Genomic DNA, 72,089 nt, shown 5'->3' with positions numbered 1-72,089 from the left:
TCATTCTGATTCTAAAAATATATAGTTTCTATATACTTTTACTTTAAATAAGGGATAAATTGCTACTTCCGGTTTAAAAAAAATCACTTCTGGTTGACATCCTCAAAGAAATGTGTCTACTTACCTAATGCAAAAGATCCCAAGTCTTTATCATTTATAAATATGAATCTACAGCAAAGATCAAAATCTAGAACGTCAATTTTACCGTGGACCTTAAACTAAATTTCAAAGGTCATAAAGCAAGGACCTAAAATCAAATGACCCTTAGTCTCCACTATGTAAGGGAAATAAGTTCTATCTCAATACAGCTTATTTTGAGTATTAGAGGGGTAGAAACTCCCATCAAATGTCAACGCACCTTTTTAACCAAAATATGTATGTTACGACATGTCGCAAATATCAGTTTAGTAAAAGTATTTTGTCGATATCTTATACGGTTTCTGAAAAGAAGCAATATTAAGTCAAAATGAAATTTTTTAAATCTGACCTTGACCTTTGACCTTGACCCCATTTTCTTTTTGGTGGACCAAGGACCTCAATTCAAAATACCCTAGGTCTCTATCACTTATGGTTTAACATTTACAATTACATTTCACTTATTTGAATACAAAAGGAGAAATAACTCTCATATGTAGTTTCCCGACCGCTTCGGTATAGGATATAACGAGCAAATTGGTGAAATAGTTTTGTCGTAATCTTTAACGGTTGCGAAAGAGATGCGCACACAAGAAAAACAGTGTTTGGGGATAACAAGATAACAAAAAAAAAGAGTTCGGTTAAACAGGGTCAGTTTAAAAAGCACAATAACTGTTCGATATCATATGCAAAAAATCTAAACGACATCTTGCAAAACCACTATACACCGTAAGAAAAAATGTGGCGGAAGAAGAAAAAATTAATAATCAAACAAACTCAATCGGTCTTTCCACAGAAAAGTGGAAAGACCTAATAAGATTAAAAGCAATAGGTCTTTCCACAGAAAAGTGGAAACACCTCATAAAGAATTTTAACAGAGTTTATATAATCAGGCAATGTATGGTTATTTACTATAAAAATTAGGGCTCATATTTAACTTGACATATTGCTTTACATAACTTCTTGCTACTTGTCTGGTATCTTTCAAAATAACTTGCTATATCTTTATAATGTAGATTGAAAAATATAGATAGAAAAAAGAAATGAGCTGAAACTTTAAATTAGATGATTATTGAGTACTGGTACATAGTGTATATCATTAAAATAGTCATAAATATATATCAAAATTGTTTTGAAAAAACATTGAACGGCAAAATTTCTTCCTATGTGACGTTTACATTTTCTGACGTCAGACACGCAAAGCAATGAATGTGGTTTTTAATTTGATAGATGCTTTTGTGCTTTTTTGTAAATGATTGTTTGTTTTGATATTGTAACACAGTGATGACTGCTGTACCCACATTTTGACTATTTTATTTATTATGTCTGTTTTGTGCACGCATCGTTGTAAATATAACGGAGCTTGATGAGACTGTCGTACAAGTGAGAGGTTTAGCGCTATAAAACCAGGTTCAATCCACCATTTTCTACATTTGAAAATGCCTGTACCAAGTCAGAAATATGACAGTTGTTATGCATTCGTTTGATGTGTTTTGTCTTTAGATTTTGCCATGTGATTAGGGACTTTCCGATTGAATTTTCCTCGGAGTTCAGTATTTTTGTGATTTTACTTTTTTCTATACTATTAAATGAGAAGACCTCATTTTGTGTGTCGCTTATCTTCCTTCCACAATAAATTAATCATCATGCCTCTTTGTCCTATAGGTACCATGCATAGTCGTATTTGTCATCTATTCTAATGATTATTCAGTTTGGGTTATTTTTGGGGAAAAACGAAAATAAAGGCGTCAGAATAATGTTTCCGTCATCGGACGGACTTTTAAGTCATAGACAAGACTTCCGTTTAGGACTGTTTTAAAATTACACATAATTTTCATAAGTACTCGGGGACAGGACAATTATTTTCGCGTTTATCTGCATGTATACTATGATCATACTACTATAAAATATAGAGACTATCTATATCGTATATCAGTGACCGCCGTGGATGATAAAATTGGAATTGATAGTAAATAACAAATACACTTTATTTATGATAAACAATTATGTATGTTCATAGTATACAGAAAACGCGAAAATAATTGAATTAACAGAAAACAAAAAATAACGGACTTTGGAAAAAAGGGAGCGGGGCTAGAAAATATTGTCCTGTCGCAGTACCTATGACTATTGATACCTTTCCTGAAATTCTCCAGTCATAAAATCTTTTACAAAAATTCATCTTACTACAGTTTACATACTTTCAACCACGATCTAAATGCCCGCGATTTCGGGTGTGTTCTAGTATCATTAAACTTGGGTGGTTGGTAAGGATAATTCAGACTACTGAATATAGCCAGACTAAACAATCTTAAGATATATAAGTGCAGAATGCAAATTTATAAGTCATAGAAAATACTCTGCTGTGACTGTAAACATTGTTTAAGTGATTGGTCAGACATAGGTCGTGTTCCATTATGTACCAATCTATCAAGATTTAACTGTACATTGAAAGTTTTTATATTGTGCATTACTCATTATTATTACCTAGTGCAACTTTACTGTTGATATCCCAAAATCTTCCATGACGCTTGCCAGTTGGTACATTGTTTAAGTGCTCATGATGTTTTATGATGACTTTCAGAATGGACCCTTCACAACACTCATTCATATTTACTGCATGTTTACATGTACAGGAAGGCCACACATTTTACAGTCCAGATTGTCAGCTAAAACCTCTAACTCTACAAGTCTCCTGCCTTTTCTCCAAACATCAGTATTTGTTGTAATATCAATTTCCTCCTCGTCAATCACTTCTTCTTGTATTACGTTTGACATTTTTGTTATTGAATGAGGTGCACAAAAAACTGGAAGCATATGGGTGGTCCAAATTTCGGTTACATGTCCGTCTGATCTACCCTTTTTTAAAAGCTTTAAGTTTCCTTTTGTTTCTCGGCAAATTAAACCCAGACTTAAGCTTCGCCATTCTTAAAACGATATGTAAAATTCCAACTATGTAAAATAATTAAAAGACGTGTATAAAATATAGAAAAAGTATCAAAACGCTATAGAAAGTACGAGTGAAACCATCGTCTGCAAAGTGCAACTCCCGTCGGAAATGTAAACAAAAATAAAGGAAGTTCCAATATGTACGTTTAATTGTCGACTAATTTCTTATTTATTAAAGAAACATTAAGGTGAATTCTGAGGACGAAAGAAAGACCTTTTTTTCTTGATAAAATCATAGATCTTTTTTACGACATGTCCCTTTTTATAACGGTGAGCCAACTTTGCCATAATTCAAAACTACGCTTTGAAAACACTATAAGGAATATTGTATGTGACACTACGGGAATCTCATTCATTTATTTACAATAAACTCATCATGGATACCAGAATTAAAATTTTTACGCCAGACTGGCATTTCGTCTACACAAGACTCATCATTGACGCTCGAATAAGAATAATTAAAAAGGGCCAAATAAAGCTACATATATAACATGTTTAGGAACAGACTATATTTCACAAATTTAGGAGTGTAACAACAGGCTATTATTGACATCAATATCATATCATATAACGGAAAGAATAAATAAAGTTTATTGATCCAATTTTGAAACAGTTTAAACAATATTAAATTTCAATATCAGTAACCTTTTACAAATATTGAGATCAAGGTTATGTTTTGCAACATGTCACCATGACTGAACTATTTCCATGACTGGAACAATAATAATTTCCTTTATTTCAAACGGATAAATAATTAAGACCAACATCTAGTTCAAAATTAGGTCCTGCATTATATACACATATTACAACAAAAAGTATAAAATTCAATAATGAAATACTAATACAAATATTAAATTATGATACTGTTAACTACATGATACATATTTATGCGTTTGAAGCCTGTGATCTATGACTAACTATTTAGTTAGTGCTAACTGATATTAAAATAAAAGATAATTACATGCATACATTGTATTTATATTTTAAATATTGGGTTCCAAATGTGCTTCTTATAAATAACCATCTCATTCCATCAACCTAACATATTGTCAGTAATTGTTTGTACCCAAATGTTTCTTGTTTTTATTTGTTGTTGATGATGGATCTGTTATAACTCCGATGTATTTATTTTTAAATTGTCTTATCTCTGGGTGATTTGTCTAAAGGGGAATACCTTTCTAGATTTATTTTGTTTAATTTGTGTTGTTCATTTGTTGTCTTGTATAATTTGTACCTAATATCTCCATCAAATATTCCATCCTACGTAGCATGTGTCAGTGATTGTCAGTATTCATATTTAATGTTTCTTGTCCTTATTTGGTGTTGATTGGTGATCTTTAATATTCTAAAGCTTTTATTTTTAAATGTCTAGTCTCTTGGTAATTCAGAGCTTACCTACAGGTAAAAATCTTTCGTTGAAGACCCTACGAGATGTTTAGTTTAATTTTATATTAAATTTGTGTTTTTTCGTTTGCTGTTCAATCAGCTTGTACTTAATATCTCCATCAAATATGTCAAAAAATTAGGCAATTACGAATCGATTCTCAGCACTTAATTTTTCTCAGAAATATTTTTCCAAATTCATAACAAACTATGAATGGGACAAAATAATATTTTTCTATCAAATTAAATTTCATAAATATATTTTTCTGTTTATGATCACCCGGCCGCAATAAACAAGGAAATAGTATGAACTGTTATCAATAAGTTTATAAAGCCAAAGTAAAGGTTACAAGGACAATGAAAAAAATGTTAGCTTGATAAATAACAATATGCGATAACAGTAACCTTTTTCAGCTGTAAGATCAAACAATGGCTGTCTCTGCATTATTTTATCAGACATGAACCATCAAAATGCCTAATTGTGTAATAAGCAATAAAAAAAAATGGTTCAAGCTATGAATAGATCAAACCGAACTTTCTATCAAACAAAATTCCAACAATTTATTTTTCTGTTTATGATAACCTAATTTCAGTACACAATATAAGTGTGTGTGTACTTTTGAAATCATCGCACCATGTAAACACTAAATAGAACCGTTTCAATTGCATCTTTAAATGATCTTAAGGTTAATAAATAAGGGCAAACTATAAGTTGGCGAATTGATGTTTATCTTAAATAAGATCAGATGGAGTGAATGAGCACCAAAAAGAGGCGGAAGATACCAAAGGGAGATAATAAGACTCATAACTCGAAAACGAACAAAAGACTCCGTTAAAATCAGTCAGCAACAAAACATTTTAATGTTATAAATTAATTTTATTAATTTTTAGATACAGTAGTAGAAACGATGACACGTGGTCTCTCTTGATTCCCAGATAAATGCCAACACTATTTCAAACGCTAGAATTTTATACATAAACTGTTACTATAGTCCAATCTCTCAAGTCCGTTCACGATGTAGTTTTACCGGTATCATTGTAAAATCAAGTTGTCCTTAGTTCCTCAAAGCAGTTATGTAAGTCAACGCTGATGACTTATACAAATTGTACAGTACCTTTACTAAACTCAGTCAACACTGCATTGATAATTTTCAATTATTCAAAAGCAGCAAAATCTAAAATCCATACTTGGTAATGTGAGATAAGTTTTATTCACCAATCACAAAACTCTTTCTGTATCTGACAAGATGAATGAAAAGCTGAACTCGAGTTCGGTCTGAATGATGACGACGTACAGTATGTGGAGGGTGTAATGAATGATTGCCCTCCTGATTGCGAAACGGGAAATAGTGTATCGCTTCCGAACGACTGCAAGGCTGCCGGAAACTGCGTTCTTATCATTTCGCATGTAGATGCAGGAGACTGAATAATTCGACGTGGGTTGTGAGTATGCATTAAGGATCCTTTAATTGAGTATGGGTAGACTCCAATTTGCGAATGTGTCATAGGTACATATCCAATATTATTCCGTGTGTAGAATTTATTAGATGAACCATCGGCAGTTTTTACAGAACTGTTTCTAGCTCTTCGTCTTGCATTTCGACGCCTGAAGTCTCCTTTTGCAAAATACTCTATGCATGCTAAGTGAATAGACCAATAGTTGCCTTTACCGATATTGGACCTGCCACTTTTCACGAAACACTCGTTTAGAGAAAGATTATGCCGTATGCTGTTTCTCCATGCTTTTTCTTTGTTATTGTAGAAGGGGAAATTATCCATTATGTATTGATATATGTCATTGAGTAACAGTTTCCTGTTTGGTTTACTCAGTATTGCCATTGAAATCATAGCTATGTAAGAGTGCGATGGCTTCTCTTCGGTATCACTGGAAGATAACCCATTTTTCATTGATCTGTCTAACGATAACTGAACCTAAAAAAATGTTAACAAATATAATGGAAAATAAAACAATAGACAAATATTAGAAAATAATGAAGAAATTAACTAACTTGCAATTATTATTCATTCAAATCTGTGCAACAAAGTAAAATTGAGTTGTCGCTACGCTAAATTGTTAAATATATGGATACATAAACGTCTTAGCCCTTGATTTATATCAATTTGGTATCTTAGAAAATAAATATCTTCATTCTTTTAATATATCATAAAATTCCTCTCACGATTGAAAGCTATTTTCACTTAATTATGGTACATACCTGTGCAATAGATTCATCACTGTCACTGTAGCTACTTTCACTTGTACAAAGAGACGGTGTCCAAACTCCATCACCCTCGCTTGAGATAGAATCTCGTTTGACTCTTTCGGTATCTCCTCTGTTCAAATGAAAGATGCTTAAATGTGAATTAATCATGATTCCTAAATTGAGAGGAACAATGTTGTTGAGAGAAAATGACAGAATGACTTATATTGTTTGCGTTACAGAATATATACCAGACAAACCTGTTGTTTTTCACAGTTACCAGTCACATGATCTGATTCAAATGGCATTATTTTTCAGTTAACGGGTCATATTGAATAACATTTCTATATTAAAAAGTATGTTGACAGTTGACAGTGAAAATTGTATTTATTTGTTATCAAAAGAAATGTATCAACATTTCACACTAAAAAAATGCTTGAGAAAAAATATTTTGTTTGAAAATAAATATTTTTATAATACTAAAAATTAAGATATCAAGAGCACAAAACGACAGAAAAATATGAAGACATAAGAGAAGGAGAAAAAACGAAAAAAGATGAAGTGGTCAATTACATGTTAATGTCCCTTTAAAATCTGTTTTAGAGTTTAGCTTCCTCTGTATTTGAATATAACTAATCATTTGTGATTGTACCTGTTGAAGGTCTTTCCAGAAACACGTATTGTGTTTACGGAAATGATGTCAAACATTTTAAGTCCTCTGTAGTGGCATGATTTAAATGGTATATTTAGTTTTTTATTTTCAAGTTCATAAAATAGTATTATTGTTGTAAAGCATAGGGTCGACATTTGACAGCTTACGGCATTCTGTCTTTGTTTTGTTTGTTAAATTTTGTAATAAAAATTGACAAAATCTGTCATTTGTCACCTCGCCACGAGTGTGCTGAAACGAGCGACTTCAGAGTTGACAAGATAGTGATTACTGTAGATAAATAATGTAGACCACTGGGCCATAAAGCAATCTATTATGTTTATGACCTCTTGGTATTACTGGGTCGTCTGCGATGCTGCTGGACTATAAGTCAAGGAGAGTATTACCCGCTCAATATCTCGTGCTTCAGTAATACTTAACATGATATATTCCGGCTGTATTTTTCCAGTGCCAGTCTATTAAATTGCTTAATTATCATAAAGTTAAGGCTGCAACTCCCTAGTAAAAGTTGACCTTTTGGGAATTTTGTTAATGCTCTCTTTGGTTTATACACTGTCAATAAAATTTGACAAAACATAGAAATCCAGTTGATACATCTGCATATTTTGTTTATTATGTACGAAATCAATACCAACAAATTCTTGATTTCATAGTGTTGGCTTCCATTATTTAGCCTTTTTACCCTTTTTTGGTTCGAGCTTCACTGATGAGTGTTTTTTAAGAGTAAACGCGTGTCTGGCGTACACAATTTTAATCCTGGTATCTATGATTAGTTTATTTCTATTAGTTTCAGTTCTGTAAAAACTTGGACTTCACGCCTTTAAAATACTGTAAATTCCGAAATTATTGCGTGCATTTATTATTGTGATTTTTGCGAAATAAACAATAATGCGAGATTCATTACTGCGATTTTAGAATCTGGATACAGATATATGTATTATATATCAGAATGCTAGTTTTAATTATTGCAATACGCACCCAGTCGCATTATTTGCATTAATAAAAACCTCGCAATAATTTCTGAATTTACGGTATATTATGTTGCCTAATCAAACACCAGGCTGTTATCGACATAGCATTATATAAACAAAATAATAAACAAATTTTATGGATAAAAGTTTTAAACAGTTGGAGTATTACAAAAGTTCAATAACAGTAACATTTTATATTTTTAAAGACCAAAACCATGGCTTGCTTGCAATACTTTACCAGGAATAAACCAGTTCCATTTATCATGAAATACTAGATTATAATATATATATATATATATATATATATATGTGCATTTGAAGCCTGTGATCTATTTGTTTATAACTGCTGCCATGTTAGTAGGTTGGCAGGCAAAATTAAATCGCTTTCCAATCTGATCTCCCTAAAACAATTGTGGCCAAGATCAGTGAAAGTTGGCCAAGTGTTTTCAGAGGATATATTTTCGAACAAGTTCACAGCGATGAGGACATAGTCTACAGACGCCTATTGAAGGCAATAGCTCACGTATAACTTTGTATTTTGGAACAGCTGAATTCAATAGGTTAGTCGCGTCAACGCTAAATATATTACAGTCTTTCCTCTTTTTTTATGTATAATGTCATGTTGTCTCTTAGTATTACAATAGGGTTACTACCTTCATATTACCATTCGTTATGAAGGCCCACTTATAAACGTCCTCAGAAATTGTAATGCTGTATCTACATTCTTAAGTATATCTAACATTTGATACCCATTTGATACATTAATCGAAATCTGAAAATAAGAGAACTCTTTTTTCAACATCATGATTCTAAACAAGGATCAATATTTAGGATATTTAAATATTTAGAACTCCTGTTCTCACTTGAAAACTTTCACTTCTTACTGCAATGAAAAAAAATAATTACATATGTATTCATATTCAAAAATTTGGGTTTAAATCATACAAAAAAGTGTATAGCAGCTACTTATAAATTACCAATGCATTGTACCCAACTTAATATTTTAATATCTGTATCCGTATGTTTACGTTTATTATCTTTGGTGTTCATAGCTTATCATACATAATTCGATGCATTTTTTTTTTAAATTTTCTAATCTCTATGTGATTAAGGGCTTACCAACTGGTAAAATGCCTTTTCTTTCGTCTATGATCCCCTAAGATGTTTTGTTTAGTTTTGTGTTGTTCGTTTTTTGTCTTATCTTGTACTAAATATATCCATCAAATATGAATATATTTTAATAGGCAATAACCAATCGTGTCAATAGTAGTATTTGCACTGAATATTTCATAGATTTATTATGAAGCTCATAACAAAAATATGAATGGGTCAAAACAATATTTTTCATTCAAACAAAATTCCATAAATATATTGTTATGTTTATGATCACCTTGATACAATAAACAATGCAAGTAATTTTCATGACCTTATAATGACATTTCGACAAATACCAGATATTAAGGTTTATAGATAAGGCAAAAAAATAAAGTCAACAGTAGTATACCACTGTTCCATAGTCATAAATCGATTAAGCGAAAATAAACAAGGTCACAAACCAAAACTGAGGGAAACAAATGAACTATAAAACAAAAACAACGGAACAACAGAAACACTGAACTGCAACAAAAACAAACGCCAACATACACAGAAACGGACTAATTGATAACAAACTATAAACTAACGAATTAATGTTTATCTTCATTAATATCAGATGTAGTGAGCGACCAACAACAGTATAATTATAACTGATATTAATAAGTGTATCATGCCAAAGAAAGGGTTAAAATGATAATTTTGGAGGCATAATTTCGCTTTTTATTAAATTCTTAAAGGTGAAATTGCGCCTTCTGTACACAGTATCAATCCTGATCTCTAATAATGAGTTTATTATACTTCCAGATTAAGGTAGATCGGGTGTCTATGGACATTTAAAACTGCAAAATAGCAGAATGAAATATGAATTTATAACTATGAAAAGGACAAAATAATATTTTTCTATCAAATTAAATTTCATAAATATATTTTTCTGTTTATGATCACCTGGGCACAATAAACAAGGAAATAGTATGTACTGTCACAATATGTCTATAAAGCCAAAGTAAAGCTTACAAGGACAATGAAAAAAATGTAAAAAAAGTTAGCTTGATAAATAACAATATGCGATAACAGTAACCTTTTTCAGCTGTAAGATCAAACCATTGTTGTCTCTGCATTATTTCATCAGACATGAACCATCAAATTGCCTAATTGTGTAATAAACAATTAAAAAAAAATGGTTCAAGCTATATATAGATCAAACCGTACTTTCTATCAAACAAAATTCCAACAATTTATTTTTCTGTTTATGATAACCTAATTTCAGTACGCAATATAAGTGTGTGTACTTTTGAAATCATCACACCATGTAAACACTAAATAGAACCGTTTCAATTGCATCTTTAGATGATCTTAAGGTTGATAAATAAGGGCAAACTATAAGTTGGCGAATTGATGTTTATCTTAAATAAGATCAGATGGAGTGAATGAGCATCAAAAGAGGCGGAAGATACTAAAGGGAGATAATCAGACTCATAAGTCGAAAACGAACTGACAATGCCATAGCAAAAACGAACAAAAGACTCCGTTAAAATCAGTCAGCAACAAAACATTCTAATGTTTTAAATTAATTTTATTAATTTTTAGATACAGTAGTAGAAACGATGACACGTGGTCTCTCTTGATTCCCAGATAAATGCCAATACTATTTCAAACGCCAGAATTTTATACATAAACTGTTACTATAGTCCAATCTCTCAAGTCCGTTCACGATGTAGTTTTACCGGTATCATTGTAAAATCAAGTTGTCCTTAGTTCCTCAAAGCAGTTATGTAAGTCAACGCTGATGACGTATACAAATTGTACAGTACCTTTACTAAACTCAGTCAACACTGCATTGATAATTTTCAATTATTCAAAAGCAGCAAAATCTAAAATCCATACTTGGTAATGTGAGATAAGTTTTATTCACCAACCACAAAACTCTTTCTGTATCTGACAAGATGAATAAAAAGCTGAACTCGAGTTCGGTCTGAATGATGACGACGTACAGTATGTGGAGGGTGAAATGAATGATTTCCCTCCTGAGTGCGAAACGGGAAATAGTGTATCGCTTCCAAACGACTGCATGGCTGCCAGAAACTGCGTTCTTATCATTTCGCATGTAGATGCAGGAGACTGAATAATTCGACGTGGGTTGTGAGTATGCATTAAGGATCCTTTAATTGAGTATGGGTAGACTCCAATTTGCGAATGTGTCATAGGTACATATCCAATATTATTCCGTGTGTAGAATTTATTAGATGAACCATCGGCAGTTTTTACAGAACTTTTTCTAGCTCTTCGTCTTGCATTTCGACGCCTGAAGTCTCCTTTTGCAAAATCCTCTATGCATGCTAAGTGAATAGACCAATAGTTGCCTTTACCGATATTGGACCTGCCACTTTTCACGAAACACTCGTTTAGAGAAAGATTATGCCGTATGCTGTTTCTCCATGCTTTTTCTTTGTTATTGTAGAAGGGGAAATTATCCATTATGTATTGATATATGTCATTGAGTAACAGTTTCCTGTTTGGGTTACTCAGTATTGCCATTGAAATCATAGCTATGTAAGAGTGCGATGGCTTCTCATGGGTATCACTGGAAAATAACCCATTTTTTATTGATCTGTCTAACCAAAACTGAACCTAGAAAAATGATAACAAATATAATGGAAAATAAAACAATTGACAAATATTAGAAAAATAAATAGAAATTAACTAACATGCAATTATTATTCATTCAAATCTGTGCAACAAAGTAAAATTGAGCTGTCGCTACGCTAAATTGTTAAATATATGGATACATAAACGTCTTAGCCCTTGATTTATATCAATTTGTTATCTAAGAAAATAAATATCTTTTCTTTTAATATATCATAAAATTCCTCTCACGATTGAAAGCTATTTTCACTTAATTATGGTACATACCTTTGCAATAGATTCACCACTGTCACTGTAGCTACTTTCACTTTCACTTGTACAAAGAGACGGTGTCCAAACTCCATCACCCTCGCTTGAGATAGAATCTCGTTTGACTCTTTCGGTATCTCCTCTGTTCAAATGAAAGATGCTTAAATGTGAATTAATCATGATTCCTAAATTGAGAGGAACAATGTTGTTGAGAGAAAATGACAGAATGACTTATATTGTTTGCGTTACAGAATATATACCAGACAAACCTGTTGTTTTTCACAGTTACCAGTCACGTGATCCGATTAAAATGGCATTGTTTTTCAGTTAACGGGTCATATTGAATAACATTTCTATATTAAAAAGTATGTTGACAGTTGACAGTGAAAATTGTATTTATTTGTCATCAAAAGAAATGTATCAACATTTCACACTAGAAAATGCTTGAGAATAATTATTTTGTTTGAAAATAAATATATTTATAATACTAAAAATTAAGATATCAAGAGCACAAAACGACAGAAAAATATGTAGACATAAGAGGAGGAGAAAAAAGGAAAAAAGATGAAGTGGTCAATTACATGTTAATGTCCCTTTAAATAAAGGCAACAGTAGTATACCGCTGTTCGAAACTCATAAATCGATAGAGATAAAAACAAAGCCGGGTTACAAACCAAAACCGAGGGAAACGCATCAAATATAAGAGGAGAACAACGACACAACAAAAACACAACATTAAAATGTAACACACACAGAAACGAACTATAATATAACAATGGTCATTTTCCTGACATGGAACAGGACATCTGTTTTAGAGTTTAGCTTCCTCTGTATTTGAATATAACTAATCATTTGTGATTGTACCTGTTGAAGGTCTTTCCAGAAACACGTATTGTGTTTACGGAAATGATGTCAAACATTTTAAGTCCTCTGTAGTGGCATGATTTAAATGGTATATTTAGTTTGTAATTTTCAAGTTCGTAAAATAGTGTTATTGTTGTAAAGCATAGGGTCGACATTTGACAGCTTACGGCATTCTGTCTTTGTTTTGTTTGTTAAAATTTGGAAGAAAAATTGACAAAATCTGTTATTTGTCACCTCGCCACAAGAGTGCTGAAATGAGCGACTTCAGAGTTGACAAGATAGTGATTACTGTAGATTAATAATGTTGACCACTGGGCCATAAAGCAATCTATTATGTTTATGACCTCTTGGTATTACTGGGTCGGCTGCGATGCTGCTGAACTATAAGTCAAGGAGAGTATTACCCGCCCAATATCTCGTGTTTCCGTAATACTTAACATGATATATTCCGGCTGTATTTTTCCAGTGCCAGTCTATGAAATTGCTTAATTATCATAAAGTTAAGGTTGCAACTCCCTAGTAAAAGTTGACCTTTTGGAAATGTTGTTAATGTTCTCTTTGGTTTATACGCTGTCAATAAAATTTCACAAAAATAGAAATCCAGTTGATACATCTGCATATTTTGTTTATTATGTACGAAATCAATACCAATAAATTCTTGAATTCAGAGTGTTGGCTTCCATTATTTAGCCTGTTTACCCTTTTTTGGTTCGAGCTTCACTGATGAGTGTTTTTTTTAGAGTAAACGCGTGTCTGGCGTACACAATTTTAATCCTGGTATCTATGATTTGTTTATTTCTATTAGTTTCAGTTCTATAAAAACTTGGACTTCACGCCTTTAAAATACTGTAAATTCCGAAATTATTGCGTGCATTTATTATTGCGATTTTTGAGAAATAAACAATAATGCGAGATTAATTAATGCGATTTTAGAATCTGGATACAGATATATGTATTATATATCAGAATGCGAGTTTTCATTATTGCAATACGCACCCAGTTGCATTATTCGCATTAATAAAAACCTCGCAATAATTTCTTAATTTACAGTATATGATGTTGCCAAATCAAACACCAGGCTGTTATCGACATCGCATTATATAAACAAAATAATAAACAAATTTTATGGATACAATTTTTAAACAGTTGGAGTATTACAAAAGTTCAATAACAGTAACATTTTATATTTTTAAAGACCAAAATCATGGCTTGTTTGCAATACTTTACCAGGAATAAACCAGTTCCATTTATCATGAAATACTAGATTATAATATATATATATATATATATATATAAATGTGCATTTGAAGCCTGTGATCTATTTTTTTATAACTGCTGCCATGTTAGTAGGTTGGCAGGCAAAAATAAATCGCTTTCCAATCTGATCGTCATAAGAACAATTGTGGCCAAGATCAGTGAAAATTGGCCAATTGTTTTCAGAGAGTATATTTTCGAACAAGTTTACAGCGATGACGACATAGTCTACAGACGCCTATTGAAGGCAATAGCTCACGTATAACTTTGCATTTTGGAACAGCTGAATTCAATAGGTTAGTCGCGTCAACGCTAAATATATTACAGTCTTTCCTCTTTTTTTATGTATAATGTCATGTTGTCTCTTAGTAATACAATAAGGTTACTATCTCTATATTACCATTCGTTATGAAGGCCCACTTCTAAACGTCCTCAGAAATTGTAATGCTGTATCTACATTCTTTAGTATATCTAGCATTTGATACCCATTTGATACATTAATCGAAATCTGAAAATAAGAGAACTCTTTTTTCAACATCATGATTCTAAACAAGGATCAATATTTAGGATATTTAAATATTTAGAACTCCTGTTCTCACTTGGAAACTTTCACTTCTTACTGCAATGAAAAAAAATAATTACATATGTATTCATATTAAAAAATTTGGGTTTAAAACATACAGAAAAGTGTATAGCAGCTACTTATAAATTACCAATGCATTGTACCCAACTTAATATTTTAATATCTGTATCCGTATGTTTACGTTTATTATCTTTGGTGTTCATAGCTTATCATACATAATTCGATGCATTTATTTTTAAATTTTCTAATCTCTATGTGATTAAGAGCTTACCAACTGGTAAAATGCCTTGTCTTTCGTTTAAGATCCCCCGAGATGTTTTGTTTAGTTTTGTTTTGTTCGTTTTTTGTCTTATCTTGTACTAAATATCTCCTTCAAATATGAATATATTTTAATAGGCAATAACCAATCGTGTCAATAGTAGTATTTGCACTGAATATTTCATAGATTCATTATGAAGCTCATAACAAAATAATGAATGGGTCAAAACAATATTTTTCAATCAAACAAAATTCCATAAATATATTGTTATGTTTATGATCACCTTGATACAATAAACAATGCAAGTAACTTTCATGACCTTATAATGACATTTCGACAAATACCAGATATTAAGGTTTATAGATAAGGGCAAAAAAAAAAAAGGCAACAGTAGTATACCACTGTTCCATAGTCATAAATCGATTAAGCGAAAATAAACAAGGTCACAAACCAAAACCGAGGGAAACAAATGAACTATAAAACAAAAACAACGGAACAACAGAAACACTGAACTGCAACAAAAACAAACGCCAACATACACAGAAACGGACTAATTGATAACAAACTATAAACTAACGAATTAATGTTTATCTTCATTAATATCAGATGTAGTGAGCGACCAACAACAGTATAATTATAACTGATATTAATAAGTGTATCATGCCAAAGAAAGGGTTAAAATGATAATTTTGGAGGCATAATTTCGCTTTTTATTAAATTCTTAAAGGTGAAATTGCGCCTTGTGTACACAGCATCAATCCTGATCTCTAATAATGAGTTTATTATACTTCCAGATTAAGGTAGATCGGGTGTCTATGGACATCTAAAACTGCAAAATAGCAGAAAAAATTCTGTGTAGATCTTTAATGAAATGTGGAAATTTCATTTGAAGAATGTAATTCATTTGTAAGACTTTTCATTTAAATAAAGAAAATAATGTGTTTTATCATACGATTGTTTTTTTACAAATACAGAATATTTTTTTGTTTAATTAAATGTTTTCCACTTTGCCATATTACTCAGATAATGTTACTTTCATAAGTGAGTTATGAATTAACTTTATTCATTTTATAGCGAAATACGAGTCCCATGAACCCAATTTTGCTTTTATTTTTATATTTGCACATTACATCTCTCATATTTTATTTTAAAATTCTATTGTTTGGTTTTCGTTCTATTCAACAAAATTGGGTTTTCCATGCATAATCTATAGAAAATCTGACAATTTTGCACTAGATGTAGCTTGTAAAAGAGCCCCGTGACTGATACTTTGTATTATATTTTTGAAAAAGGCATGATTTAAATACACTTTGCGAATTAATAAAAAGGTCAATCGATTTTTATTTAGAACTCCCATCTACCTTAATAGATCTGTTAAGTTAACCGATATCTACATATAGCTGTATAATAAAATTAATTTAAAAATTGTTGCCAACTTATTGTAAGTTAATAAAGGTTTTTTTTTACCTTTATTTAAATAAGATGTTAAAATTTTTTATAACTTCTGTAATAATATACAGATGGGTGCAGCTCTAACCTATACAGTAAGTTAACTTGCTGATCAGTCATTTTGACTGGTCAAAGAAAGCATGCAACAGGTTTTAGGACTGCTCCGACCGGTCCTAAGATCACAATCAAGTTAACTTGAAAAGCAGATTTGGTTCTATGACTGTTTTTATGACTGCCAAAAAATTAACTGTAGACAGGTCTGCTACTGAAGTTAACTTCAAAACCAGTCCTTTGCTATAAGTTAACTTCGATTTTGATAACTCCGATTGAACCAGACCAGATCTTAAGTTAACTTTTGGCTGGTCTGCTCAACACTTGTGACCAGGACCGCTCTACATCGATTGATAACACATTTTTAAATGTCCTTGTTTATTGTATTTTATTCAGAGTGCCCTCATTTCTACTGTTTCTTTTTCTGCATCAGTTTAGAAAACCAGTATGTCCTCTTTTTAGTCGAAAAATTAATCCCTCACCAAACATCAGATATTTTCATATCTCAGTCTGGTTTGTAAAACAAAAACATTTGACCACATCAACCAAAACAGACCATTTTTGTTAATTCAAGATGCATTGTATACTACAAATGACAGCAATATTGGAACACAATGACTACAAAAGTTTGTCTGCATCAGTTTTGAGTGTCAGTATGTCCTTTTCTTTGTTTAAAATATAAACCCGTCATAAAAAATCAGTAGTTTTCATATCTAAGGCTGTTTCGTATAAAAAAACATGTTAGTGAAGTATTCCGAAGCACGTATGGAACGAATATGAAATCTGTGCAGGAGATTGGAAATAAACGAGAAGGTTCAAATTTATATCGCACCTTTTAAATCCGGGCACTATACAACTTTCGTTCGAACATTCTATCGAAATTATAATCGTGAATCCAACGGATATAAAATTTGTGCAGGAGATTGGAAATAAACGAGAAGGTTCAAATTTATTTCACATACAAGGCAACCAAAGTGAATTTCCATGAAGAAAGCATGTAGTGCATTGAATATATTTAGAGACTGTAAAAATGGGGGAAAAATTGACTGCTTCAACCAAAACTGACCAATATTTGCATTTTATTATGAGCATTATATAGGCGCGTATCATTAATCAGTATATTTGTTAACTCAGGATAGATTGTATAATACAAATGACAGCAATATTGGACCACAATGACTAAAAAATGGTGTCCACAATAACGTTGAGTACCAGCATGTCCTCTTTTTATTTAAAATATTAAACCGTCACCAAAAAATCAGTAGTTTTCATATCTCATGCTAGTTCGTAGAACTAAAATATTTGACCGCATCAATCAAGACTGACCATATTTGCACTTAATTATGAACATTATATAGTCGCGCATCATAAATCAGTATATTTGTTAACTCAGGATGGATTATATAATACAAATGACAGCAATATTGGATCACAATGACTACAAAATGTTGTCCGCATCAATTGTGAGTGCCAGCATGTCCTATTTTTATTCAAAATATTTAACTGTCACCTAAATTAAGTGTTTTTCATATCTCAAGCTAGTTCGTATAACAAAAATATTTGACCTTATCAACCAAAACTGACCTTTTTTGCACTTTATTATGGAAATAATATATTCGCGTTAATTATTATTCAGTATATTTGTTAATTCAGGGTGGATAAAATTATACAAATGATTGCAATATTGGAACACCATTACTACAAAATGTATTCCGCTTCAATTTTGAATGCAAGCATGTCCTCTTTTTATTCCAAATATTTAACTGTCACCACAAATCAGTAGTTTTCATATCTTAGACCGGTTCGTATAACGAAATTATTAGTAAAGCATTGCGAAGAACGTTTGGAACGTATATGAACTCTGTGCTGGAGATTGGAAATTGACGAAATGTTCACTTATATCACATCTAATAAATCCGGGCACTTTACAAGTTTCGTTCGAACATTCCGTCAAAAATATGATCGTCAATCCAAGGCAAAAAATGTGAATTTCCATGAAAAATTCATGTAGTGCATAAAATATATGTAGGAGGAGACTGTAAAAAATAGGGAACGAGGCAAATTAAACAATGTTGTGAATATCCCATCATATGAAAATATGTTTCAAATGCGTTGGATAACCTTTTTATCCGTCTTCAAATAAAAAAAGAATCTCCTTGGTTTAAAGATGTATATTTGTCAATCAACAAGTACGAAAATTTATAGCCATTATTTTATTATACAAGAATATAGAATAAAAAAAAGAAATTATAACGTGTATATAAAGAGTCACTACGTTGAAGAGTATAGTATTTTGCTGTACAAGAAAGTAGAACAATTCTATTATCGTTTATATAATCAAAGTTCAGGTCCGATATAAAAAGTCTTCAACACGACAATATGCAAAAGACAGACCTGACCTCAGGTTTGATCAAGAGTTGACGTATTCTCAGGACCGTTCAAACACAGACCTGTCGAGAGGTCTGTTCTGGAGAAGACATGTTCACAAGTCTGGTCTGGTCTGGAGCAGACTTGTTAATATGTCAGCTGGAGTTCTGAAGTAGCAGACATAGGTCTGGTCTACGACCGTCGAAGTTAACTTGCTTGTCTGCTTAAAAGTTTCAAAATTAACTTGGAAAGCAGTCAGCCAGTCTGCATCAAATTACTTTGTGTACAGGTTAGGACTGCATCCATCTGAAGGTTTAATGATCGAAGCTAAATATTATAATGCTCAGTTGTCCCGTCCATAATAATATATAGTCACAGTGACACTCACATATAATTATTGTCAGCCATGAAAATGATATATCTCCTATTATCATATATAATTTTTAAAAGGGATTATGATAACATAAAATTTATAAAATGGGCTATAATGTCTAATATAACCGTGTGTCCAGCTCATTCTTATAAAGTTGTCCATCTGCTAATAGAAAACAACTTGAACTTCTGATAGTGATTGTCTTATTGACTATAAATCACGATTTCAGCATTTCACATCTTCAAGCACGTAGTTTTATATTAAGAACAGTAGAAATATATATATATTAAACAGAGAAATATCAATAAATAACAATTTCCTCATATCATAGCTAATTTTGAGGAAATCTATCTATACAATTATCAGTTACAATATGGTCACTTTTGATTATACTGCATTACTGAATAGTTTCAGATGTTGTCAATTTTATGCAATTAATTATAAATCTTGTAAAGAAGTGAACAAAGAAATAGTATAAGGCAGGGTGGTCATATACATGTTTTGTTCTTTTTTATGCTAGGACAATTAGTTGCTGTCCTCTCATTTAAAAGAGGTAGGAAACTTGATGTCCTATAACTATAAAAACAGTACATGTAGGTTTCATGTAAACACCCTGCATGGCCACTAAGTCCCACGAGTTCAGAAAGTTTTGGAAACTGACTGCCTCACTTTAATTTGGTCGGAGGGAACACTGTAATTTTTTTTCACACTCATAATGAATTGAAACTTTCTACATCCACTAAGTTAATTGTGTCATACATGTACATTATATGCTATAACATAAATAAGATATCAAAGATTTGGTCTTTTAGGACAATCTGTTTCTGCAATTGTAAACAATGATTACATATGTAGATAAAGGGATGGGTTTGGCTGTTAAATGGCTAGTAAAGATAATCTGGAATTTTGAAAATGATTTAACATACATAAATGAGACTCCCTAGCCCAGACCCTGACCAATGTTCAATAATTACTAGTGCTGTATAAGTTTTCAGAAAATGTCTTATATGTGTTTAAAATATTTGATTAGTATGAGCTTTCACTAATCAGTTTTGTTATTTTAATGACACACTAAAATGATCACTGTGCAAAGCATTTGAAAACAATGGGGGGTACATGTATTATTAACATTCCTTTAGGACCTTTTCTGCTAGTTACATGTAACTGAAATAATTTGTGTCAAACAATCTTTGATTTTACATATATGCCTTCATGGATTATCAGTTTTGTAGTAATTTACAACTATATAAGACATGATGCATCACTATTCAGGGGTTTTTACCGAAAAATTTCCAGTATGCAGTTTTAAATGAGTCACAGGAATAATAAATCTTGATATAAATGATCAACAATATTTAATTCATTTTTTTAGCAAAAATAAAGAATTCTAACAGAGTTTAAATAATCAGGCAATGTATGGTTATTTACTATAAAAATGAGGGCTTATTTTTAAATTGACATATTGCTATAAATAACTTCTTGTTACTTGTCTGGTATCTTTCAAAATAACTTTGATAAATATAGATAGAAAAAAAGTAATGAGCTGAAACTTTAAATTAGATTATTACTGAGCACTGGTACATAGTGTATATCATTAAGATAGTCATAAATATATAACATTAACATTGGGGGTTGGTCAGGATAATTCAGACTACTTAAGATAGCCAGATCAAACAATCTTAAGATATATAAGTGCAGAATGTCATAGAAAATACACTGCTGGGACTGTGAACATTATAAATGTGATTGGTTAGACATGGGTCGTGTTCCTGTATGCACCAAACTATCAAGATTTAACTGTATATAGAAATTTTATTGTGTGCAGTACTCATTTTTATTACATCTCATTCATTTATTAACAATTAAATCATCATGGATAACAGGATTAAAATGTTTACGCCAGACGCGCATTTCGTCTACACAAGACTCATCATTGACGCTCGAATAAGAATAGTTCAAGAGGGCCAAATAAAGTTTCGGAGTTTAGTGTGACGTTCATTTTCACTGAACTAGTACACATTTTTGTTTAGGGGCCAGCTGAAGCCCGCCTCCTGGTGCGGAATTTTCTCACTGTGAAGACCCATTGGTGGCCTTGGACTGTTTTCTGCTCTTTGGTCGGGTTGTTGTCTCTTTGACACATTCCCCATTTCCATTCTCAATTTTACTACATGTATAACATGTTTATAAACAGACTATATTTCACAAATCTAGGAGTGCAACAACAGGCTATTATTGATAAAGAAATCATATTATATAACGGAAAGAATAATCAAACTTTATTGACCCAATTTTGAAACAGTTTAAACAATATTAAATTTCGATAACAGTAACCTTTTACAACTATTAAGATCAAGCTGATGTTTTGCAACATGTCACCATGACTGAACTATTTCCATGACTGTAACAATAATTATTTCCTTTAATTTTAAACGGGCACCACGTTTAGACCAAAGACTACTTTACAATAAGGTCATACATTGTATACACATATTACAACATAAAGTATAGAATTCAATTATAAATATACTAATACAAATATCAAATTATTATACTGTGAACTATATAATACATATGTATGCATTCGAAGCCTGTGATCTATGACTAACTATCTAGTTAGTGCTAACTGATATTTAAAAAATGATAATTACATGTTTAGTCATATTTTAAATATTGGGTCCCGAATGTGCTTCTTATAAATACCCAGTTCACTCCATCAACCTAACATATTGCCAGTAATTGTTTGTACTCAAATGATTCTTGTCTTTATTTGGTGTTGATGGTGGATCTGTTATAATTCCGATATATTTATTTTTAACTCTGGGTGAATAGTGGCTTATAGACTGGTTAAGATTTTTGTCTAACGGGGAATACCTTTCTAGATCTATTTTGTTTATTTTGTGTTGTTCATTTGTTGTCTTGTACAATTTGTACCTAATATCTCTATCAAATATTCCATCCAACTTAGCATGTGTCAGTGATTGTCAGTATTCATAGTTTCATGTTTCTTGTCCTTATTTGGTGTTGATTGGTGATCTTCAATATTCCAAAGCATTTATTTTTTAACTGTCTAGGTAATTCAGAGCTTACCTACAGGTAAAAATCTTTCGTTGAAGACCCTCCGAGATGTTTAGTTTAATTTTTAATTTAAATTTGTATTTTTTCGTTTGCTGTTCAATCAGCTTGTACAAAATAAATCCATCAAATATGTCAAAAAATTCGACAATTACGAATCGATTCCAAGCACTGAATATTTTAAAGAAATATTTGTTTTTGTAAAATTCATAACAAGCTATGAATGGGTGAAAATAATATGTGTCTATCAAACTAAATTTCATAAATATATTTTTCTGCTTATGATCCCCAGGGTACAATAAACAATGTAGTTGTATGTACTGTTATCAATAAGTCTATAAAGCCAAAGTAAACGTTACAAGGACAGTTTGTAAACACATTAGCTAGATAAATAATAATGCGCGATGACAGTAACCTTTTTCTACTGTAAAGATCAAAATCATGGCTGTCTCTGCATTTTTTATTTCATCAGAAATGAACCATCAAAATGCCTAATTGTGTAATAAACAATTAAAAATCGGCCCAAGCTATAATTGGATCAAACCGTACTTTCTATCAAAAAAAATTCCTACAATTTATTTTTCTGTTAATGATAACCTAATTTCAGTACATAATATAAGTGTGTGTACTTTTGAAATCATCGCACCATGTAAACACTAAATAGTACCGTTTCAATTGCATCTTGAGAATATCCTAAGGTTGATAAATAAGGGCAAACTATAAGTTGGCGAATTGATGTTGATCTTAAATAAGATCAACATCAAAAGAGGCGGAAGATACCAAAGGGAGATAATCAGACTCATAAGTCGAAAACGAACTGACAATGCCATAGCAAAAACGAACAAAAGACTCCGTTAAAAGCAGTCAGCAACAAAATATTCTAATGTTATAAATTTTAATTTTTATATACAATAGTAGAAACGATGCCACGTGGTATGTCCTGATTCCCAGATAAATTTTTAACACTATTCATTGACTTCAAACGCAAGAATTTTATACATGAACTGTTACTATAGTCCAATCGTTCACGATGTAGTTTTACCGGTATAATTGTAAAATAAAGTTGTCCTTAGTTACTCAAAGCAATTATGTAAGTCAACGCTGATGATGTTTACAAATTGTCCAGTACCTTTACTAAACTCAGTCAACACTGCATTGATAAATTTCAATTATTCAAAAGCAGCAAAATCTAAAATCCATACTTGGTAATGTGAGATAAGTTTTATTCACCAATCACAAAACTCTTTCTGTATCTGACAAGATGATTAAAAAGCTGAACTCTAGTTCGGTCTGAATGATGACGACGTACAGTATGTGGAGGGTGTAATTAATGATTGCCCTCCTGATTGCGAAACGGGAACTAGTGTATCGCTTCCGAACGACTGCAAGGCTGCCGGAAACTGCGTTCTTATCATTTCGCATGTAGATGCAGGAGACTGAATAATTCGACGTGGGTTGTGAGTATTCATTAAAGATCCTTTAATTGAGTATGGGTAGAATCCAATTTGCGATGATGTCATAGGTACATATCCAATATTATTCCGTGTGTAGAATTTATTAGATGAACCATCGGCAGTTTTTACAGAACTTTTTCTAGCTCTTCTTCCTGCATTTCGACGCCTGAAGTCTCCTTTTGCAAAATCCTCTATGCATGATAAGTGAATAGACCAATAGTTGCCTTTACCGTTATTGGACCTGCCACTTTTCACGAAACACTCGTTAAGAGAGAGATTATGCCGAATGCTGTTTCTCCATGCTTTTTCTTTGTTATTGTAGAAGGGGAAATTATCCATTATGTATTGATATATGTCATTGAGTAACAGTTTCCTATTTGGTTTAGTCAGTATTGCCATTGAAATCATAGCTATGTAAGAGTGCAATGGTTTCTCATGGGTATCACTGGAAGATAATCCATTCTTTATTGATCTGACTAACGATAATTGAACCTAAAAAAATGATAACAAATATAATAGAAAATAAAACAATAGAGAAATATTAGAAAATAATGAAGAAATTAACTAAATTGCAATTATTATTCATTCAAATATGTGCAACAAAGTAAAAGTGAGCTGTCGCTACGCTAAATTGTTAAATATATGGATACATAACGTCTTAGACCTTGATTTATATTAATTTGTTATCTTAGAAAATAAATATCTTCATTCTTTTAATATATCATAAAAATTCTTTACCCGATTCAAAGCTATTTTCATTAAATGATGTAACATACCTGTGCAAACGATTCATCACTGTCACTGTAGCTACTTTCACTTTCAATTGTACAAAGAGACGGTGACCAAACTCCATCACCCTCGCTTGAGATAGAATATCGTTTGACTCTTTCGGTATCTCCTCTGTTCAAATGATAGATGCTTAAATGTGAATTCATCATGATTCCTAAATTGATTGGAACAATCTTGTTGAGAGAAAATGACAGAATGACTTAAATTGTTTGCGTTCCAGATATATATATATATCACACAAACCTGTTGTTTTTCACAGTTTTGAATCACGTGATCTGATTCAAATGTCATTGTTTTTCATTTATCGGGTCATATTGTACAATAACATTTCTATATTAAAAAGTATGTTGTTTTTCATTTAACGGGTTATATTTTTGAATAACATTTCTATATTAATGTGAAAATTGTATTAATTTGTTATCAAAAGAAAAGTATCAATATATCACATTTTAAAAAATGTTTGATAATAATCGTTTTGTTTGAAAATATTAATATTGATAATATCAAAAATTATGACAACAAGAGCACAAAAAGAAAGAAAAATATGAAGAGCTGAGAGAAGGAAAAAAACGACAAAGAAAAAGATGATGTGCTGAATTTCATGTCAATTTCCTTGAATGATCTGTTTTGAGAGTTTAGCTTTCTCTGCATTTGAAAATAACTTAGCATTGTAGAGTGTACCTGTTAAAGGTCTTTCCAGAAACATGTATTGTGCTTATGGAAATGATGTCACACATTTTCAGTTCTCTGTAGTGGCATGATTTAAATGGTATATTTTGTTTCTGATTTTCAAGTTCATAAAATAGTATTATTATTGTAAGGCATAGGGTAGACATTTGACAGCTTTTGGCATTCTGTCTTGGTTTTTTTTGTTAAAATTTTGAAGGAAAATTATCGAACCCTGTCATTTGTCACCTCGCCATGAATGTGCTGGGGCATACTCAGAGTTGACAAGATAGCAATTAAAAAAGATTTATCATGTAAAACAATTGGCCAAAGAGCCATCTATTATGTCTGATTATACTGGGTCGGTTGTGATGCTGCTGGACTACAAGTGAAGGAGAGTATTACCCGCCCAGTATCTCGTGTTTTAGTAATAATTTACATGATATATTCCGGCTATAATTTTCAATTGGCAGTTCATAAAATTGCGTAATTATTATAAAATTAAGGTTGCAACTCCCTAACAAAAGTTGACCTTTTGGCAATTTTCCTAATGCTCTCTTTGGTTTATACGCTGTCAAAAGTTTGATAGTATTTCCCTTCCGGACATTTGTTGTAGATCGTATCTGATTGAGTCATTCTAAGAACACATGTTGTAGGCATTAACATCATATCATATATTTTTATATATGTTTTAATGTTTTCAAGAATTCATGCGGTCATTATAATTAGAATATTTCCCAGGGGAACGAAACCTCTTTCTAAATTATTAATATTAATTTTATCAGCAATCAAAGCTAGGCTTCAAAGAAACCCATCATAGATACCAGGATTTAAATATAAAGTTATTGTGAAACTACCTATTCTAGAGGTGGCGTGAATCAGATGTGGATACTTAAAAATTACAAAGATCATTAAGAGAACATACAATCTAAGACTCTTTCATCTTGCAATAGTATTAAAACATTTGACTTTTCTACACTTTACACAAGTATTTCCCATCCCAAATTAAAAGACAAATTGAAAGAGTTGGTCCTGCTTTATTTCATAAAAAAGAATGGCAAACGTAGATACAAGTATCTTGTCTTAGGGAGGGATAAATCCTACTTTGTAAAATATCACTCTAATCTGATTCTAACAAAAAATTATCTGAATCTGACATTATCAAGATGCTTTATTTCTTGATTGACAACACATTTGTTACGTTTTGAGGACGTGTTTTTCAACAAGCAATCGGCTGTGCCCCTCTTTTGAAAAAATATTCATTCGAGGATGACTTCATACAGGAACTTCTTAGGAAGAAAGAAAACAAGTTAGCAGTATCCTTTAAATAAACTCATCATAGATACCAGGATTGAAATTTTGTATTTGCGCCATACGCGTGTTTCGTCTACAAAAGACTCATCAGTGACGTTCGATTCAAAAAAAGTTAAAAAAGACTTTACTCTTCACTACATAGATGCTGTTCTCTCACTAAATTATTCAAAATTTGGTGACTATGTTGAACGCATCTATCCCATCGAACTTGAGATAAAGAATACAACAGATACAGTTAAGTCTGCCTCATATCTTGACTTACATCTAGAAATTGACAATGAGGGTCGGTTGAAAACAAAACTTTATGACAAAAGAGATGTTTTCAACTTCCGAATTGTGAACTTTCCATTTTTATGTAGCAACATTCCAGCAGCGCCCGCATACGGAGTATATATCTCCCAGCTGATACGATACTCAAGGGCTTGTATTTCCTATCATGATTTCCTTGATAAAGAGTTGCTGCTCACCAAGAAGCTATTTAACCATCATTCCTTTGTAAATTTTAAGGACGCCATCACGAGTTGGTTGACCGTTACGGAATATCCGTTTCACAGATGATCGCGGATATGTTCCTAATGTCATAACTTCAATCCCGTTCCCTTTTCCCGAATGTGACCTACCGAATTAGACTTATTACCGGGTTTGTTCAGCACGACGGGTGCCACATGTGGAGCAGGATTTACTTACCCTTTCAGAGCACCTGAGATCACCCCCTGTTTTTGGTGGGCTTCGTGTTCCTCAGTCTTTATTTTTCTATGTTGTGTCTTGTGTACTGTTGTTTGTCTGTTGGTCTTTTTCATTTTTAGCCATGACGTTGTCAGTTTATTTTCGACTTATGAGTTTGAATGTCCCTTTGGTACCTTTCGCCTCTCTTGTTCCTAATAAAAAGGAAATAACAGCAGTTCATGCGTAGACTGTAAGTTACCTACCGACCATCGCCTAGTAGAGCTTGGTAAACGAAAAATTCCTACAGTTAACTGTAGCTTTACACAGGACAAACTTAAACTATAGTAAGTTTTTTGACTTCTAATGCAAAATGAAAGAAAGAAGAATTCAATTAAAACCATTAATAAGTAAAATAACAAAAACACCGAACTCCAAGGAAAATTCAAAACGGAAAGTCCTTTATCAAATGCCAAAATCAAAAGCTGAGACATATCAAACGAATCGAAAACAACTGACCTATACCTGACTGTACAGGCATTTCCTTATGTAGAAAATGGTGGATTAAACCTGGTTTTTTTTACTAGCTAATGTGGGATGAAGATCTCAAAAATTGAAATTGCTGTGAAAGATTTATTTGGCTTTTGAACTTTTACAGTACACGTGTGGGCTTTATGAATGCTCCACAATGCAATTAGATTTTACAAAACATAGAAGTTCAGTTGAGACATCTGCATATTTTGTTTCTTATTGACGAAATCAATACCAATACATTCTTGAATTCAGAGTGTTGGCTTCCATTATTTGGCTTTTTCACTTTTTTTGGTTCAAGCGTCACCGATGAGTCCTTTGTAGACGAAACGCGCGTAAGGTGTACAAATCTGTAATCCTGTAATCTATTATAATAAAAATAAGAGAAGATGTGGTATAATTGCCAATGAGACAACTCTCATCAAGTGAACAAATGACACAGAAATTAATAACTGTAGGTCACCGTACGGCCTTCAACAATGAGCAAAACCCATACCGCATAACCAGCTATAAAAGGCCCGGAATGACAAATGTAAAACAATTTAAACGAGAAAACTAACGGCCTGAATTATATACAAAATAATGAACGAAAAACAAATATGATACACAGAAACAAACGACAATTACTGAATTACAGGCTCCTGACTTGAGACAGGCACATACAGAATGTGGCGGGGTTAAACATGTTAGTTTATTTCTATTACATTTCTGTAAAAAGTGGAAAAACTACGCCTTTAGAATATATGATGCTGTCAAATCAAACAACAGGCTTTGATCGACATCGCATTATATATACAAATGACTAAACAAATTTTATGGATCAAATTTTGAAACAGTTGGAGTATTATACAAGTTCAATGACAGTAATATTTTACATTTTTAGAGATCAAGATCATGGCTCTTTTGCAATATTTTACCAATAATGAACCATTTCCATATACTGTGAAATACTAGTTTATATTTATATATATATATATATATATATGCATTTGAATCCTGTGATCTATTTTTTTATAACTGCGGCCATGTTAGTAGCTTGGCAGGCAAAATCGTAACGCCTCCCAATCTTATCACCCTAAGAATAATTGTGGCCAAGTTCAGTGAAAATTGGCCAAGTATTTTCAGAGGATATATTTTAGAACAAGCTTCCCTCGGTATTATTTTGTAACCCGAATTTGTTTTCTCTCAATCGATTTATGACTTTTGAACATCGGTATACTACTGTTGCCTTTATTTATAGCGATGACGACATAGTCTACATACGCCTATTGAATGCATTAGCTCACGTACCACTTGGCATTTTGGACCTGCTGAATTCAATAAGTTAGTCGCTTCCACGCTAAATATATGACCGCCCTTCCTCTGTTTCTTATGTCTTATGTCACGTTGTCTCTTAGTATGACAATTAAGTTACTACCTCTTCATTACCATTCGGTATGAAGGCCAATTTCTAAACATCAACGTCCTCAGAAATGGAGGAGCTATTTTATTCAGTGTATCAAACATATGATTTTCATTTTGGTACATTAATTGTCATCTTTTTTAACACCATGATTCTAAACAAGGGTTAATATTTAGGACATTTAACTATTTAGAATTCCTGTTCTCACTTGGATACTTTCACTTCTTACTGATATGAAAATAAATAATAACATATATATTCATACTTAAATATTTGTGTTTAAAAGATACAAATAAGTATCACCTACTTATAAATAACCAATGCATTGCATCTAACTTAATGTTTTCTGTGATTGTCTGTACCCATATGTTAAAGAGTGGTATCTATATTTGGTGTTGATAGTTGATCATACCTAATCCGGTGCATTCAATTTCAAATTGTCTAATCTCTATGCGTACCAGCTGTTAAAGAGCCTTGCTTTTCGTTGAAAACCCTCCGAGATGTTTTATTTAATTCATGGGTTTTTTTTGTCTTATCAATTTGCATAACATATATTCATCAAATATGAATATATGTAAACATGCTATTACCAATGGGTCAATAGTAGTATTTGCACTCAATATTTAATAAAAATATTCTTTATAAAATTCATAAGAAAATATGAGTGGGTCAATACAACATTTTTCATTCAAACAAAATTCCATAAATATATTATTCTGTTTATGATCACCTTGATACAATAAACAATGTAAGTAACTTTCATGACCTTATCATGCTTATTTTGACATTTCGACAAATACCAGATATTAAGGTTTATAAATAAGGGCAAACTATAGACTAACGAATTGATGTTTATCTTAATAAATATCAGATGCAGTGAGTGACCAACAATAGTATAATTATAACTGATATTAAGAAGTGTATAAGGCCAAAGAAAGGGTAAGAATGATAGTTTTGAAACTTGTTTGGTTTGGAAATAAAATTGTAGTAAAAATTTGGAGACAAATTTTCGCTTTTTTATTAAATTCTTAAAAATTAAATTGCGCCTTGCGTACACAATATCAATCCTGATATCTATGATGCGTTTGTTATATTTCCATATTTAGGTAGATCGGGTGGCTTGGCCATCTAAGACTGTAAAATAGCTGAAAACAATCTGTCTAGATCTTAAATGAAATGTGCAAATTTTATTAGAAAAATGTAATTCATTTGTAAGACTTTTCATTTAAATGAAGAAAATAATGTGTTTTATCATACGATTGTTTTTAAAAAAAAAACGGAATATTTTTTTGTTTAATTAAATGTTTTCCACTTTGCCATATAAGTGGAAATAGCTCAGATAATGTTACTTTCATAAGAGAGCAATACATTTGCCTTAATTATTTTGTAGCGAGTAAAACGAGTCCCATGAGCCCAATTCTGCTTTTATTTTCTGAAAGCACATTATAAAAGCTATCTTCTCATATTTTGTGTTAAAATTCTATCGTTTGGTTGTCGTTCTATTCCACAAAATTGGGTTTTCCATGCATAATCTACAGAAAATCTGACAATTTTGCGCTATCTGTAGCTTGTAAAAGAGCCCATTGACTGACCTTTGTATTATATTTTTGAAAAAAGCATGATTTAAATACACTTCGCGAATTATCAAAAAAGATCAATCGATATTTAATTAGAACTCCCATCTACCTTAATAGATCTCTAAAGTAAACCGATGTCTACATATAGCTGTATTATTAAAATATTTTAAAAATTGTTTCAAACTTATTTGTAAGTTAATAAAAGTCTTTTTTAACTTGGGAAGAGTGAATTTTCATGTCCCATTGATATTTGGTTAACTGATGACATGTTCGTACAGATACGAAAATTTGTCTTAGACTATAGACTATCGCTAACACCACATGCTAAGTAGCCGGTACAGATGTTTAAGTCTTAATATCTTTATAATGGATAAGCATTATTGGTACAAAAGGGATTTTATAAAGGCTTATAATTCAATACGTCAGATGTGAGTGTAGTCTTCATAAGAATCATCAGTGAAAATCGAATCAAACCAGTGTGAAGCCCAAATCAATAACGAAGTTGAAGAGTAATAATATCAAAAATTCCGAAAAGTTGTGCCACTGTAGCAATAAATGTATATTTTGTCATATACAACATTTATTTTAATAAGTTGTTAAAAAGTGTTATAGCTTCTTTAATGATATACAGATGTGTGCAGTTTTAACCTGTACAGTAAGTTAACTAGCTGATCAGTCATTTTGACTGGTCAAAATTAACATGCGACAGGTTTTAGGACTGCTCCGACCGGTCCTAGGGCCACAATCAAGTTAACTTGAAAGGCAGACTTGGTTCTAGGACTGTTTTTATGACTGCCAAAAAGTTAACTTTAGACAGGTCTGCTACTAAGATTAACATCGAAACCAGCCCTGCTATAAGTTAACTTCGATTTTGACAATTCCGATTGAACCAGACCAGATCTTAAGTTAACTTTTGGCTGGTCTGCTCAACACTTATAAGTTGTGACCAGGACCTCTCTACATCGATTTATAATACATTTTTAAATGACTTTGTTAATTGTATTTTATTTAGAGTGCCCTCATTTCTACTGTTTCTTTTTCTGTATCAATTTAGAGTGCCAGTATGTCTTCTTTTTATTCAAAATATTGAATCACTCACTAAAAATCAGATATTTTTATATCTCAGTCTGGTTTGTAAAACAAAAATATTTGACCGCATCAACCAAGATAGACCATATTTGTTATTTCAAGATGCATTGTATACTTTAAATGACAGGAATATTGGAACACAATGACTAAAAAATTGTGTCCGCATCAATTTTGAGTTTCAGTATGTCCTTTTTTTATTTAAGATAAAAAACCGTATCGAAAAATCAGCAGTTTTCATATCTTAGGTTTTTTCGTTTAAGGTAGATTCATGGTATACCGCCAGCTTGAATTGTACAATCCCAGTACAAAATCGGTTAAGTTATTTGCCCAAATCTGCAAATTTGGAGACAGATTTGCAATTTATTGGTTAGACTGTTTATTTATATAAAGAAAACTTGGTGATTCATTGTATAACTCAAAATATTTGAACAAATATCAAATTTTGTGTTTTTAGAATCAATCTTTTTTAAATACGCCATTTAAGGGGAAACAACTCTTTAAGTAAAAAAAAAATTGACTGATAGGGAAATTTTAAATTTTTACTTGAAGCAAGAAAACAAGTTCGGTGACACAATTTTTTATTTTTATTTTCTTAAAATATGTTATAAAACCTATCTTCTCACAATTTATTTCAAAATTCTATCTCATAGATTTTGTTTATGCACACAAATGTGTTTTTTTCATGAACAATCTTACCAAATTTAGGCAATTTTCAACGACTCATAGCTTGGAAAACAGCACAGTGACCCATACTTTTTATTATATTTTTGAAAAAAGCATAGTAAAATCTTCATTTTGGCAAAGTATAAGAAAATTCTATCTCAAGAAATATATACCTATGATCTACCTTAACAAACATATTTTTAAAGTTTTGACTCGGATATGAAATCTATGCCGGAGATTGGAAATTAACGAGAAATTTCAAATTTATATCACACCTTTTAAATCCGTGCACTATACAACTTTCTTCGAACATTCCGTCGAAAATATAATTGTGAATCCAAGGCAAACAAAGTGAATTTCCATGAAAAATGCATGTAGTGCATTGAATATATTTAGAGACTGTAAAAAATAGGGGAAAAAATATTTGACCGCTTCTACCAAAATTGACCATATTTGCATTTTATTATGAACATTATTTTGGCGCGTATAATTAATCAGTATATTTATTTACTCAGGATGGATTGTATAATACAAATGACAGCAATATTGGACCACAATGACTACAAAATGTTGTCTGCATCAATTTTTAGTGCCAGCATGTCCTCTTTTTATTTAAAATATCAAACCGTCATCAAAAATCAGTAGTTTTCATATCTCAGGCTGGTTTGTATAACAAAAAATATTTGACCGCTTTAACCAAAACTGATCATATTTGCATTTAATTAACAAAATTATGTAGGCGCGTATCATACATCAGTATATTTGTAAAATCAGGAAAGCATGTCCTCTTTTTATTCCAAATATTTAACTGTCACCAAAAATCAGTAGTTTTCATATCTAAGACCGGTTCGTATAACGAAATTATTAGAAAAGCATTGCAAAGCATGTTTGGAACTCTGTGCCGGAGATTGGAAATTGACGAAATGTGTAAGCTTATATCACATTTTTTTAATCCGGGCACTATACAACTTTCGTTCGAACATTCCGTCGACAATATAATCGTGAATCCAAGGCAAACGAAGTGAATATCCATGAAAAATTCATGTAGTGCATAAAATATATTTAGGAGGAAACTGTAAAAGTAGGGAACGAGCCAATTACACAATGTTGTGAATATCACATTATATAAAAATATGTTTATAATGCATTTGATAAACTTTTTATCCGTCCTCAAATAAAAAAAAAACTCTCCTTTGTTTAAAGATGTATATTTGTCAATCAATAAGTACGAAAGTTAATAGCCATTCATTTTTTTCATACAAGAATATAAAATAAAAAGAAGAAATTATAATGTGTATATAGAGAGTCACTTCGTTAAAAAGTACAATACTATTATCGTTTATACAATCAAAGGTCAGGTCCAATATAAAAAGTCTTCAACCCGACAATTTGTCAAAGACAGACCTAACCTTAGGTTTGATCAGGAGCTGACCTATTCTCAAGACAGTTCAAACGCAGACCTGTCGAGAGGACTGGTCTGGAGCAGACATGTCCACAGGTCTTGTCTGGAGCAGACTTGTTAATATGTCAGCTCGAGTCCTGAAGAAGCAGACATAGGTCTGGTCTACGACCCACGAAGTTAACTTGCTTGCCTGCTTAAAATTTTCTAAGTTAACTTGGAGAGCAGTCAGCCAGTCTGCATCAAATTATTTTTTGTACAGGTTAGGACTGCATCCATCTGAAGGTTAATGATCGAAGCTCCATATTATTATAATGCTCAGTTGTCCCGTCCATAATAATATACAATCACAGTGACACTCACATATATTTAGTGTCAGCCATGAAAATGATATATTTCCTTTTATAATATATAATTATTAAAAGGGATTATAATAATATACAATTTATAAAATGGGCTTCAGTGTCTAAAATAAACGTCCAGCTCATTCTCATGAAGTTGTCCATCTGTTAATGGAAAACAACTTGAACTTCCGATAGTGTTTGTCTTATTGACTAAAAATCACGTAGTTTTATATTAAGAACAGAAGAAATATATATATTAAACAGAAAAGTATCAATAAATAACAATTTCCTCATATAATGGCCAACTTTGAGGAAAATCTATCCATATAACTATCAGTTACAATATGGTTACAACTTAAAAAAACTTTATAAAAGATGACTGTTTGTGTGTTTTGTTATGTCTCTTTTGGTTATACTGCATCCCGCCATTGTGTTGTTGTGCTGTGGTCATTTTTTGTATTCTTGTCTTTCATTTTTGCTGATGTGCTTTTTCTATATGCCATTTTGTTTTTCTTTGTTTATTTATCTGTTGGTTTTTATAGTGATTAAGATTGTAACACAGTATTGACTGCTGTACCCCTATTTTTGACATTTTTACCTGTTATGTCTGTTTGTTTTGTTCACACATTTTTGTCGATATAATGGAATTTTATGCAACTGTCATACAAGTGAGAGGTTAAGCTTGCTATAAAACTAGGTTTAATCTACTATTTCTACATAAGGAAATGCCTGTACCAAGTCAGGAATATGACAGTTGTTTTCCATTCGTTTGATGTGTTTGAGCTTTTGATTTTGCCATTTGATAAGGGACTTTTCGAATTGAGTTTTCCTTTGAGTTCGGTATTTTTGTTATTTTACATTTAACTGAATAGTTAAAGATGTTATGAATTTTACCCAGTTAATTATATATCTTGTAAAGAAGTGAACAAAGGAATGGAATAAAGCAGGTTGGTCATATACATTTTTTGTTCTTTTTTATGCTATATACAATCAGTTGATGTCCTCTTATTTAAAACAGGTAGAAACTTGGTGTCCTATAACTTATGACTATAAAAACAGTACATGTAGGTTTCATATACACACCCTGCATGGCCACTAAGTCCCATGACTTCAGAAAGTTTTGACCAACTGACTGCCTAACTTAAATTTGATCGTAGGGAACACTGGGTTTTTTTACACTCATTATGAATTGAAACCTTACTACATGTACAAGTTAGTTGTGTCATACATGTACATTATATGCTATAACATGAATAGGATATCAAAGGTTTAGGACAATCTTTTTCTGTAATTGTAAAATATAATTACATATGTAGATAAAGGGATGGTATAGGCTGTTAAATGGCTAGTACAGATAATCTGGACTTTTTGTAAATGATTATACATGCATAAATTATACTCCCTAACCCAGGCCCTGAGCAATGCTCAATAATTACCAGTGCTGAATAACTTTTCAGAAAAGGCTTATATGTCTTATATGTGTTTAAAGTATTTTGATAGTATGAGCTTTCACTAAACAATTTTGTTATTTTAATGACACACTAAAATGATCACTGTGCAAAGCATTTGAAAACAATTGGACTTTAGACATGTATATGATGTACATGCATTATTAACATGCCTTTAGAACCTTTTCTGCTACTAACATGTAACTGAAATAATTTGTGTCAAACAATCTTGAACTTTACATTATGCTTTTCATGGATTATCAGTTTTGTAGTAATTTGCACCTATATAAGACATGATGCATCACTATTTAGCGTTTTTTACAGAAAAAATTACAGTATGCAGTTTAAAATGAGTCACAGGAATAATTAATCTTTATATAAATGATCAACAATATATGATTCATTTTTGTAGCAAAAATAAAGAATTTCAACAGAGTCTAAATAATCAGACATGCATGGTTATTTACAAACAAAATTAGGGCTCATTTTTAACTTGACATATTGCTTTAAATAACTTCTTGCTACTTGTCAGGCATCTTTCAAAATAACTTGCTATATCTTTATAATGTAGATAAAAATATAGATAGAATAAAACAAATGAGCTGAAACTTTAAATTTTCATAACTATTGAGCACTGATACATAGTGTATATCATCAAAATAGTCATAAATATATAACATTGAATTGGGGGTTGGTCAGGATAATTCAGAATACTTAAGATATCCAGATCAAACAATCTTAAGATATATTAGTGCAGAATGCAAATTTATATGTCATCGAAAATACACTGCTGGGACTGTAAACATTGTAAAAGTGATTGGTCAGACATGGGTCGTGTTCCTGTATGCACCAATCAATCAAGATGTAAATGTACATTGAAAGTTTTTATTGTGTGCAGTACTCATTGTTATTACCTAGTGCAACTTTACTGTTGATATCCCAAATTCTTCCCTGCCGCTTGCCGGTTGGTACATTGTTTAGGTGCATATAATGTTTTTGTTCATACACATTACTTTCAGAATGGACCGTAAACCACTCTAATTTATGTTTAATGCATGTTTTAAATGTAGAGGAATGCCACACATTTTACAGTCCAGATTGTCAGTTAAAACACCGAACTCTACATTTCTCCTGCCTTTTCTCCCAACATCAGTATTTGGTGTAATATTAATGTCATCCTCGTCAATCACTTCTTCGTGTATTAAGTTTGACATGTTTGGTATTGAATAAGGTGCACAAAAATTGGAAGCATACTGGTGGTCCAAATTTCGGTTAAATGTCCATCTGATCTACCCTTTTCTAATAGATTTAAGTTTCCTTTTCTTCCTCGGCGAATTAAATCCAGACTTAAGCTTTCCCATTCTTAAAACGATATGCAAAATTCAATTATATAAAATAGTTCAAAAACGTGTATAAAATATAGAAAAAAGTATTAAAACGCTATAAAAGTAGGATTGAAACATTCGTCGGAAATGTAAACAAAAATACCGGAAGTTCCGAAAATGTACTTTTATTGTCGATTAATTTCTTATTTATTAAAGAAACATTAAGGAGAATTCTGAAAACGAAAAAAAAGGCCTTTTTTCTTAATAAAAGCATAGATCTTTTTACGACATATCATTTTGCATAACGGTGCGCCAACTTTGCCAAAATCGTGACTAGCGAACATCCATAATTCAAAACTACGCTTTAAAACACTACTTTTTAACAGTAAACTCATCTTGGATACCAGGATTAAAATATAAAATTTTACGCCAGACGCGCATTTCGTCTACACAAGACTCATCATTGACGCTCGAATAAGAATAGTTAGAAAGGGCTAATAAAGCTACATATACAACATGTTTAGGAACAGACTTTATTTCACAAATTTAGGAGTGCAACAACAGGCTATTATTGACATCGATATCATATTATGTAACGGGAAGAATAATCAAACTTTATTGATCCCCATTTTGTAACTGTTTAAACAATATTAAATTTCAATAACAGTGACCTTTTACAACTATTAAGATCAAGTTGATGTTTTGCAACATGTCAATATAAAATTGAGAATGGAAATGGGGAATGTGTCAAAGAGACAACAACCAGACCATAGAGCAGACAGCAGCCGAAGGCCATCAATGGGTCTTCAATGCAGCAAGAAACTCCCGCACCCGGAGGCGTCCTTCAGCTGGCCCCTAAACAAATATGTATACTAGTTCAGTGATAATGGAAGTCATACTAAACTCCAAATTATACACAAGAAACTAAAATTAAAAATGATACAAGACTAACAAAGGCTAGAGGCTCCTGACTTGGGACAGGCTCAAAAATGCGGCGGGGTTAAACATGTTTTTTGAGATCTCAACCCTCCCCCTATACCTCTAGCCAATGTAGAAAAAACAAAGGTACAACAGTACGCACAGTAAAACTCAGTTTAAGAGAAGTCCGAGTCCGATGTCCGAATAGGAAACAAAAGAAAATAAACAAAATGACAATAATACATAAATAACAACAGACTACTAGCAGTTACTGACATACCAGCTCCAGAGCTCAATTAAACTGATTGAAAGATTATGTCTTCATCATATGAATATCAGGCACAATCCCTCCTGTTAGGGGTTTAGTATTATACCGTCATAAAATATATGAGAAGAACATAACCCGTGTCATGCCAACAACTGGTTTTAGAATAAATATGTTTAATTCCGATGGAAAAACCCTATAATTGAATCAATATTAAAGCCAAAATATGCAATCTTTAATGACCTCACAAAAGTATCGTAACTATATCCCTTCTTAATAAGTCTGTTTAAAGGTTTTGTTAGCTTTTTAGGTGAATTCTGACATGTTTGTGCTTTGTAAAGAATATTACCATAAAAGATTGGATGTGAAATACCCGAACGTATAAGATGTCTGCATGTTGAGTTATATTTACGAATGATGTCCTTATACCGATGATAAAATTTAGTAAATAACTGAATTATTTCCATGACTATAAAAATACTAATTTCCTTTATTTCAAACGGATACACAAATTACTACATAAAGTAAAACATTCAATAATAAAAATACTAATACAAATATCAAACTATTATACTGTGAACTATATGATATATACTTATGTATTTGAAGCATGTGATCTATGACTATTCATGTTTTAATGTTTCTTGTCCTTATTTGGTGTTGATTGATGATCTTCAATATTCCTCATCATTTATTTTGTAACTGTCTTATTTCTTGGTAATTCAGAGCTTACCTACAGGTAAAAATCGTTCGCTGAAGACCCTCCGAGATGTTAAGTTTAATTTTTAATTTAAATTTGTGTTTTTCGTTTGCTGTTTAATCAGCTGGTGCCTAATTAAATCAATCTCCATCAAATATGTCAAAAAAGTAGGCAATTACGAATCGATTCTAAGCACTGAATATTTCACAGAACTACTTTTTGCAAATTCAAAACAAGCTATGAATGGGTCAAAATAATATTTTTCTATCAAATTAAATTTCATAAATATGTTTTTATGTTAATGATCACCTGGGTACAATAAACAATGTAATTGTATGTACTGTTATCAATAAGTCTATAAAGCCAATGTAAAGGTTACAAGGACAATTTGTAAACATGCTAGCTTGAAAAATAATAATGTGCGATAACAGTAACCTTTTTCAGCTTTTAAGATCAAAATCATGGCTGTCTTTGCATTATTTCTTCAGAAATGAACCATCAAAATACATAATTGTGGAATAGACAATTACAAATCGGTCCAAGCTATAAATGGATCAAACCATATTTTCCTATCAAATAAAATTCCAACAATTTATTTTTTCTGTTAATGATAACCTAATTACAGTACACAATATAAGTGTATGTACTTTTGAAATCATCGCACCATGTAAACACGAATTAGTACCGTTTTAATTGCATCTTTAAATGATTTTAAACAAATATCAGATCCTATGGTTGATAAATAAGGGCAAACTTTAAATTAGCGAATTGATCTTTATCTTGAATAGGATCAGATGCAGTGAATGAACAACAAAAGAAAGGTGAAATATACCAAAGGGAGATAATCAAACTCATAAGTTGAAAACAAACTGACAATGCCATAGCATAAAAACGTACAAAAGACTCCGTAAAAATCAACATTAAAAGAGAGGCGGAGGATACCAAAAGAAGATAATCAAACTCATAAGTCGAAAACGAACTGACAATGCCATAGCAAAAAAGATGAAACGACTCCTTAAAAATCAACATTAACAGTAACAAAAAATATAAATGTTATAAATTAATTTTATTAATTTTTATGTACAGTTGTAGAAACGATGCCACGTGGTCTGTCTTGATTCCAAGATAAATGACAACACTATTCATTGACTTCAAACGCAAGAATTTTATACATAAACTGTTCCTATTGTCCAATCTCTCAAAAACATTTGAGTCCGTTCACGATGTAGTTTTACTGGTATCATTGTATAATAAAGTTGTCCTTAGTTCCTCAAAGCAATTATGTACGTCAACGCTGCTGACGTATACAAATTATCAAGTATCTTTACTAAACTCAGTCAACACTGCATTGATAATTTTCAATTATGCAAATGCAGCAAAATTTAAAAACCACACTTGGTAATGTGAGATACGTTTTATTCACCAATCAGAAACCTCTTTCTGTATCTGACAAGATGAATAAAACGTTGAACTCGAGCTCGGTCTGAATGATGATGACGTACAGTATGTGGATGGTGTAATGCATGATTGTACTCCTGATTGCGAAACGGGAAATAATGAATCGCTTCCGAACGACTGCATGACTAACGGAAATTGCGTTCTTATAATTTCGAGTGTAGATACAGGAGACTGAATAATTTGATGTGGGTTGTGAGGTTTGGTATGCATTAAGGATCCTTTGTATGTGTATGGGTAGAGTCCAATTTGCGATGATGTCATAGGTACATATCCATTATTATTCCGTGTGTAGAATTTATTAGATGAATCATCGGCAGTTATTACAGAACTTTTTCTAGCTCTTCGTCTTGCACTTCGGCGCCTGAAGTCTCCTTTTGAAAAATCCGCTATACATGCTAAGTGAATAGACCAATACTTGCCTTTGCCGTTATTGGACCTACCACTTTTCAGGAAGCACTCGTTTAGAGAAAGATTATACCGTATACTGTTTCTCCATGCTTTTTCTTTTTTATTGTAGAAGGGGAAATTATCCATTATGTATTGATATATGTCATTGAGTAACAGTTTCCTGTTTGGTTTACTCAGTATTGCCATTGAAATCATAGCTATGTAAGAGTGCGATGGCTTCTCATGGGTATCACTGGAAGATGATTCATTCTTTATTGATCTGTCTAACGATAACTGAACCTAAAAAAATGATAACAAATATAATAGAAAATAAAACAACAGATAAATATTAGAAAATAATGAAGAAATCAGTTGAAGTGCCATTATCATTCATTGAAATCTGAACAACAAAGTAAAATTTAGCTGTAGCTACGCTTAATTGTCAAATATATATTAATTAGATATCTAAGAAAATAAATATCTTTATTCTTTTAATATATGATAAAATTCCTCTCCCAATTTAAAGCTATTTTCATTTAATGATACAACATACATGTGCAATAGATTCATCACTGTCACTGTCACTGTCACTGTAGCTACTTTCACTTTCACTTGTCCAAACTCCATCACCCTCGCTTGAGATAGAATCTCGTTTGACTCTTTCGGTATCTCCTCTGTTCAAATGATAGATGTTTAAATGTGAATTCATCATGATTCCTAAATTGGGTGGAACAATCTTGTTGAGAGAAAATGACAGAATCACTTAAATTGTTTGCGTTTCAGATATATATATATATCACACAAACCTGTTGTTTTTTGCACAGTTTTTAATCACGTGATCAAATGTCATTGTTTTTCATTTTACGGGTCATATTGTTGAATAACATTTCTATATTGAAAAGTATGTTGTTTTTCATTTAACGGGTCATATTGTTGAATAACATTTCTATATTAAAAAGTATGTTGACAGTTGGCAGTGAAAATTGTATTGATTTGTTATCAAAAGAAAAGTATCAACATATCACATTTAAAAACAAATTGCTTGATAATAATTATTTTGTTTGAAAATAATAATATTGACGCCAAGAGTACAAAAAGAAAGAAAAATATGAAGACCTAATAGAAAGAAGTAGAATTTGGTAAACGAATAATTCCTACAGTAAACTGTAGCTTTACAACCAAAAAACTTAAACTATTATAGTTAAGGTTTTTGCCTTCTAATGCAAAATGAAAGAAAGAAGCGTTCAATTAAAACCATTATTAAGTAAAATAAAAAAAATACCGAACTCCCAGGAAAATTCAAAACGGAAAGTCCTTTATCAAATGGCAAAATCAAAATCTCAGACACATCAAACGAATGAAAAACAACTGTCATTTTCCTGACTTTGTACAGGCATTTCTCATTTAGAAAATGATGGATTATATTTTGTTTTTATAGTTAGCTAATGCGGGATAAAAATCTCAAAAATTGAAATTGCTGTGAAACTTTTTTCTTGTCGTTTGAACTTTTACAGTTTGTCGTCATTATTACAATTCCAGCGTCAAACGGTAACACCAGACATGTGTGGGCTTTGTGAACGCTCCACAATTTGAAAAAACATAGAAATTCAGGTGAGACATCTACATGTTTTGTTTATTATTTACGAAATCAATACCAATACATTCTTGAATTCAGAGTGTTAGCTTCCATTATTTGGCCCTTTTTACTTTTTCAGCGTCACTGATGAGTCTTTTGTAGACGAAACGCGCGTCTGACGTACAAAACTGTAATCCTGGTATCTATTGTCAGTTTATTTATATTAGTTACAGTCCTGTAAAACGTGGAAAAATTACGCCTTTAAAATATACGATGCTGTCAAATCAAACAACAGGCTGTTATCGACATCGCATTATATAAACAAACGAATAAACAAATTTTATGGATCAAATTACTAAACAGTTGGAGTATTATTTTTTTTAACGTTACAATATCTTTATTGGAGTATTATACAAGTTCAAAGATAGTAACATTTTACATTCTTAAAGATCAAGATCATGGGTTCTTTGCAATATTTTACCAGGAATGAACCATTTCCATATACTGTGAAATACTAGTGCTAGTCAAATGCGTTTTGTTAAAATATACTTTTTCACTCATTTGGTCTTTTGAAAAATGTTGTTTGTGCTGTATTTAGACCCCTCTACCAAGAAATTTGTTTAGCATGCACACGTATAAAAATTGCAGTTTTTATCCAACGCAATCATAGGTTTGAACGTTGTTTTCAATTTAGAATTGTATATATATATATAATTGAATCCTGTGATTTATCTTTTATAACTGCGGCCATGTAAGTAGGTTGGCAGGCAAAATCGAAACGCCTCCCAATCTTATCGCCCCAAGAATAATTATGGCCAAGTTCAGTGAAAATTGGCCAAGTATTTTCAGAGGATATCTTTAGGCAAATTTCGCTCGGTTTAATTTGTAACTCATATTTGTTTTCTCTCAATCTCTTTATGACTTTTGAACAGCGGTATACTACTGTTGCCTTTTTTTTTACAGCGATGACGCCTATTGAAATCATTAGCTCACGTACCACTTGACATTTTGGACCTGCTGAATTCAATAAGTTAGTCGCTTCCATTCTAAATATATGACCGCCCTTCCTCTGTTTCTTATGTCTAATGTCACTTTGTCTCTTAGTATAACAATTAAGTTACTACCTCTTCATTACCATTCGGTATGAAGGCCAATTTCTAAACACCAACGTCCTCAGAAATGGTAATACAGGAGCTATTTTATTCAGTGTATCAAACATATGATTCTCATTTTGGTACACTAATTGTCATCCTTTTTTTTAACACCATGATTCTAAACAAGGATCAATATTTAGGATATTTAACTATTTAGAATTCCTGTTCTCACTTGGATTCTTTCACTTCTTACTGATATGAAAATAAATAATAACATATATATTCATACTTAAATATTTGTGTTAAAAAGATACAAATAAGTATCACCTACTTATAAATAACCAATGCATTGCATCTAACTTAAGATGGTGTCTGTGATTGTCTGTACCCGTATGTAAAAAATTATTATCTGTATTTGGTGTTGATAGCTGATCAACTATAATCCGATGCTTTTAATTTCAAATTGTCTAATCTCTATGTGATAAAGAGCGAACCAACTGGGAATGATCCTTGTTTTTCGTTGAAAACCTTCCGAGATGTTTTATTTAATTTTTGGTTTTTTTTTGTCTTATCAATTTGCATTACATATATTCATCAATATATGTAAACATGGTATTATCAATGGGTCAATAGTAATATTTGCACTCAATATTTAATAAAGATATTCTTTATAAAATTCATAACAAAATATGAGTGGGTCGAAACAATATTTTTCATTCAAACAAAATTCCATAAATATATTTTTCTGTTTATGATCACCTTGATACAATAAACAATGTAAGTAACTTTCATGACCTTATCATGCTTATTTTGACATTTCGACAAATATCAGATATTAAGGTTTATAAATAAGGACAAACTAAAGACTAACGAATTGATGTTTATCTTAATTAATATCAGATGCAGTGAATTACCAACAATAGTATATTTATAACTGATATTAAGAAGTGTATAAGGAAAAAGAAAGGGTTAGATTGATAATTTTGAAACTTGTTTCGTTTGGAAATGAAATTATAGTAAAAATTTGGAGACAAATTTTCGCTTTTTTATTAAATTCTTAAAAAATTAAATTGCGCCTGGCGTACACAATATCAATCCTGATATCTATGATGCGTTTATTATACTTCCATATTTAGGTAAATTGGGTGTCTATGGCCATTTAAGACTGTATAATAGCTGAAAACAATCTGTCTAGATCTTAAATGAAATGTGCAAATTTTATTAGAAAAATGTAATTCATTTGTAAGACTTTTCATTTAAATGAAGAAAATAATGTGTTTTATCATACGATTCGATTTTTTTTTTAAACAGAATATTTTTTTGTTTAATTAAATGTTTTCCACTTTGCCATATAAGTGGAAATAACTCAGATAATGTTACTTTTATAAGAGAGTAATAAATTTGCCTTAATTATTTTGTAGCGAGTAAAACGAGTCCCATGAGCCAAATTTTGCTTTTATTTTCTGAAAGCACATTATAAAAGCTAACTTCTCATATTTTGTGTTAAAATTCTATCGTTTGGTTGTCGTCTATTCCACAAAATTGGGTTTTCCATGCATAATCTACAGAAAATCTGACAATTTTGCGCTATCTGTAGCTTGTAAAAGAGCCCCTTGGCTGACCCTTGTATTATATTTAAAAAAAAAGCATGATTTTAATACACTTTGCGAATTATCAAAAAAGATCAATCGATATATATTTAAAACTCCCATCTACCTTAATAGATCTCTTAAGTAAACCGATGTCTACATATAGCTGTATTATTAGAATATTTTAAGAATGTTTTCAAACTTATTTGTAAGTTAATAAAGGTCTTTTTTAACTTGGGAAAAGTGAATTTTCATGTCCCATTGATATCTGGTTAACCGATGACATGTTCGTACAAATATGTAAATTTGTCTTAAACAATAGACTATCGCTAACACCACATGCTAAGTAGACGGTACAGATATTTAAGTCTTAATATCTTTATAATGGACAAGCTTTATTGGTACAAAAGGGAACTTATAAAGGCTTATAATTCAATACGTCAGATGTGAGTTTAGTCTACATCAGAATCATCAGTGAAAATCGAATCAAACCAGTGTGAAGCCCAAATCAATAACGAAGTTGAAGAGTAGTAAAATCAAAAATAGCGAAAAGTTGTGCAACTGTAGCAATAAATGTATATATTGTCATATACAACATTTATTTTAATAAGTTGTTAAAAAATGTTATAGCTTCTATAATAATATACAGATGGGTGCCGTTTTAACCTGTACAGTAAGTTAACTTGCTGGTCAGTCATTTTGACTGGTCAAAGTTAACATGCGACAGGTTTTAGGACTGCTCCGACCGGTCCTAGGACCATAATCAAGTTAACTTGAAAAGCAGACTTGGTTCTAGGACTGTTTTTATGACTGCCAAAAAGTTAACTTTAGACAGGTCTGCTACTAAGATTAACGTCGAAACCAGCCCTGCTATAAGTTAACTTCGATTTTGACAACTCCGATTGAACCAAACCAGATCTCTAGTTAACTTTTGGCTGGTCTGCTCAACACGTATAAGTTGTGACCAGGACCTCTCTACATCGATTTATAATACATTTTTAAATGTCGTTGTTTATTGTATTTTATTGAGAGTGCCCTCATTTCTACCGTTTCTTTTTCTGTATCAATTTAGAGTGCCAGTATGTCTTCTTTTTATTCAAAATATTGAATCACTCACTGAAAATCAGATATTTTCATATCTCAGTCTGGTTTGTATAACAAAAATATTTGACCGCATCAACCAAAACAGATTATATTTGTTATTTCAAGATGCATTGTATACTACAAATGACAGGAGTATTGGAACACAATGACTAAAAAATTGTGTCCACATCAATTTTGAGTTTCAGTATGTCCTTTTTTAATTTAAGATATAAAACCGTATCGAAAAATCAGCAGTTTTCATATCTTAGGTTTTTTCGTTTAAGGTAGATTCATGGTATACCGCCATCTTGAATTGTACAATCCCAGTATAAAATCGGTTTAGTTATTTGCCCAAATCTGCAAATTTGAAGACAGATTTGCAATTTATTGGTTAGACTGTTTATTTATATAAAGAAAACTTGGTGATTCATTGTATAACTCAAAATATTTAAACAAATATCAAATTTTGTGTTTTTAGAATCAATCTTTTTCAAATACGCCATTTAAGGGGAAATAACTCTTTAAGTAAAAAATAAATACTAGACTGATAGGGAAATTTTTTATTTTTACTTGAAGCAAGAAAACAAGTTCGGTGACACAATTTTTTATTTTTATTTTCTTAAAATATGTTATAAAACCTATCTTCTCACAATTTATTTCAAAATTCTATCTCATAGATTTTTTTTTATGCACACAAATGTGTTTTTTCATGAACAATCTAACCAAATTAAGGCAGTTTTCAACGACTCATAGCTTGGAAAACAGCACGGTGACCCATACTTTTTATTATATTTTTGAAAAAAAGCATAGTAAAATCTTCATTTTGTCAAAGTATAAGAAAATTCTATCTCAAGAAATATATACCTATGATCTACCTTAACAAATATATTTTAAAGTATTGACTCGGATATGAAATCTGTGCCGGAGATTGGAAATTAACGAGAAGGTTCAAATTTATATCATACCTTTTAAATCCGTGCACTATACAACTTTCTCCGAACATTCCGTCGAAAATATAATCGTGAATCCAAGGCAAACAAAGTGAATTTTCATGAAAAATGCATGTAGTGCATTGAATATATTTAGAGACTGTAAAAAATAGGGAAAAAAATATTTGACCACTTCTACCAAAATTGACCATATTTGCATTTTATTATGAACATTATTTTTGGCGCTTATCATTAATCAGTATATTTATTTAGTCAGGATGGATTGTATAATACCACAATGACTACAAAATGTTGTCTGCATCAATTTTTAGTGCCAGCATGTCCTCTTTTTATTCAAAATATCAAAGCGTCACCAAAAATCAGTAGTTTTCATATCTCAGGCTGGTTTGTATAACAAAAAATATTTGACCGCTTTAACCAAAACTGATCATATTTGCCTTTTATTATGAAAATTATGTAGGCGCGTATCATACATCAGTATATTTGTTAAATCAGGATTACTTATATAATACAAAATGACAGCAATATTGGATCACAAAGACTACAAAATATTGTCTGCATCAATTTTGAGTGCCAGCATGTCCTCTTTTTATTCAAAATATTTAAATGTCACAAAAATTCAGTAGTTTTCATATCTCAAGCTAGTTCGTATAGCAAATATATTTAACCTCATCAACCAAAACTGACCATTTTTGCACTTTATTATGAAAATAATGTATTCGCGTTAATCATTATTCAGTATATTTGTTAACTCAGGGTGCATACAATTATACAAATGATTGCAATTTTGGAACACCATGACTACAAAATGTATTCCGCATTAATTTTGAATGCCAGCATGTCCTCTTTCTATTCCAAATATTTAACTGTCTCCAAAAATCAGTAGTTTTCATATCTAAGACCAGTTCGTATAACGAAATTATTAGTAAAGCATTGCGAAGCATGTATGGAACTCTGTGCCGGAGATTGGAAATTGACGAAATGTTTAAGCTTATATCACATATTTTAAAACCGGGCACTATACAACTTTCGGTCGTACATTCCGTTGAAAATATAATCGTGAACCCAAGGCAAACGAAGTGAATTTCCATGAAAAATTCATGTAGTGCATAAAATATATTTTGTAGGAAACTGCAAAAATAGGGAACGAGCCAATTAAACAATGTTGTGAATATCACATCATATAAAAATATGTTTCCAATGCATTTGATGAACTTTTTATCCGTCTTCAAATAAAAAAAAATCTCCTTTGTTTAAAGATGTATATTTGTCTATCAATAAGTACGAAAGTTAATAGCCATTTATTTTATTCATACAAGAATATAAAATAAAAAAAAAGAAATTATAATGTGTGTATAGAGAATCACTTCGTTAAAAAGTACAATACTATTATCGTTTATATAATCAAAGGTCAGGTCCAATTTAAAAAGTCTTCAATATGTCAAAGACAGACCTAACCTTAGGTTTGATCAGGAGCTGACCTATTCTCAGGACAGTTCATACGCAGACCTGTCGAGAGGACTGGTCTGGAGCAGACATGTCCACAGGTCTGGTCTGGAGCAGACTTGTTAATATGTCAGCTCGAGTCCTGAAGAAGCAGACATAGGTCTGGTCTACGACCCACGAAGTTAACTTGCTTGCCTGCTTAAAATTTTCTAAGTTAACCTGGAGAGCAGTCAGCCAGTCTGCATCAAATTACTTTTTGTACAGGTTAGGACCGCATCCATCTTAAGGTTTAATGATCGAAGCTAAATATTATAATGCTCAGTTGTCCCGTCCATAATAATATACAATCACAGTGACACTCACATATATTTAGGGTCAGCCATGAAAATGATATATTTCCTTTTATGATATATAATTATTGAAATGGATTATGATAATATAAAATTTATAAAATGGGCTTCAGTGTCTAAAATAAACGTCCAGCTCATTCTTATGAAGTTGTCCATCTGTTAAAGGAAAACAACTTGAACTTCCGATAGTGCTTGTCTTATTGACTAAACATCACGTAGTTTTATATTAAGAACAGAAGAAATATATATATCAAACAGAAAAGTATCAATAAATAACAATTTCCTCATATAATGGCAAACTTTGAGGAAAATCTATCCATACAATTATCAGTTACAATATGGTTACAACTTAAAAAAACTTTATAAAAGATGAGTGTTTGTGTGTTTTGTTATGTCTCTTTTGGTTATACTGCATCCCGCCATTGTGTTGTTGTGCTGTGATCATTTTTTGTATTCTTGTCTTTCATTTTTGCTGAGGTGCTTTTTCTATATGCCATTTTGTTTTTCTTTGTTGATATATCTGTTGGTTTTTATAGTGATAAAGATTATAACACAATATTGACTGCTGTACCCCTATTTTTGACATTTTTACCTGTTATGTCTGTTTGTTTTGTTTACACATTGTTGTCGATATAATGGAATTTTATGCAACTGTCATACAAGTGAGAGGTTTAGCTAGCTATAAAACTAGGTTTAATCCACCATTTTCTACATAAGGAAATGCCTGTACCAAGTCAGGAATATGACAGTTGTTTTCCATTCGTTTGATGTGTTTGAGCTTTTGATTTTGACATTTGATAAGGGACTTTTCGAATTGAATTTTCCTTTGAGTTCGGTATTTTTGTTATTTTACATTTACTGAATAGTTAAAGATGTTATGAATTTTATCCAGTTAATTATATATCTTGTTAAGAAGTGAACAAAGAAATGGAATATCCAGTTAATTATATATCTTGTAAAGAAGTGAACAAAGAAATGGAATAAAGCAGGTTGGTCATATATATTTTTTGTTCTTTTTTATGCTATATACAATAATTTGCTGTCCTCTTTTTTAAAACAGGTAAAAACTTGATGTCCTATAACTTATGACTATAAAAACAGTACATGTAGGTTTCATGTACACACCCTGCATGGCCAATAAGTCCCATGACTTCAGAAAGTTTTGACCAACTGACTGCCTAACTTAAATTTGATCGTAGGGAACACTGGGTTTTTTTCACACTCATAATGAATTGAAACCTTTCTACATGTACAAGTTAGTTGTGTCATCCATGCACATTATATGCTATAACATAAATAGGATATCAAAGGTTTGGTCTTTTAGGACAATCTTTTTCTGTTATTGTAAAATATAATTACATATGTAGATAAAGGGATGGTATGGGCTGTTAAATGGCTTGTATAGATAACCTGGACTTTTTGAAAATGATTAAACATGCATAAATGATACTCCCTAACCCAGGCCCTGACCAATGCTCAATAATTACCAGAGCTGAATAAGTTTTCAGAAAAGGCTTATATGTCTTATATGTGTTTAAAGTATTTTGATAGTATGAGCTTTTACTAAACACTTAAATGATCACTGTGCAAAGCATTTGAAAACAATTGGACTTTAGACATGTATATGATGTACATGCATTATTAACATGCCTTTAGAACCTTTTCTGCTACTTACATGTAACTGAAATAATTTGTGTCAAACAATCTTGAATTTTACATAATGCTCTTCATGGATTATCAGTTTTGTAGTAATTTGCACCTATATAAGACATGATGCATCACTATTTAGCGCATTTTACAGAAAAAATTCCAGTATGCAGTTTAAAATGAGTCACAGGAATAATGAATCTTTATATAAATGATCAACAATATATGATTCATTTTTGTAGCAAAAATAAAAAATTTCAACAGAGTCTAAATAATGAGACATGCATGGTTATATACAAACAAAATTAGGGATCATTTTTAACTTGACATATTGCTTTAAATAACTTCTTGCTACTTGTCAGGCATCTTTCAAAATAACTTGCTGTATCTTTATAATGTAGATATAAAAATATAGATAGAATAAAAGAAATGAGCTGAAACTTTAAATTCTCATAACTATTGAGCACTGATACATAGTGTATATCATTAAAATAGTCATAAATATAAAACATTGAATTGGGGGTTGGTCAGGATAATTCAGACTACTTAACATATCCAGATCAAACTATCTTAAGATATATAAGTGCAGAATGCAAATTTATATGTCATCGAAAATACTCTGCTGGGACTGTGAACATTGTAAAAGTGATTGGTTAGACATGGGTCGTCTTCCTGTATGCACCAATCTATCAAGATTTAACTGTACATTGAAAGTTTTTATTGTGTGCAGTACTCATTATTATTACCTAGTGCAACTTTACTGTTGATATCTCAAATTCTTCCATGCCGCTTGCCGGTTGGTACATTGTTTAGGTGCTTATATTTTTTTTGTTCATACACATTACTTTAAGAATGGACCCTAAACCACTATAATTTATGTTTACTGCATATTTTAAATGTAGAGGAATGACTCACATTTCACAGTCCAGATTGTCAGCTAAAACACCTAACTCTACATTTCTTCTGCCTTTTCTCCCAACATCAGTATTTGGTGTAATATTAATGTCATCCTCGTCAATCACTTCTTCGTGAATTAAGTTTGACATGTTTGGTATTGAATAAGGTGCACGAAAATTGGAAGCATACTGGTGGTCCAAATTTTGGTTAAATGTCCTTCTCATTTACCCTTTTCTAATAGATTTCAGTTTCCTTTTCTTCCTTGGCGAATTAAATCCAGACTTAAGCTTCCCCATTCTTAAATCGATATGCAAAATTCAAATATATAAAATAGTTCAAAAACGTGTATAAAATATAGAAAAGTATCAAACGCTATAAAAGTAGGAGTGAAACATTCGTCGGAAATGTAAACAAAAATACCGGAAGTTCCGAAAATGTACATTTTATTGTCGATTAATTTCTTATTTATTTTTTAAGAAACATTAAGGAGAATTCTGAAAACGAAAAAAAAGGCCCTTTTTTCTTGATAAAACCATAGATCTTTTTACGACATATCATTTTGCATAAGGGTGCGCCAACTTTGCCAAAATCGTGACTAGCGAACATCCATAATTCAAAACTACTCTTTAAAACACTACAAGGAACATTTTGTGTGACACTACGGGAATTTACAACATATATTAACAATAAACTCATCATGGATACCAGGATGAAAATATAAAATTTAACGCCAGACGCGCATTTCGTCTACACAAGACTCATCATTGACGCTCGAATAAGAATAGTTAGAAAGGGCTAATAAAGCTACATATACAATATACAACATGTTTAGGAACAGACTTTATTTCAATAATTTAGGAGTGCAACAACAGGCTATTATTGACATCGATATCATATTATGTAACGGCAAGAATAATCAAACTTTATTGATCCCCATTTTGTAACTGTTTAAACAATATTAAATTTCAATAACAGTGACCTTTTACAACTATTAAGATCAAGGTGATGTTTTGCAACATGTCAATATGACTGAACTATTTCCATGACTATAAAAATACTAATTTCCTTTATTTCAAACGGATACACATATTACTACATAAAGTAAAACATTCAATAATAAAAATACTAATACAAATATCAAACTATTATACTGTGAACTATATGATACATACTTATGTATTTGAAGCATGTGATCTATGACTAACTATTTAGTTAGTGCTAACTGATATATAAAAAAAGATAATTACATGTATATTCGTATTTCAAATATTGGGTTCCAAATGTGCTTCTTGTAAATAACTATCTCATTCCATCAACCTAACATATTGTCAGTATATGTGTAATTGTTTGTACTCAAATGTTTCTTTTTTTGGTGTTGATGTTGGATCTGTCCGATCCATTTATTTTCACATTGTCTTATCTCTGGGTGATGAGTGGCTGATAGACTGGTTAAGATCTTTGTCTAACGAGGAAGACCTTTTAGATTAATTGTGTTTATTTTGTGTTGTTCGTTTGTTGTCTTGTACAATTTGTACCTAATATCTCCATCAAATATTCCATCCTACTTAGCATGTGTCAGTGATTGTCAGTATTCATATTTTAATGTTTCTTGTCCTTATTTGGTGTTGATTGATGATCTTCAATATTCCTCATCATTTATTGTTTAACTGTCTTGTTTCTTGGTAATTCAGAGCTTACCTACAGGTAAAAATCTTTCGCTGAAGACCCTCCGAGATGTTAAGTTTAATTTTTAATTTAGATTTGTGTTTTTCGTTTGCTGTTTAATCAGCTGGTGCTTAATCAAATCAATCTCCATCAAATATGTCAAAACAGTAGGCAATTACGAATAGATTCTAAGCACTGAATATTTCACAGAACTACTTTTTGCAAATTCAAAACAAGCTAAGAATGGGTCAAAATAATATTTTTCTATCAAATTAAATTTCATAAATATGTTTTTATGTTAATGATCACCTGGGTACAATAAACAATGTAATTGTATGTACTGTTATCAATAAGTCTATAAAGCCAAAGTAAAGGTTACAAGGACAATTTGTAAACATGCTAGCTTGAAAAATAATAATGTGCGATAACAGTAACCTTTTTCAGCTTTATAGATCAAAATCATGGCTGTCTTTGCATTATTTCTTCAGAAATGAACCATCAAAATACCTAATTGTGTAATAGACAATTACAAATCGGTCCAAGCAATAATGGATCAAACCATATTTTCCTATCAAATAAAATTCCAACAATTTATTTTTTCTGTTTTTGATAACCTAATTACAGTACACAATATAAGTGTCTGTACTTTTGAAATCATCGCACCATGTAAACACTAATTAGTACCGTTTTAATTGCATCTTTAAATGATTTTAAACAAATATCAGATCCTATGGTTGATAAATAAGGGCAAACTTTAAATTAGCGAATTGATCTTTATCTTGAATAAGATCAGATGCAGTGAATGAACAACAAAAGAAAGGCGGAATATACCAAAGGGAATTAATCAAACTCATAAGTCGAAAACAAACTGACAATGCCATAGCAAAAAAACGTACAAAAGACTCCGTAAACAATCTACATTAAAAGAGAGGCGGAAGATACCAAAAGAAGATAATCAAACTCATAAGTCGAAAACGAACTGACAATGCCATAGCAAAAAAGATGAAACGACTCCTTAAAAATCAACATTAACAGTAACAAAAAATATAAATGTTATAAATTAATTTTATTGATTTTTATGTACAGTTGTAGAAACGATACCACGTGGTCTGTCTTGATTCCAAGATAAATGACAACAGTATTCATTGACTTCAAACGCAAGAATTTTATACATAAACTGTTCCTATTGTCCAATCTCTCAAAAACATTTGAGTCCGTTTACGATGTAGTTTTACCGGTATCATTGAAAAATAAAGTTGTCCTTAGTTCCTCAAAGCAATTATGTAAGTCAACGCTGCTGACGTATACAAATTATCAAGTATCTTTACTAAACTCAGTCAACACTGCATTGATAATTTTTAATTATTCAAATGCAGCAAAATTTAAAACCCACACTTGGTAATGTGAGATACGTTTTATTCACCAATCAGAAACCTCTTTCTGTATCTGACAAGATGAATAAAACGTTGAACTCGAGCTCGGTCTGAATGATGACGACGTACAGTATGTGGATGGTGTAATGCATGATTGTCCTCCTGATTGCGAAACGGGAAATAATGAATCGCTTCCGAACGACTGCATGACTGCCGGAAATTGCGTTCTTATCATTTCGAATGTAGATACAGGAGACTGAATAATTTGATGTGGGTTATGAGGTTTGGTATGCATTAAGGATTCTTTGTATGAGTATGGGTAGAATCCAATTTGCGATGATGTCATAGGTACATATCCATTATTATTCCGTGTGTAGAATTTATTAGATGAATCATCGGCAGTTTTTACAGAACTTTTTCTAGCTCTTCGTCTTGCATTTCGGCGCCTGAAGTCTCCTTTTGAAAAATCCGCTATACATGCTAAGTGAATAGACCAATAGTTGCCTTTGCCATTATTGGACCTACCACATTTCAGGAAGCACTCGTTTAGAGAAAGATTATGCCGTATACTGTTTCTCCATGCTTTTTCTTTGTTATTGAAGAAGGGAAAATTATCCATTATGTATTGATATATGTCATTGAGTAACAGTTTCCTGTTTGGTTTACTCAGTATTGCCATTGAAATCATAGCTATATAAGAGTGCGATGGCTTCTCATGGGTATCACTGGAAGATGATCCATTCTTTATTGATCTGTCTAACGATAACTGAACCTAAAAAAAATGATAACAAATATAATAGAAAATAAAACAACAGATAAATATTAGAAAATAATGAAGAAATCAGTTAAAGCGCCATTATCCTTCATTGAAATCTGTACAACAAAGTAAAATTGAGCTGTAGCTACGCTTAATTGTCAAATATATAGATACATATACTTCTTAGTCTTTGATTTATATTAATTTGATATCTAAGAAAATAAATATCTTTATTCTTTTAATATATGATAAAATTCCTCTCCCAATTTAAAGCTATTTTCATTTAATGATACAACATACCTGTGCAATAGATTCATCACTGTCACTGTAGCTACTTTCACTTTCACTTGTACAAAGAGACGGTGTCCAAACTCCATCACCCTCGCTTGAGATAGAATCTCGTTTGACTCTTTCGGTATCTCCTCTGTTTAAATGATAGATGTTTAAATGTGAATTCATCATGATTCCTAAATTGGGTGGAACAATCTTGTTGAGAGAAAATGACAGAATGACTTAAATTGTTTGCGTTTCAGATATATATATATCACACAAACCTGTTGTTTTTCACAGTTTTTAATCACGTGATCTGATTCAAATGTCATTGTTTTTCATTTAACGGGTCATATTGTTGAATAACATTTTTATATTGAAAAGTATGTTGTTTTTCATTTAACGGGTCATATTGTTGAATAACATTTTTATATGAAAAAGTATGTTGACAGTTGGCAGTGAAAATTGTATTGATTTGTTATCAAAAGAAAAGTATCAACATATCACATTTTAAGAAAAATGCTTGATAATAATTATTTTGTTTGAAAATAATAATATTGACGCCAAGAGTACAAAAAGAAAGAAAAATATGAAGACCTAATAGAAAGAAGTAGAGCTTGGTAAACGAAAAATTCCTACAGTAAACTGTAGCTTTACAACCAAAAAACTTAAACTATTATAGTTAAGGTTTTTGCCTTCTCATGCAAAATGAAAGAAAGAAGCGTTCAATTAAAACCATTATAAAGTAAAATAAAAAAATACCGAACTCCCAGGAAAATTCAAAACGGAAAGTCCTTTATCAAATGGCAAAATCAAAATCTCAGACACATCAAACGAATGAAAAACAACTGTCATATTCCTGACTTTGTACAGGCATTTCTCATGTAGAAAATGGTGGATTATATTTTGTTTTTATAGCTAGCTAGTGCGGGATAAAAATCTCAAAAATTGAAATTGCGGTGAAACTTTTTCCTTGTCGTTTGAACTTTTACAGTTTGTCGTCTTTATTACAATTCCATCGTCAAACGGTAACACCAGACATGTGTGGGCTTTGTGAACGCTCCACAATGCAATAAAATTTGAAAAAAACATAGAAATTCAGGTGAGACATCTACATGTTTTGTTTATTATTTACGAAATCAATACCAATACATTCTTGAATTCAGAGTGTTAGCTTCCATTATTTGGCCCTTTTAACTTTTTCAGCGTCACTGATGAGTCTTTTATAGACGAAACGCGCGTCTGGCGTACAAAACTGTAATCCTGGTATCTATTGTCAGTTTATTTCTATTAGTTACAGTCCTGTAAAACGTGGAAAAATTACGCCTTTAAAATATCAATGCTGGCAAATCAAACAACAGGCTGTTATCGACATCGCATTATATAAACAAACGAATAAACAAATTTTATGGATGAAATTACTAAACAGTTGGAGTATTATTCTTTTTTAACGTAACAATATCTTTATTGGAGTATTATACAAGTTCAATGATAGTAACATTTTACATTCTTAAAGATCAAGATCATGTGTTCTTTGCAATATTTTACCAGGAATGAACCATTTCCATATACTGTGAAATACTAGTTTATAATATATATATATATATATATATATATATATATATAAACAAGTCTAAATTGAAAACAACGTTCAAACCCATGATTGCGTTGGATAAAAACCGCAATTTTTATACGTGTGCATCCAAAAACAAATTTCTTGTTAGAGGGGTCTAAATACAGCACAAACAACATTTTCTAAAAGACCAAAAAAGTGAAAAAGTATATTTTAACAAAACGCATTTGACTAACAGGTCGAACAACAAATGTTCTTAAACCCTGCTGACTGCCATTGGCGATTGCCAAATAAACGGATCACAAGGTGTAATAAATGAATCTGTATATATATATATATATATGCTAGTCAAATGCGTTTTGTTAAAATATACTTTTTCACTCATTTGGTCTTTTGGAAAATGTTGTTTGTGCTGTATTTAGACCCCTCTACCAAGAAATTTGTTTTGCATGCACACGTATGAAAATTGCGGTTTTTATCCAACGCAATCATAGGTTTGAACGTTGTTTTCAATTTAGACTTGTATATATATATATATATATATATATATATGCATTTGAATCCTGTGATTTATCTTTTATAACTGCGGCCATGTAAGTAGGTTGGCAGGCAAAATCGAAACGCCTCCCAATCTTATTGCCCTAAGAATAATTATGGCCAAGTTCAGTGAAAATTGGCCAAGTATTTTCAGAGGATATATTTAGGCAAATTTCGCTCGGTTTTAGTTTGTAACTCATATTTGTTTTCTCTCAATCTCTTTATGACTTTTGAACAGCGGTATACTACTGTTGCCTTTTTTTTACAGCGATGACGACATTGCCTACAGACGCCTATTGAAATCATTAGCTCACGTACCACTTGGCATTTTGTACCTGCTGAATTCAATAAGTTAGTCGCGTCAACGCTAAATATATGACCGCCCTTCCTCTGTTTCTAATGTCTAATGTCACTTTGTCTCTTAGTATGACAATTAGGTTACTACCTCTTCATTACCATTCGGTATGAAGGCCAATTTCTAAACATCAACGTCCTCAGAAATGGTAATACAGGAGCTATTTTATTCAGTGTATCAAACATATGATTTTCATTTTGGTACATTAATTGTCATCTTTTTTAACACCATGATTCTAAACAAGGGTCAATATTTAGGACATTTAACTATTTAGAATTCCTGTTCTCACTTGGATACTTTCACTTCTTACTGATATGAAAATAAATAATAACATATATATTCATACTTAAATATTTGTGTTTAAAAGATACAAATAAGTATCACCTACTTATAAATAACCAGTGCATTGCATCTAACTTAATATGTTTTCTGTGATTGTCTGTACCCATGTGTAACAATTTATTATCTGTATTTGGTGTTGATAGCTGATCAAACATAATCCGATGCATTTAATTTCAAATTGTCTAATCTCTGTGTGATTAAGAGCGAACCAACTGGTAAAGAACCTTGTTTTTCGTTGAAAACCTTCCGAGATGTTTTATTTATTTTTATTTTTTTTCTTGTCTTATCAATTTGTATACATATATTCATCAAATATGAATATATGTAAATAGGCTATTACCAATGGGTCAATAGTTGTATTTGCACTGAATATTTCATAAAAATATTCTTTATAAAATTCATAACAAAATATGAATGGGTTAAAACAATATTTTTCATTCAAACAAAATTCCATAAATATGTTTTTCTGTTTATGATCACTTTGATACAATAAACAATGTAAGTAACTTTTATGACCTTATCATGCTTATTATGACCTTTCGACAAATACCACATATTAATGTTTATAAATAAGGGCAAACTATAGACAAACGAATTGATATATTGATGTTTATCTTAATTAATATCAGATGCAGTGAGCGATCAACAATAGTATATTTATAACTGATATTAAGAAGTGTATAAGGCCAAATAAAGGGTTAGAATGATAATTTTGAAACTTGTTTGGTTTGAAAATGAAATTGTAGTAAAAATTTGGAGACAAATTTTCGCTTTTTATTAAATTCTTACAGATAAAACTGTGCCTTGCGTACACAATATCAATCCTGATATCTATGATGCGTTTATTATACTTCCACATTTAGGTAGATCGGGTGTTTATGGCCATCTTAGACTGTAAAATAGCAGAAATTAATATGTCTAGATCTTAAATGAAATGTGCAAATTTTATTAGAAAAATGGAATTCATTTGTAAGACTATTCATTTAAATAAAGAAAATAATGTGTTTTATCATACGATTGATTTTTTTTAAAAACAGAATATTTTTTTCTTTAATTAAATGTTTTCCACTTTGCCATATAAATGGAAATAACTCAGATAACGTTACTTTCATAAGAGAGTAATAAATTTACCTTAATTATTTTGTAGCGAGTAAAACGAGTCCCATGAGCCCAATTTTGCTTTTATTTCCTGAAAGCACATTTTAAAAGCTATCTTCTCATATTTTGTTTTAAAATTCTATCGTTTGATTGTAGTTCTATTCCACAAAATTGGGTTTTCTATGCACAATCTACAGAAAATCTGAAGCTTGTAAAAGAGCCCCGTGACTGACCCTTGTATTATATTTTTGAAAAAAAAAACATGATTTAAATACACTTTGCGAATTATCAAAAACGATCAATCAATATTTATTTAGAACTCCCATCTACCTTAATAGATCTCTAAAGTAAACCGATTTTTATAGCTGTATTATAACAATATTTTAAAAATTAGTGCAAACTTATTTGTAAGTTAATAAAGGTCTTTTTTAACTTGGGAAGAGGGAATTTGCATGTCCCATTGATATCTGGTTAACCGATGAAATGTTCGTACTGATATGTAAATTTGTCTTAGACAATACACTATCGCTAACACCACATGCTAAGTAGACGGTACAGATGTTTAAGTCTTAATATCTTTAAAATGGACAAGCTTTATTGGTACAAAAGGGAACTTATAAACTTATAAAGGCTTATAATTCAATACGTCAGATGTGAGTTTAGTCTACATAAGAATCGACAGTGAAAATCGAATCAAACCAGTGTGAAGCCTAAATCAATAACGAAGTTGAAGAGTAGTAAAATCAAAAATTGCAAAAAAATGTGTAAATGTAGCAATAAATGTATATATTGTCATATACAACTTTTATTTTAAAATTTTAGTTGTTAAAAAATGTTATAGCTTCTATAATAATATACAGATGGGTGCATGTTTAGTCTGTACAGTAAGTTAACTTGCTCATCGGTCATTTTGACTGGTCAAAGTTAACATGCGACAGGTTTTAGGACTGTTCCGACCGGTCCTAGGGCCACAATCAAGTTAACTTGAAGAGCAGACTTGGTTCTAGGACTGTTTTTATGACTATCAAACAGTTAACTTTTGAACCAGCTCTGCTATAAGTTAACTTCGATTTTGACAATTCCGATTGAACAAGACCAGATCTTAAGTTAACTTTTTGGCTGGTCTGCTCAACTCTTATAAGTTGTGACGAGGACCGCTCTACATCGATTTATAATACATTTTTAAATGTCTTTGTTTATTGTATTTTATTTAGAGTGCCCTGATTTCTACTGTTTCTTTTTCTGTATCAACTTAGAGTTCCAGTATGTCCTCTTTTTATTCAAAATATTGAATCACTCACCAAAAGTCATATATTTTCATATCTCAGTCTGGTTTGTAAAACAAAAATATTTGACCTCATCAACCAAAACAGACCATATTTATTAATTCAAGATGCATTATATACTACAAATGACAGCAATATTGGAACACAATGACTACAAAATTTTGTCCGCATCAATTTTGAGTTCAGTATGTTCTTTTTTTTATTGAAGATATAAAACCGTAACGAAAAATCAGTAGTTTTCATATCTTAGGTTTTTTCGTAAAACAAACATTTTATTGAAGTATTGCGAAACACGTATGACTCGGATATGAAATCTGTGCCGGAGATTGGAAATTAACGAGAAGGTTCAAATGTATATCACACCTTTTAAATCCGTGCACTATACAACTTTCGTTCGAACATTCCGTCGAAAATATAATCGTGAATCCAAGGCAAAAAAGTGAATTACCATGAAAAATGCATGTAGTGCATTGAATATATTTAGAGACTGTAAAAAATAGGGAAAAAAATATTTGACCGCTTCTACCAAAACTGACCATATTTATTGGCGCGTATCATTAATCAGTATATTTATTTACTCAGGATGGATTGTATAATACAAATGACAGCAATATTGGACCACAATGACTACAAAATGTTGTCCGCATCAGTTTTTAGTGCCAGCATGTCCTCTTTTTATTCAAAATATCAAACCGTCATCAAAAATCAGTAGTTTTCATATTTCAGGCTGGTTTGTATAACAAAAAATATTTTACCGCTTTAACCAAAACAGATCATATTTGCATTTTATTATGAAAACTATGTAGGCGCGTATCATAAATCAGTTTATTTGTTAAATCATAATTGATTATATAATACAAATGACAGCAATATTGGATCACAGGGACTACAAAATGTTGTCTGCATCAAGTTTGAGAGCCAGCATGTCCTCTTTTTTTCAAAATATTTAAATGTCGCAAAAATTCAGTAGTTTTCATATCTTAAGCTAGTTCGTATAGCAAATATATTTAACCTTATCAACCAAAACTGACAATTTTTGCACTTTATTATGAAAACAATGTATTCTCGTTAATCAATTTTCAGTATATGTGTTAACTCAGGGTGCATAAAATTATACTAATGATTGCAATATTGGAACACCATGACTACAAAATGTATTCTGCATCAATGTTGAATGCCAGCATGTCCTATTTTTATTCCAAATATCTAACTGTCAACAAAAATCAGTAGTTTTCATATCTAAGACCGGTTCGTATAACAAAATTATTAGTAAAGCATTGTGAAGACGTATGGAACTCTGTGCCGGAGATTGGAAATTGACGAAATGTACAAGCTTATATCACACATTTTAAATCCGGTCACTATACAACTTTCGTTCGAACATTCCGTCGAAAATATAATCGTGAATCCAAGGCAAACGAAGTGAATTACTATGAAAAATTCATGTAGTGCATAAAATATATTTAGGAGGAAACTGTAAGAATAGGAAACGAGCCAATTAAACAATGTTGTGAATATCACATCGTATGAAAATATGTTTCCAATGCATTGGATAAACTTTTTATCCGTCTTCAAATAAAAAAAAAACTCTCCTTTGTTTAAAGATGTTTATTTGTCAATCAACAAGAACAAAAGTTTATAGCCATTTATTTTATTCATACAAGAAATAAAAAACAGAAATTATAATATAAATATAGAGAGTCACTTCGTTAAAAAGTATAATCTTTTGCTGTACTGGAAAATAGAACAATACTATTATCGTTTATATAATCAAAGGTCAGGTCCGATATCAAAAGTCTTCAACACGACAATATGTCAAAGACAGAACTATCCTTAGGTTTGATCAGGAGCTGACCTATTCTCAGGACCGTTCAAACGCAGGCCTGTCGAGAGGTCTGGTCTGGAGCAGACATGTCCACAGGTCTGGACTGGATTAGGCTTGTTAATATGTCAGCTCGAGTCCTGAAGAAGCAGACATAGGTTTGGTCTACGACGCACGAAGTTAACTTGCTTCCCTGCTTAAAATTTTCCAAGTTAACTTGGAGAGCAGTCAGCCAGTCTGCATCAAATTACTTTTTGTACAGGTTAGGACTGCATTCATCTGAAGGTTTAATGATCGAAGCTAAATATTATAATTCTCAGTTATCCCGTCCATAATAATATATAATCACAGTGACACTCACATATATTTAGAGTCAGTCATGAAAATGATATATTTCCTATTATGATATATAATTATTAAAAGGGATTATGATAATATAAAATTTATAAAATGGGCTTTAATGTCTAAAATAAACGTGTGTCCAGCTCATTCTTCTGAAGTTGTCCATCTGTTAATGGAAAACATCTTGATTTTCCGATAGTGTTTGTCTTATTGACTAAAAATCACGTTTTCAGCATTTCAGATCTTAAATCACGGAGCTTTATATTAAGAGCAGAAGAAATATGTATATTAGACAGAAAAGTATCTATAAATATCAATTTCCTCATATAATGGCAAATTTTGAGGAAAATCTATCCATATAATTATCAGTTACAATATGGTTACAACTAAAAAAAACTTTATAAAAGATGACTGTGCCTGTGTTTTGTTATGTGTCTTTTGGTTATACTGCATCCCACCATTGTGTTGTTGTGCTGTGCTCATTTTTTGTATTCTTGTTTTTCATTTTTGCTGATGTGCTTTGTCTATATGCCATTTTGTTTTTCTTTGTTGAAACATCTGTTGGTTTTTATAGTGATTAAGATTATAACACAATGTTGACGGCTGTACCCCTATTTTTGACATTTTTACCTGTTATGTCTGTTTGTTCTGTTCACATATTTTTGTCAATATAATGGATTTTTTTGCAACTGTCATACAAGTGAGAGGTTTAGCTAGCTATAAAACTAGATTTAATCCACCATTTTCTACATAAGGAAATGCCTGTACCAAGTCGAGAATATGACAGTTGTTTTCCATTCGTTTGCTGTGTTTCAGTTTTTGATTTTGCCATTTGATAAGGGACTTTCCGATTTGAATTTTCCTTGGAGTTCGGTATTTTTGTTATTTTACTCTTCATGAAGTCTGGGGAGCACTTTTTACTGAATAGTTGCAGATGTTATGAATTTTAAGCAGTTAATTCTATATCTTGTAGAAGTGAACAAAGAAATGGAATAAGGCAGGGTGGTCATATACATGTTTTGTTCTTTTTTATGCTAGGACAATAAGTTGCTGTCCTCTTATTTAAAACGGTAGAAACTTGATGTCCTATAACTTATGTCCATAAAAACAGTACATGTAGGTTTCATGTACACACCCTGCATGGCCACTAAGTCCCATGACTTCAGAAAGTGTTGCCAACTGACTGCCTAACTTAAATTTGATTGTAGGGAACACTGGGTTTTTTCACACTCATAATGAATTGAAACCTTTCTACATGTACAAGTTAGTAGTGTCATACATGCACATTATATGCTATAACATAAAAACCATATCAAAGGTTTGGTCTTTTAGGACAATCTTTTTCTGTAATTGTAAAATATAATTACATATGTAGATAAAGAGATGGTATAGGCTGTTAAATGGCTAGTATAGATAATCAGGACTTTTTGAAAATGATTAAACATGCATAAATGAAACTCCCTAGCCCAGGCCCTGATCATACTCAATAATTACCGGTGCTGGATAAGTTTTCAGAAAAGGCTAATGTATCTTATATGTGTTTAAAATATTTGGATAGTGTGAGCTTTCACTAAACAATTTTGTTATTTTAATGACACACTAAAATGATCACTGTGCAAAGCATTTGCAAACAATTGGACATAGCCCAGGCCCTGACCATACTCCATAATTATCGGTGCTGGATTAGTTTTCAGAAAAGGCTAATGTATCTTATATGTGTTTTAAATATTTGGATAGTATGAGCTTTCACTAAACAATTTTGTTATTTTAATGACATACTAAAATGATCACTGTGCAAAGCATTTGCAAACAATTGAACATTAGACATGTATATAATGTACATGTATTATTAACATTCTTTTAGAATCTTTTCTGCTACTTACATGTAACTGAAATGATTTATGTCAAACAATCTTGAATTTTATATATATGCCTTCATGGATTATCAGTTTTGTAGTAAAAAGTAAAATCACAAAAATACCGAACTCCGAGGAAAATTCAAAAAGGAAAGTCCCTAATCAAATGACAAAATCAAAAGCTCAAACACATCAAACGAATGGATAACAACTGTCATATTCTCGACTTGGTACAGGCATTTTCTTATGTTGAAAATGGTGGATTGAACATGGTTTTATAGCTAGCTAAACCTCTCACTTGTATGACAGTTATATCAAATTCCATTATATTGACAACGATGCGTGAACAAAACAAACAGACACAATAGGTAAAAATGTCAAAAATAGGGGTACAGCCGTCAACATTGTGTTATCATCTTAATCATTATAAAAACAAACAAAGAAGCACAAAAAGGCATACATCAAATCTAACAACCTCATTTTGCTTTTTTATTATGCGATTTTATTTATATATGTAAATTCCACCCATAAAGGATTGAAAGATTTTAAGTACTTGGACCGAATCCTTATCTTGACAGACACATGGTTAGATTAACATTAACTTTGACGTAGAATCGCTCTTTTGACGTCACACAGGTAGAAATAAAATAATTTTGTCGTTCAATGTATGAGGGGATGCATAAGTTCAGAGTCATGTCAAATTGATATCACAAAAAACAGACTTAAGGTGGCTGGGGCGTCTTAATTAAAATTGACAGATTTTTTTGATAATTTGTCAAAAATGAAGTTTTTATCATACTTTTTTCAAAAATATAATAAAAAGTATGGGTCACCGAACTTATTTTCATGCTAGAGGTTGTGCAAAATTGTCAGATTTTGTATAGATTATGCATGGAAAATCAAATTTTGTGTGATAAAAAGAAAACTACTTGGTAGAACTTTAAGATAAAATGTGAGAAGATAGCTCTTATAAGATGCTTTCATATAAGAAAAAGAAAAAATGGGGTCACCGAACTTGTTTTCTTGCTACATATCAAAATAGGTAAATTCACAACACTTTCTATTGTAAAAATTACTTTATCTGAGTTATCTCCCCTTATGTGGCAAAGTTGAAAAAAATCTAATTAAACACAAATAAGGTGTTTTTGAGAAATTACAGCAGTAATTATGATAAAACACACAATTTTCTATATTTACATCAAAAGTCTTTTACATAAATTACATACTACTCTCAAAATTTGCACATTTCATGAAATATCTAGACCAACGTTATCTGCTACGTCGAGATCCAAAATGGAGGAAGACACCCGAATCACCTTAACAGTAAAAGTAAAAAGGCATAATCAAATCTAACAACCTCATTTTGCTTTTTTATTATACGATTTTATTTATTTATGTAAAATCCACCCCTAAGTAATTTAACCCTATATAAGACATGATGCATCACTATTCAGGGCTTCTACAGAAAAAATTCCAGTATGCAGTTTAAAATGAGTCACAGGAATAATAAATCTTTATATAAATGATCAACAATATATGATTCATTTTTTTAGGAAAAATAAAGAATTTTAACAGACTTTAAATAATCAGGCAATGTATTATTATTTACCAAAAAAATTAGGGCTCATGTTTAACTTGACATTTTGCTTTAAATAACTTCTTGCTACTTATCAGGCATCTTTCAAATAACTTGTGACATCTTTATAATGTAGATTGAAAAATATAGATAGAATAAAGGAAATGAGCTGAAACTTTAAATTTTTGATAATTATTGAGCACTGATACGTATAGCGTATATCATTAAATAGTCATAAGTATATAACATTGAATTGGGGGTTGGTCAGGATAATTCAGACTATTTAAGATATTCAGATCAAACAATCTTAAGATATATAAGTGCAGAATGCAAATTTATATGTCATCGAAAATATACTGCTGGGACTGTAAACATTGTAAAAGTGATTGGTCAGACATGGGTCGTGTTCCTGTATGCACCAAATTATCAAGATTTAACTGTACAATGATATTATTTATTGTGTGCAGTAATTATTATAATTACCTAGTGCAACTTTACTGTTGATATCACAAATTCTTCCATGCCGTTTGCCGGTTGGTTTAGGTGCTTATAATTTTGGTTCATACACATTACTTTCAGAATGAACCCTAAACCACACTCATTTATGTTTACTGCATGTTTTAAATGTAGAGGATTGCCACACATTTTAAAGTCCAGAGTGTCAGCTAAAACATTTACTCTACAACTCTCCTACTTTTTCTCCCAATAACAGTATTTGCTGTAATGTTAATGTCATCCTCGTCAATCACTTCTTCGTGTATTACGTTTGACATGTTTGGTATTGTATAAGGTGCACGAAAATTGGAAGCATACTGGTGGTCCAAATTTCGGTTAAATGTCCATCTGATCTACCCTTTTACAATAGCGTTAAGTTTCCTTTTCTTCCTCGGCGAATTAAACCCAGACTTAAGCTTCGCCACTCTTAAAACTATATGCAAAATTCAATCATATAAAATAGTTCAAAAACGTGTATAAAATATAGAAAAAGTATCAAAACGCTATAAAAAGTGGGAATGAAACAATCGTCGGCAAAGTGCAACTCCCGTCGGAAATATAAACAAAAATACCGGAAGTTCCAGAAATGTACGATTTATTGTCGATTTATTTCTTATTTATTAAAACATTAAGGAGAATTTTGAGAACGAAAAAAAGTGCTTTTTTTTTCTTGATAAAACCATATATCTTTTAACGACATATCATTTTGCATAACGGTGCGCCAACTTTACCAAAATCGTGACTAGTGAACATCCATTATTCAAAACTACGCTTTAAAACACTATAAGGAACATTTTGTGTGACACTACGGGAATTTACAACATTTATTAACAAAAAACTGCATCATGGATCCAGGGTAAAAAATTTTACGCCAGACGCGCATTTCGTCTAGACAAGACGCATCATTGACGCTAGAATAAGAATACTTATAATGGGCAAAATAAAGCTACATATATGACATGTTTAGGAACAGACTATATTTCACAAATTTAGGAGTGCAACAACAGGCTATTATTGACATCGATATCATATTATATAACGGAAAAAATAAACAAACTTTATTGATCCAATTTTGAAACTGTTTAAACAATATTAAATTCCAATAACAGTAACCTTTGACAACTATTAAGATCAAGGTGATGTTTTGCAACATGTTAATATGACTGAACTATTTCCATGACTATAACAATAATAATTTCGTTTATTTCAAACGGATAACACGTTTAGGCCAAAGACTAGTTTTCAATAAGGTCCTTCATTATATACACATATTACTACATAAAGTATAAAACTCAATAATAAAAATACTAATACAAATACAAATATCAAACTATTATACTGTGAACTATGACTAACTATTTAGTTAGTGTTAACTGATATATAAAAAAAAGATAATTACATGTATATTCATATTTCAAATATTGGGTTCCAAATGTGCTTCTTATAAATAACCATCTCATTCTATCAACCTAACATATTGTCAATAATTGTTTGTACTCAAATGTTTCTTGTCTTTGTTTGGTGTTGATGGTGGATCTGTCCGATGTATTTATTTTTACATTGTCTTATCTCTGGGTGATGAGAGGCTGATAGACTGGTTAAGATCTTTGTCTAACGGGGAAGACCTTTCTAGATTTATTTTGATTATTTTGTGTTGTTCGTTTGTTGTCTTGTACAATTTGTACCTAATCTCCATCAAATATTCCATCCTACGTAGCATGTGTCAGTGATTGTCAGTATTCATATTTAATGTTTCTTGTCCTTATGTGGTGTTGATTGATGATCTTCAATATTCCTAATCAATTATTTTTTAAACTGTCTTGTTTCTTGGTAATTCAGAGCTTACCTACAGGTAAAAATCCTGCGTTGAAGACCCTCTGAGATATTAAGTTTAATTTTTAATTTCAATATGTGTTTTTCGTTTGCTGTTTAATCAGCTGGTACTTAAAATATCTCCATCAAATATGTCAAAAAATTAGGCAATTACGAATCGATTTTAAGCACTGAATATTTCACAGAACTATTTTTTGCAAATTCAAAACAAGCTATGAATAGGGCAAAATAATATTTTTCTATCAAATTAAATTTCATAAATATATTTTTCTGTTAATGATCACCTGGGTACTGTTATCAAAAAGTCTAAAGCCAAAGTAAAGGTTACAAGGACAATTTGTAAACATGTTAGCTTGAAACATAATAATGTGCGATAACAGTAACCTTTTTCAGCTTTTAAGATCAAAATCATGGCTGTCTCTGCATTATTTCATCGGAAATGAACCATCAAAATACCTAATTGTGTAAGAGACAATTACAAATCGATTCAAGCTATAAATGGATCAAACCAGATTTTCCTCTCAAATAAAGTTCCAACAATTTATTTTTTCTGTTTATAATAATGAGATAATCAAACTCATAAGTTGAAAACAAACTGACAATGCCAAAGCAAAAAAACGAACAAAAGACTCCGTAAAAATCAACATTAAAAGAGAGGCGGAGAATACCAAAGGGAGATAATCAAACTCATAAGTCGAAAACGAACCGACAATGCCATAGCAAAAACGATGAAAAGACTCCGTAAAAATCAACATTAACAGTAACAAAAAATATAAATGTTATAAATTAATTTTATTAATTTTATGTACAATTGAAGAAACGATGCCACGTGGTCTGTCTTGATTCCCAAATAAATGCCAACACTATTCATTGACTTCAAACGCAAGAATGTTATACATAAACTGTTACTATAGTCTAAGCTCTCAAGAACATTTGAGTCCGTTCACGATGTAGTTTTACCGGTATCATTGTAAAATAAAGTTGTCCTTAGTTCCTCAAAACAATTATGTAAGTCAACGCTGCAGACGTATACAAAATGACCAGTACCTTTACTAAACTCAGTCAACACTGCATTGATAATTTTCAATTATTCAAATGCAGCAAAATTTAAAACCCACACTTGGTAATGTGAGATAAGTTTTATTCACCAATCAGAAAACTCTTTCTGTATCTGACAAGATGAATAAAAAGCTGAACTCGAGCTCGGTCTGAATGATGACGACGTACAGTATGTGGATGGTGTAATGAATGATTGCCCTACTGATTGCGAAACGGGAAATAATGAATCGCTTCCGAACGACTGCATGACTGCCGGAAATTGCGTTCTTATCATTTCGAATGTAGATATAGGAGATTGAATAATTTGATGTGGGTTGTGATGTTTGGTATACATTAAGGAGCCTTTGATTGAGTATGGTTGGAATCCAATATGCGACAATGTCATAGGTACATATCTATTATTATTCCGTGTGTAGAATTTTTTAGATGAATCATCGGCAGTTTTTACAGAACTTTTTCTAGCTCTTCGTCTTGTATTTCGACGCCTGAAGTCTCCTTTTGCAAAATCCTCTATACATGCTAGGTGAATAGACCAATAGTTGCCTTTGCCGTTATTGGACCTGCCACTTTTCAGGAAGCACTCGTTTAGAGAAAGATTATGTCGTATACTGTTTCTCCATCCTTTTTCTTTGTTATTGTAGAAGGGGAATTTATCCATTATGTATTGATATATGTCATTGAGTAACAGTTTCTTGTTCTGTTTACTTAGTATTGCCATGGAAATCATAGCTATGTAAGAGTGCGATGGCTTCTCATGGGTATCACTGGAAGATGATCCATTCTTTATTGGTCTGTCTAACGATAACTGAACCTAAAAAATGATAACAGATATAATAGAAAACAATAAATAAATATTAAAAAATAATGAAGAAATTAGCTAAATTGCCATTATCATTCATTGAAATCTGTGCAACAAAGTAAAATTAAGCTGTCGCTACGCTTAATTGTTAAATATATGGTAACATAAACTTCTTAGCTCATAATTTATATTTAATTTCTTATCGAAGAAAATAAATATCTTCATTCTTTTAATATATGATAAAATTCTCTCCCAATTTAAAGATATTTTCATTAAATGATATAACATACCTGTGCAATAGATTCATCACTGTCACTGTAGCTACTTTCACTTTCACTTGTACAAAGAGACGGTGTCCAAACTCCATCACCTTCGCTTGAGATCGAATCTCGTTTGACTCTTTCGGTATCTCCTCTGTTCAAATGATAGATGTTTAAATTTGAATTAATCATGGTTCCTAAATTAAGAGGAACAATCTTGTTGAGAGAAAATGACAGAATGACTTATATTGTTTGCGTTTCAGAATATATATCAGACAAACCTGTTGTTTTCCACAGTTTTTAATCACGTGATCTGATTCAAATGTCATTGTTTTTCAGTTCACGGGTGATATTGTTGAATAACATTTCTATATTAAAAATGTTGCTGTTTTTCATTTAACGGGTCATATTGTCGAATAAAATTTCTATATTAAAAAGTATGTTGACAGTTGGCAGTGAAATTGTATTATTTTGTTATCAAAGGAAAAGTATCAACAGATCATATTTAAAAAAAAATGCTTGTTGATAATTATTTTGTTTGCTACTTATAAATAACCAATGCATTGTATCTAACTTAATATGTTGTCTGTAATTGTCTGTACCCATATGTAGAAATGTATTATCTGTATTTTGTGTTGATAGCTGATCATACATCATCCGGTGCATTTAGTTTTAAATTGTCTAATCTTTGTGTGATTAAGAGCGAACCAACTGGTAAAGATCCTTGTTTTTCGTCGAAAACCCTCCAAGATGTTTTGTTTAATTTTGTGGGTTTTTTTTTACTTATCGATTTGTATTACATATATCCATCAAATATTAATATATGAAATAGGCTATTACCAATCGTTCAATAGTACTATTTGCACTGAATAATTCATATAAATATATCTTAATAAAATCCATAACAAAACATGAATGGGTCAAAACAATGTTTTTCTTTCAAATAAAATTCCATAAATATATTTTTTCTGTTAATGATCACCTTGATACAATACACAATTGAAGTAATTGTCATGACCTTTCGACAAATACCAGATATTTACTTTTATAAATAAGGGTAAACTTTAAATTATCGAATTGATGTTTATTTTGATTAATATCAGATGCTGTGAACGACCAACAACAGTATAATTATAACTGATAACAATAAGTGTATAATGCCAAAGAGAGGTTGAGATTGATAATTTTTAAACCTTTTT

General features: G+C 31.3%; 1 protein-coding gene and 2 long non-coding RNA genes across 3 annotated transcripts; 1 reads left to right on the top strand and 2 right to left on the bottom strand.

Annotated features, from left to right (window-relative positions):
- Window positions 1–40,738: 40,738 nt before the first annotated feature.
- On the top strand, window positions 40,739–70,486 carry LOC127734043 (uncharacterized). The gene is made up of 3 exons (XR_007997366.1): window positions 40,739–40,836; window positions 54,979–55,114; window positions 70,355–70,486. It is a non-coding gene; the product is annotated as an uncharacterized LOC127734043 (long non-coding RNA).
- LOC127734041 (forkhead box protein I3-like) lies at window positions 54,305–55,925 on the bottom strand. The gene is made up of 2 exons (XM_052243595.1): window positions 55,688–55,925; window positions 54,305–55,402 (listed from the first exon to the last, which is right to left on the bottom strand). Exons 1-2 carry the CDS (start codon window positions 55,847–55,849, stop codon window positions 54,677–54,679), a joined length of 888 nt encoding a protein of 295 aa, XP_052099555.1. The 5' UTR covers window positions 55,850–55,925; the 3' UTR covers window positions 54,305–54,676.
- Window positions 54,305–69,916, bottom strand: LOC127734042 (uncharacterized). The gene is made up of 2 exons (XR_007997365.1): window positions 69,820–69,916; window positions 54,305–54,579 (listed from the first exon to the last, which is right to left on the bottom strand). It is a non-coding gene; the product is annotated as an uncharacterized LOC127734042 (long non-coding RNA).
- Window positions 70,487–72,089: the final 1,603 nt, after the last annotated feature.

Source organism: Mytilus californianus, unplaced genomic scaffold (assembly GCF_021869535.1).
Source record: "Mytilus californianus isolate M0D057914Y unplaced genomic scaffold, xbMytCali1.0.p SCAF_3, whole genome shotgun sequence".
Lineage (NCBI taxonomy): Eukaryota > Metazoa > Mollusca > Bivalvia > Mytilida > Mytilidae > Mytilus > Mytilus californianus.
The sequence above is the reverse complement of the archived record's forward strand: the minus strand, read 5'-3'. Positions and strand labels throughout refer to the sequence as shown.

Bases quoted from the DNA above. Each gene is read 5' to 3' on its own strand.
- LOC127734041 (XM_052243595.1), bottom strand. From the start codon at position 55,849: ATGATGAATTCACATTTAAACATCTATCATTTAAACAGAGGAGATACC. The intron at 55,403-55,687 runs GTATGTTGTATC...CATTTTTTTTAG, and splicing joins GTGATGAATCTATTGCACAG to GTTCAGTTATCGTTAGACAG.